The sequence below is a fragment of the Quercus lobata genome, chromosome 8 (assembly GCF_001633185.2).
Source record: "Quercus lobata isolate SW786 chromosome 8, ValleyOak3.0 Primary Assembly, whole genome shotgun sequence".
In the NCBI taxonomy this organism is placed as follows: Eukaryota; Viridiplantae; Streptophyta; class Magnoliopsida; order Fagales; family Fagaceae; genus Quercus; species Quercus lobata.
In genome coordinates, this window is record NC_044911.1 from 34448102 (window position 1) to 34519511 (window position 71410).

At 34.0% G+C, this 71410-nt stretch overlaps 6 protein-coding genes across 12 annotated transcripts; 5 read left to right on the top strand and 1 right to left on the bottom strand.

Annotated features, from left to right (window-relative positions):
* Window positions 1-16442: 16442 nt before the first annotated feature.
* Window positions 16443-19336, top strand: LOC115958087 (xyloglucan endotransglucosylase/hydrolase protein 9-like). The gene is made up of 4 exons (XM_031076448.1): window positions 16443-16681; window positions 17104-17204; window positions 17778-17971; window positions 18683-19336. The coding sequence occupies exons 1-4, from the start codon at window positions 16519-16521 to the stop codon at window positions 19101-19103; spliced, it is 879 nt and encodes a 292-aa protein (XP_030932308.1). The 5' UTR covers window positions 16443-16518; the 3' UTR covers window positions 19104-19336.
* A 13560-nt stretch (window positions 19337-32896) lies between these two features.
* Window positions 32897-37595, top strand: LOC115955622 (putative dehydration-responsive element-binding protein 2H). 4 transcript variants are annotated; one of them, XM_031073824.1, is made up of 4 exons: window positions 32897-33069; window positions 33226-33266; window positions 36658-37336; window positions 37442-37595. In XM_031073824.1, the coding sequence occupies exons 3-4, from the start codon at window positions 36785-36787 to the stop codon at window positions 37556-37558; spliced, it is 669 nt and encodes a 222-aa protein (XP_030929684.1). In that variant the 5' UTR covers window positions 32897-33069; window positions 33226-33266; window positions 36658-36784; the 3' UTR covers window positions 37559-37595. The 4 variants fall into 4 exon arrangements, with proteins under 4 accessions (XP_030929684.1, XP_030929683.1, XP_030929686.1 ...); XM_031073823.1 differs by having other exon boundaries at window positions 36733-37336; XM_031073826.1 differs by having other exon boundaries at window positions 32899-33069; window positions 36733-37595.
* Window positions 37596-48258: 10663 nt separating this feature from the next.
* On the top strand, window positions 48259-49016 carry LOC115957444. The gene has a single exon (XM_031075687.1). It carries the CDS (start codon window positions 48446-48448, stop codon window positions 48812-48814), a length of 369 nt encoding a protein of 122 aa, XP_030931547.1. The 5' UTR covers window positions 48259-48445; the 3' UTR covers window positions 48815-49016.
* Window positions 49017-52072: 3056 nt separating this feature from the next.
* On the top strand, window positions 52073-57748 carry LOC115954438 (pentatricopeptide repeat-containing protein At3g12770). 4 transcript variants are annotated; one of them, XM_031072290.1, is made up of 4 exons: window positions 52073-54432; window positions 54583-54780; window positions 57066-57320; window positions 57432-57748. In XM_031072290.1, exon 1 carries the CDS (start codon window positions 52151-52153, stop codon window positions 54395-54397), a length of 2247 nt encoding a protein of 748 aa, XP_030928150.1. In that variant the 5' UTR covers window positions 52073-52150; the 3' UTR covers window positions 54398-54432; window positions 54583-54780; window positions 57066-57320; window positions 57432-57748. The 4 variants fall into 4 exon arrangements, with proteins under 4 accessions (XP_030928150.1, XP_030928151.1, XP_030928152.1 ...); XM_031072291.1 differs by having other exon boundaries at window positions 57137-57320; XM_031072292.1 differs by having other exon boundaries at window positions 57218-57320.
* Window positions 57749-59984: 2236 nt separating this feature from the next.
* LOC115958491 (putative F-box/FBD/LRR-repeat protein At4g03220) lies at window positions 59985-66143 on the top strand. Its single transcript, XM_031076901.1, has 4 exons — window positions 59985-61046; window positions 62206-62388; window positions 62480-62817; window positions 65955-66143. Exons 1-3 carry the CDS (start codon window positions 59991-59993, stop codon window positions 62780-62782), a joined length of 1542 nt encoding a protein of 513 aa, XP_030932761.1. The 5' UTR covers window positions 59985-59990; the 3' UTR covers window positions 62783-62817; window positions 65955-66143.
* An 838-nt stretch (window positions 66144-66981) lies between these two features.
* On the bottom strand, window positions 66982-69452 carry LOC115957441 (indole-3-acetic acid-amido synthetase GH3.6-like). The gene is made up of 3 exons (XM_031075678.1): window positions 69060-69452; window positions 67967-68895; window positions 66982-67734 (listed from the first exon to the last, which is right to left on the bottom strand). The coding sequence occupies exons 1-3, from the start codon at window positions 69398-69400 to the stop codon at window positions 67148-67150; spliced, it is 1857 nt and encodes a 618-aa protein (XP_030931538.1). The 5' UTR covers window positions 69401-69452; the 3' UTR covers window positions 66982-67147.
* Between the last annotated feature and the right edge of the window lie 1958 nt (window positions 69453-71410).

Below are 71410 nucleotides of genomic sequence, written 5' to 3' on the forward strand. Positions count from 1 at the left end.
TGGGTATGGCCAACCAAAACCGAATATTTCGGTTTGTGAAATTCTCAAACGAAACTGACTGAAATGGCTGTAAATCAATCGGTTTCGGTGTATTACGGTTTCACTCAGTTTTTGGTTTTCTAAAGAGAGGGTTATTGAGAAAGAAAGATTTTTTTGCATCAAACAAACACAGTAAAAACACAGACCCTGTTTTTTCAACACAAAATACAAAGACATTAAAAACACAAACCTTGTTTTCAACACAAAATACAGAGCAACACATTAAAAAATAAAAAACACAAAACACAAACGAAGATTAGCAGCTACAAAGTTTCTTTAAAACAAAAATTACGGGATGACACAAAACCCATGGAATCCCAGTACAGCATGGGTGATTTGGGATGAGAGAAACAAAATCAAGAAGACCTACCATAGCAAGAAACAAAGAGACCAAATCGATGCTGAAAGAAATCAGAAAAATAAGATGTATGTGGATATCAAAAAAAAAAAATAAGACGTGATACAAGGTTCAAGCAAGCTCAAAAATTACAGTCTTGAATCGTTATTCTAACCTTTAAGACTTGTAAAGTTTGATTCTTTTTGAATCCGAGTATGTGTTATAGTGGTTTTTCTAGGATACCGGGAAGTAGTGTTACTAATTTTCCTTGAGTTTTCTCTTCTTTACAGAATTTTATCAATAGTTTTCTCACTCCTAAATTCTCTGCCCTTCTTCGCAATCCTTCCCCCTTTTTATAATGATATTCTAAAGTCTCAAGGGAACCATTGGTTCCCCTATTTTGTCCTCTGGTCAACAAGGCATGTATTGTGCCCATCGCTCAGCAGGTTCCGTTTCCCTGTTCTTCATCCTTTCCTTACTTTTAGTTTTGATTTTTTTGAAAGTCTATGGCTAACTACCTATTTCGGAATATGCTGAGGTCACGCCTTTCTTGACCCCACTTTCGGCAGTTCTTCTTCTTTATCTTTTTTCTAAGACGGACGGAATCCCATTCTGCAGGTTTGAAAGTCTTCCACTGCTATTCCCTTTTTTATACTTCTTCATTCTGGTTCCCCGAGGCGCTTCCCACTTGCACCATGAGAGGTCGCTAATTCTTTCCTCTTTTCTTGTTAAGTCGTTTGGTGCTTGAGAAGGGACGTGGCTTCTCCTCTGTTTCTTGTATTTCTTTTTTGTCCTTTTCTTTCGAACTGTCTTAATCTTTTGTTGATTGTGCTTACACGCCTAGGAGGATCCGAGCCTTTTGGTGGTCTCTGAGGATCCCGGCTCAGCTTTCTTCTTCAATCCTCTGACATGGGCTTCTTTTCCTTTTCTTTCTTCTTTTCTCATAAGCTTCTGGGCTTCCCTTTTTCCTTCTTGATGCTTCTTTTGGGCTTCAAGCCTCTTGGGCTTATCTCTTCTCTTTTTTCGTGGCCCCCTTGCACTTATTTCTTTGGGCTTGGGTACTATGATTTTTTTTAGACCTCAACAATATCACATATTTTGATCGTAAGGACTAAAAAATCCTAGAAGAAAGACATAAATAACTATTTCACCACAGTTACTCATCAATCATGAACACCTGTGTGCAAATCATAAAAGTCATGCTCGATAAGATGTAGCACTTGCACCGCAAAATAAAACGATGGGTTAAATAAATATATGTAACAAGGTTATTTTTCTTTTCTATCTCCTTATGCCCACGCTGATACGCTAAATTGTGCTTAAAAGTTTTTTTTTTTTTAAAAGGCAAAATGCAAAAGCAAAAAGAGTCAAAATGCTTTTACATAATTATAAGCGTGTTTTTTAGGAGATGTGAGAATTATATGATGTAACTTTTTAAGTGATAGACACTTACAAACCAATGTAATTGATGATATAGAAAATTTGTTTGATTACTATCTACATATCACCTTTTCTGTGCTTTGTACACTTACTAGTTGCACACACTACAAGCAAATCAATGCTAAATTCTTGTACATTTGACTGTGTGTTGACTAATCTGGCCATCTTTAATTTCTCATAAAGTGATGTTTTGGTTTTCACCTGTTCGCCAAAGTTCTGCATTTTGGGATTCCATTGTCTTTCACAGTTCTTCATTCTGGCGAGTCAGTTCTTCCACATTAGCCAAAAGGACTTGGATTTGTTGTTGTTGCACAACATCTAGCTGAGGTGTGGCCTCTGCTTCCATCTCATACTTTGAGAAACTCTTTTGTCGCTGGGAAAGATGGCTTGAATGATTAGCGTTCTCCATAGACGGTGCTAAACTAATGATGCAGAAAATCAACAGTTGAGCTCCTTGTTGTAGCAGACGGACGATGTTATGAATGGGGTCATCTCTGTAGATGGAAAACCTGCAAAATGAACTGGGTGGAAGAGTAACACGCTGGTGTGGCATTAGCCAAACTGCCTCTAATGCTTAAGTTAGTAAGGAAGAAAGATTCTTGAGAGAAAAAGAGTCAAGAGTGATTTCGTAGAATATTTGTGTGTATGATTGGTCGTACCTTGGTTTTCTGGTGCTTTCTCTTTTATAGTTGAATGCCTAATCAATGGGCAATAAATCACTGTATTTTTGCTCAACGGCTAGTGCGTTACAGAATTTTTGTCTGAAGTTCACAGCTCATTTTGTGACCAATGCTCTGTTTGTTACGTTTCGTCATCAATGATCGTAATAAATGCGTAATGTTTTCTCTGGGTAAATGACGATCTTCACGTAGTGTCGACTGTTGTGAAATTTTAAAGTACTCACAAGTGTACGAATCGTACCGAAGTATAGTTGGACAAGAACGAGGTCGAACCCACAAGGACTTGTATGAACGTAGGGAAATTAATTAAACCTTAACCAAATTAATCCTAATCTAGTTTAATAAAAAATTGGTTTTTTGCAATTAAATAAACTAAGCAAATAATAAAATTAAGCAAATAGTTGTGAGAGTGCCTTTTTTTTTGTGACACTCAGGCCCAAGGATCCCAGGCCTAATAAGAGGTTTGGTGAACTGGGCCTTGACTCACCGCAGCTAACAAGCTGTTTAAGAGTCAAGTGATGCACAGGGGATGCTTCCTACAATAAAAGTAAAATGACAAGTAATGATATTCGTATGGAGAGACATGCCAAAACAACAAGGTAAATTCAGAAAAGAAAACACAGGATTAACAAAGAGGTACAAAATAATGTTAAAGGGATCCTTAAATTACTGAGACATATTTCATTAATATGTTCTTTGTTAAGTTACAGAAGGCTCACTAGGACGTGATACAAGGTTCAATCAAGTTCAAAAATTACAGTCTTGAATGGCTATTTCAACCTTCAAAACTTGCAAAATTTGATTCTCTTTGAATCCGAGTATGTGCAATAGTGGCTTTTACAAGATACTGGGAAGCAATATTCATTTTTCCCTTAGTATTTTCTTTCTCTTCACCACAACTTTACTGATAGTTCTTTTCTTTAAAAAATCTTTTTTTTCTCTCTTTTTCTCTCTCTTTTTCGCTGCTTTGTCTTCGTAACCTACCCCTTCCTTTTATAATGAAGTTCTGGCCTTTCAGGGGAACCATTGGTTCCCCTGTTTTGCCTTCTTGTGAACAGAGCCCGTTCCGTGCCTTTCACTCGACAAGTTCTATTTCCTGTTTTTCTCATTCTTTCCTTCTTTCAGCTTTGATTCCTTTGAAAGTCCTGGGTTGGTTACCTTCTTCGGGATGTGCTGAGGTATGCCCTTCTAGGTCTCACCATTTGTCAATTCCTTGTTTGCCATTTTTTCCCATCTGGGCGGAATCCTATTCTGCCAAATTGAAAGTCGCCTGATGCCATTCTCTTTTTCGTATTTCTCTGTTCTAGTTCCCCGAGACGCTTCCTGCTTGTGTCATGAGAGGTCGCTGGGTCTTTTGGCGCTTGTGTTTCTTTGCTTTATTTCTTATTTTCTTTTCCCGTCCTTTTCTTTCGAACTGTCTTAATCTTCTTTGACTATGCGCCTGGAAGGATCCGCGCCCCTTGATGATTGCTGAGGATCCTGGCTACTTAGCCTCTTGCCGTGAGTTTCTTTTCCTTCTTGATATTTCTTCGTTTGGGCTTCAAGCCTCCTGGGCCTTTTTATTCTTTCGTGGTCCCCTTGCACTTGCTTCTTTGGACTTAGCTTGTTTTTTTCCTTTTGGGCCTAGCTCACTCTTTTGGGCCTCCCTCACTGTGATCCCTTTTAGACCTCAATAATAGTTAAACTAAGCAAAATATGTAAAGCAATAAAAAGATGTAAACAATCAAGGGAAAGGAATTAAGGTTTTGGAATCCGCCTTGTAAGTCATATTAGCATATATTTATGATCATTAATTTTTTCCAACTCACTACATGATAATCCAGAAATCAATCTTGCTATCATGGAAAATATCATCATTCAAACTTATGTTTAAAAAATCTAAAGTATGTTCTTCTTCGCTTCTTAAGTATAAAACCAAATCATGAATTGTATCCGTAGCCAAACAAATCACAAAATATATCCAATTCTAAAAATCAAATCATAAATTGTATCCATTGACAAACAAATCACAAACAATATCCAATTTTATAATCAAGAATTAATAAACCAAGCATTCAATTAATTAAGACAAATCCTAAATCATGAGAAAAACATGATTGAACTCATATCTAGAATCCCATCATAGTCAATTGATATGAAGCAAGAACAATTTAAGTCATTAAAGAACAACTATTGTGGGAAAAATCAAATCACATAAATATTACTAATAATCCTTAACAAGGTTTCATCCTCAACCCTAATTATAAATTTAGCTACTCATAGTAATTGAAAGAAAACATAAAAATAAAATACTAAATATTAAATTAGACAAATAAAATAGAGAAAGAAATAGTCACAGTGCTAGAGAAAAGCCATAAAAGAAAATACTTGTTGCTGCTTGCGCTCCAGTCCTAGCCGCCTCCCTTATTTTTCTGTTTTGCTTTCTATTTATATACTTACTTACACCGCCTAATTCTATGCCTCATCCTAATACAAGTGGAACTAGGATTTCATATTTCAAGCCACGCACTAAGACTTCAGGTACATGCTTTGGTGAAGTAATACAGAGGCCCACAACAACAATTCAATTAGTGATTGATTTCCAAAGCCCACCACGTTGACTTATTTTCTATTGTGACACCTGTGCTTGATTGTAGTTTCTTTCCTAGCAAACTTCATCCATGTTGAATTGCACCTTGGGCTTCTTCTTGAATTCATGCCTGGACTGGATGCTCTACTTCTTCGGGCTGAATCTTTACTTCATGGCAAGCCCTTTCTCTAGAGTTGGCTTTATAATTGGCCTAGCCCCACTTTGCATTCAACTTGTGAATTGTTCAGCTTCTCAATTGTGAATAGCCTTTATTTTCCATCAAACAAATATAATATATAATTAGTCACAGAATAATATAAAAATAAGGCTAACTATGCAAACCTGATGGTACTTTATTGTATATATTTCATGCACATCATTGACCATAAATTTTTGACTCATCAGTAGACAATTAGTGTACCAGCAAAAAGATTAGATAATTAAAAGTTATTGTTATTTGTACTTATTGAAGATGTATTCCTCTGTCAATTATTTATATATATGTATGTATGTATGTATGTACGTTACTGTCCATATATATGAGTAACATGAGTGGTAGAGATCATGAAAATTTGACAACTAATTTTGATTGTATCTATTTTCAAAATTTTAGTATGAAAACCAAATTCATTCTTGGTTTTTGTTTTTGTTTTTGTTTTTTTTTTTTTTTTTAATACTGATTACAGTAGTTGGTTTACATGATACACATGTTTCAAATTATACAAGAAATATAATAAAAAAATTGCGTACCATACACTAGAAAACATTCTCAAGCACATTTTTAAGGTCGTTACCAAACATCGAAAAATGAGATAGTTTTTTAGAAAATGCTCTTTGGAATTACTGTGAGAAAAACTAAAGGCGTGAAAGAAAATATTGTTTCGCAAGCCAAAAAAAAGATAATATTTATAACAGTTATGCACCGTGTGAGTGAGAGATTGTTTTCCATTTTTTTTTTTTTTTTTGAAAAACAACCTATAAAAAATAAGCATTATTTTTATTAGATTTTTTTCGTTGACTAAAGATAGTTTTCCATTTACCATTTTTTTTATGTTATCAAATACTGGAAAATGTGAAAAACTATATTTACAGAAAGTTTTCTAATGAAACAAATAGAGTGTTAATTTGCTTCCCTATTTACAACTAACACGGAACAGAAAGAGGGATCCTTAAGCCAAAAGAGAATATCTTCAATAGTAGGGACAATAAGCAGCAAAGGGGGGGGGGGGGGGGGGATATGGATCTATGAGGGGGAAGAATTAGAAAACATTAGTCACATCTCCTGCAAGGATGAACTTATGTAGAAATTAGATTGAAAAGCACAAGAAACCTCAAAAAGGGTTTTGTGAGAGTGTTTTTATATTAGTATTCTCTAAAATTTGTTTGTGATATTTTTTTTCTTGTTGTTGTCCATGAACGTAAGTCAAAAGCTGAACCACGAAAATTCTTTGTATTCTCTTATGTATGTTTAGTCTATTTTTCTTTCTAGCTTTCTTTGTAACCTATCAGTATTTGTTTTGGAAATCTTTCTAAAGCTCATATTCCACAATCAATCTTGTATAGGATTGCTATCCAAAGATCATTTCCTACAATAAATTGGTGATACAGCTTTCGTTATTTCAACAAAATTGGTATCAATACTTTGACTTTTACAACAACACTCAAGTTTTAATCCAAAAATTTCAAAGATTTTTTTTTTTTTTTGGGGAAAAACTTACATACTTCCTTATATGATGTAACTTAGTTCTGGCATTAATGTGAAAATATCATCATTCTCCTATAAAAGAGTCTCATGAGAAGCTCTAATAAGTCATCCTTGAGTCTAAACAACCAATAGAACACCTCTTTATAGAGTTGAGTAAATTTGTGGGCAAAGGATATCTTTCTTTCTTGCCATGTTTTACTTTTGTTTCAAACTATTTTCTTGATAAGTTTATATAGTATCATTGAAAATTTGAAACTTGGGGTTTCAATTTTCAAGCATTGTAGAATTATCAAATTTTGAAAGTTAAATGATTTGGACATATGATCAAATGCAGATTGATATATTCGTTTAAGAGAAAAGTGCAACTTTTATATATATACGGGCAGACAAGTTTGGATTTGATTGAATTTCCGAAGATAATGTCGATTGCTAAGAGAATTTCCGGATTATACATGGGGAGAGACTGAAACTATTTTCAAGAAGTGATTACGTGCCTTTCAAGCTTCGATCGTCATTAACATTATAACTTATAGCTTTATCAATTTTGCAAAATTATTTGATTATAGAAATTAATCTTTCCTAATCTTTTTTTCAGCATAGACTCCACATTCCACATAAAAGTTCAACATTAATGATATTTTTTTTTTTGGTAGGAGGAAAGCATGAATTTGGTGAACGAATTAAATCAACGCATGAGTCCCACATACGCATATGATAAAGTATGGTTTGGGATAGGGTCCCCTCAAATCCTCAATAATTCAATATATCTAGGTTAAGTAGATACGTTGCTAATTATTGGAGCTTTAAAACAAAAAAAACATGTTTGGTCAGCATGAAATCGACCAGAAGGAAATTAAGGTCCTCATAACTTTAGCAGCAGCATGCCAGCTTGGTAGTCACTGACCTATAGTGAAGAAAAATTCACCATCAGTGACACAAACACAAACAGCCAAGCAAGAATTCTAATCACAGATAAGATAATAAGAAGGAGCCAAGGACGACTGCCAAAGCATATCTTTATTTGCTTCTTCCCTTGCGATTTTCAAACACAGGAAAGAGAGAAGAAAGATAGGAAGGTAATAATATTTGTCTGCATGTGTCGCCTCGTGAAAGAACGAAGAATTTTATCCCAAAATTTTCAACATGGAAATATATAGGAATCACGTGTAAAGCTTGTTTTCCTTTTCCACGCAGTAGCCGTAACTTCCTTTCACTATATTAGTATTTCATTCAAAACACATCTCACGTGCTTTACTATATATATATATATATATATATATATATATATATATATGTGCCAGACCCACCGCCACATTTTCATTATAGGTTGCAATATAGGCTGTATTTGGTTCCCGTAAAATATTTTTCGGAAAATAAATATTTTCAGGAAATGATATTTTTGGGAAAGGAAAATATTTTCAAGTGTTTGGTTGCATTCCAAAAAATATTTTGAAAAATATTTTCTCTGGTGTTTGGTTGTATTCTTGAAAATGCTTTAGAAAACCCATTTTTATCATGTTTCTCACATTTTCTCAGCTTCCAAACAAATATATCATCAAATCCAACAAAACCCAAATTCATCAAAACCCAAATTCTCAATACCCAACAAAAAAAAAAAATTCATCAAATCAGAGATCAACCCAAAATCAGAGAACAACAAAACAAGAACCACCCACGCCACCACAACAACAACAACAAAATCAGAGATCAAAGCGAGCAAGCGAATCGGCAACGAGATCGACCCAGAGCAAGCAGATCGGCAATTTGGTGGGAGGATCTCGGGTTTATCAAATGGGTTTGACGAATGGTGCAACGATTTCTGGGTTTGCGACGATCGGTGGTGAATGGGTTTGACGATTTCTAGGTTCGCGACGATCGGTGAAGAATGGGTTTGACGATTTCTAGGTTCGCGATCTGAGGAATGGGTTCGACGACGCGATCTCTCTCTCTCTCTCTCTCTCTCTCTCTCTCTCTCTCTCTCTCTCTCTCTAGGCATTGCTCGACGAACGAGCTCGGTCTTGGGTTTTCTGGGTTCGTCGGAGCTCTTGGATGTGGATCGATCTCACCTTCGCCGGTGCTGGGGTACTGGTGCGATCTCTTTTCCTTACTGTCTCTCTCTCTCTCTCTCTCTCTTCTATTTTCCTAGAATGGAAGTGATTTGAAGTGAAAATGAGAACGGAAATTATTTTCCGTCCTCTCAGCCTTATTTTATGGTCAAACTGAAAACATTTTCAGTTTGACCGAATTTTCAGTAACAGCCAAACATCCACTTTTTCGAAAAAGCATTTCTAGAATCAGTTTGAAGCCAAAACAAACACAGCCATAGACTACAAGAAGCGGTAGAACCTGACCAATCATAGCATAACACATCAGTGCACTAGGACAATTAGTGATGTGGACGTAGATGATAGCTGGAGGTGCATGGCCTATGTAAAATCCATAATAATATTTACTAGGGAGATGGGGAACCCACTCACATTGAAACCCATTTATGTCAATGTCTTGGGCAGTCCCAAAACGATGACAGACTTTGAGAGGGAGTATTAAAGGCGTCATAACCGATAAGACATTTTCTCGTCAACATGCGTGCACTCTTCCTCTAAATCTAATTGCCTGTGATAGTAAGGGTGCATCTATGCCCTGTATTTATTAATACGGACACAACCTATATATTATGATCTAGAAAACATATATAGGTCTAGTTAATGTGTGCTCTTAAAGAGCACATTAATTATTTATTTTGAAAATTCTTTTATAGAGAATTGAAAAATTTATCAAAATAGTTCGGGTATTGATTAATAATTCATTTAAAGAAAATTTTTATGAGAAATAAAAAAAATAATTAATATTTTGACAGCTTTTTTCATTTCCCATCAAAGTGGTATCAAAACTTTCCTGAAATGGATTATTAATGAGTGTCCTAAGGGCACTCATTAGCATAACTCAATAGTTAATTACTTTTACGTTTTTTCATAAAAAGTTTTTAAAAATAATTTATTAATGTATACCCTAAGACACACGTTAGTAAATCTCAACATACACACACACACACACACACACACACACACACACACACATATATATATATATATATATTAAGTTTTGGATAAGATTCTTAATGACAAGTGATGATGCGAAGAAAATCAGTAGGCTGAATGTTTTGGGTTTCAATTATCTAACAACTTTTTGGAAGGCCTGAAAAGAAAAACCCATGATCAAAGGTGACCGGGGCATACCGACCAAGAACCCTTCGACGTTTAAGTTAGTTTCTCTTTTAAATTCTGGAATTCCAATTTTTTGGGAATCGTGAAAAACTTACCTTCATTTGATGTAAATGAGCGTTCATATAGTGTACACTTAAAATAATTACTTGTCTAGTAACTTCCATTATTTTTGAGGAGGTCCAAAGGTTCAGGGTTAACTTCCACAACCGTTATGGAAGTTAGACTATCTGATCTTATCTTCTATAACCGTTATTGGAAGTTAAGTACGTAGTAAGAAGTAGTGGCAATGAACCACGATTTTCAATCATGCCTTGGAATAGGAACGCATGGTCCAATTCATTAACTCTTATAGAGAAACACACTTGGAATTTCCTAAGTGTCTGGGGTCGTCCAAACGTTTTCTTAATGGATGACCCTCAAGCGCATGGACGACTAGTTCTATAAAGGAGGTCCATTCTTGTTTTCTTAACATGGACGACTCTCATGGACGAGCTTAGAGTTGGCTTAATTCTTAGTTCACCATCAACAAGCAAGCTAAGGGTTTGTTTGGATACCGCTTATTATTGAAAACTGAAAACACTGTAGCAAAATAATTTTTAAATGTGTGAATAGTGCCGTGGGACCCTTTTTTTTTTTTTTTTTTCTAAAAAAAAAAGTATTTGCAAATCCCGTGAATATTGCACGAGACCCATTGTTTTTCAGTCAAACGCAGGAACGCATGGAAGACATGCGTTCCAAATGCACACTAAGCCTCTATTTGGGAAGCGCGTTTTGTGCGTTTTCCAACAAAAGCGTTTTTTTCTTTGGCTCCCGTGCACTGTTCACAGGACCTACAAAACCTTCATTCATCAACTTTTTCTTTAAAACTAAATCTCACGACACTATTCACACATTTGAAAATTATTTTGTTACAGTGTTTTTAGTTTTTTAGTTTTCAGCAATAAGTGATATTCAAACGGACTCTAAATATGGTTTTTTTGGATCAGCAATGTGGCATAAGGAGGTTCCCTACTTGCCCGTGACTGCCTAAGATGATTTATCATGTCCATTCGTGATCGAATGGTTGTGTTCAAACTTTAAAGTTAAATTTGGGTTTGGTTTGCTTTGGTGGCTCTCTGAGATTTAGATAATGTACATGTGTTTAAAATTTATATTTTATGGCTATTCTAATGTTATCTCTTTGTAATTTTTTGATGCGTGGAAATTGGAATAGAGGGACTATACACATACTTCATTTTGGGTTAAGCAATTAACATTTTGCCTATATATATTTGGGGATGATACATATTGGTTATCTTTTGTCTCAGACTCTCAATGGTCTTCGTAGGGTTGAAGAAAAGGTTTTGTAGGTGTAAATGCTAAGCTCATCTCAAAGTGAATATTAAGACATTCAATTACAGAATGATTGCTATACGGGAAAAAAATTTCCCAGTGATTTGAAATGCCATGCCAAACATTTGACTATACATAGTTGTATCTACATTGTAATTTACTCTTTTGATTCGTGGTTTACTTTATTTGAAAAGGAATAATTATAACCAATGACTTTTAGGCCAGCTGATGCTTTATTTATGTTTTTAAGTCAGACATTTAGGATTTAAAGTCTTATCTTCCATTACAAAAATATATTTATTAAAAAAAAAATCAAAGGGTTATCATAAAAAGAGAGAAGTAAACAGATAATCTTGTTTAACATCACAACCTAATAGAGCAATTTGTGTTAGAACTTTCTTTTGGGGGTCTAAATTTGTGTTGCATTTAATTAGGAAATTATTGAAAGAGTCAATGAGTTATGGATTTGAGATATTTTCATCCCTATATTTATAATAAGATGTTGGTTGTGTTTGTTTCGATAGAAAATGTTTTATACTTTTATTTGAGAACTTTTCATTTCTCGCTTCACCAAAAATTCATCAATCAAACCTTCACTCCCAATTCCCCACTGATAGCCATTTAACTACCACCACTCTACTAACATCTATAGTCTCCCCCGTTGCCAACCACTGCCAACCGCCACTAACACTAGTCAACAATCACAATTTTTATTTATTTATTTATTATTATGTATGTTTGGGAGATGAGCAAATGTGGGAAAGAAGTAGAAAATATCTTTTTCATTATATTTTTAGAAGCATAGTTGTACTTGAAAAATATTTTTCAGAAACATAACCATACACTTAAAAAATATTTTATTTTCTAACAAAAATTTTAAAATTGAAAATTCATTTCTGTCCAACTAAACACAAATTGTTGTGTGAAAAGCAACACTAGGTCATATTCTAGATGTGGAGCAAGGTATTGTGCGAGATGAGTTGGGTGGATGACTTGGTCGATTCCCTATAAAAATTGGAATCACCACCAGCTTCTTAGTTGAATTATGAGTATTAAGGGATAGTCTTATCATGTGCCAAAACCTCTAGTTAACAACTTTAAAAATAGAGTTAGATGCTAAAACTATTGTGGATCTTCTAGTTAATTCTAGTTATGTTAATAATATTGTCTTTTTCATTGTGGATAATCACATGTTGTTGGTTTCCCAGCTTTACTAGGTGCTTGTTAGGCATTATTACTGCGAAATTAACAAATGTGCTTATGGTTGGCGAGATTGGGAGTCAATGAAACCTTTGATTTTGTATTGTAGCACTTGTTAGGTTATCTTTCAAATCTGAATGATGTGTTATGCAATAAACTTTGTCCCAAATTAAACTTTTTACTTTTTAATGCATCTCCTTTCTACCAAAAAAAAAAAAACTTGGTCATATTTTCTTTCACAGGCACAGCCTTTAAGTTAATAGGTAAGAAAATGACAAATAATTTTGTCCAATAATTGAAATTTTGTCCAACAATTGAAATTGGGTCAGTGCTTTCATTGCAATAAGACTTATTATTCAAGTGAAAATCAATAAGACAACTCTAGATCTACGGTTCTACCCCAATGGCAAGTAGCTTGAATCTTAAAATGTTGCAAAGTGAAATTTGACTTCTTTACCTATGTTCCAAATTTCCTATGATCCTAATAGTCCATAGCATCAACTGCTCCGCTTACTATAGACCCATAACGGGATATGATTCATATATACGAATCATCAATCTGATGGAGTACTACTGATGCATCATACATAAGAGTAATCATTTTACTTCCAATCTCATGCACTGAAAGTCTCGCTGTGCAAGAAATCATCAATGCCATTAGGTTCACACTGGTATCAGTGTGGCTCTCACACTAAGAGATGTCAATCACAATCTAATTTTTGCCAGTTTCTGCAATAAAGCCTTTGCCGTCTTTAATGTCATCCAAAAGTCCTTGAATTTTCCAGCTGTGTTAGCTCATACATATCACAATGGTCCGCTGTACGTACTGCAGAAACACAAAATATCTTCTTCTCCGTGGAGCTATTTGATTAGATATTTTTTTGAATGTCTGAAATAGTAATTCTCTCTTTGTGGATGTGCGCCACTCTTTCGATTTCTTGCATAGGATAAAAGTTACCTCTTGGGAAGGGAAAAAAAAAGAAAAAGAAAAAGAAAAAAAGTGAAAAGTGAAAAGTGAAAATCAGAACACCGTACCATTAGACAGCAAGGAAACTCTGCAAACATCCATTCAGCTTTACTATTACTTTACAACTTTTTTTTTCTTGCTGAAGTTACTTTACAACTAAAAAAAAATACATTCAGTGCCCGTTTGGGCTCCGCGTTTATGGCGTTTGCGTTTTCTCCATCACGTTTTCTCCTTTTTTTTTTTTTTTTTTGGCCCGCATTTGTTGACTTTGGGCTCAAATTTTACTGTTATGAACAGTAAATACACTGTTCATGTACTGTGCTAACACTGTTCACATATTAAAAAATATTAAAAATGGGTCCCACGGTACTATTTACATATTTAAAAATTATTTTACTACAGTGTTTTCAGTTTTCAGTTTTCAGTTTTCAGTTTCAGCAACAATAAGTTCAATCCAAACGGACCCTCAGTCTACTATAATTAATATATATTTTATTTTACTTTATTTCACCCATCATCACTTAACTTTTTTAAAAAAAATTATTATTATATTCATGGACCCAAACTATCCATTTTAATGTTCTAAACCTGATAAATGTGGAATATTTATTATATCATATTATAAAGTTGTGATCTACCAAAAACTTTTACAAGTTGTGAAATTATTTAGTTCATCTAACCTAGTATTCCCTTCATCTCAAAAAAAAAAAAAAAAAAAAAATCTAACCTAGTATTCCTTCCACCTTCATAAGAGTCAAGTCATTACACATAAAACCTAACTTTATGTGGTCTTATTCAGCAAAAAAAAAAAAAAAAAAAAAAAATAACTTTATGTGAGTGGAAAAGTGGATATATAAAAAATAATTTGTCCAATGAGTTTTACCATTTGAACTGTATAATATATTTAGATACAGAGTTTCATATACAGTGTGCGTTTGGTTGTGGATGAAAATTAAAATTATTTCACTATTCAGTTTATTTTTACTATTCTTTATGGGCTTCACTATCTGTATTATTTTAACTAACTTTTACCTTTTACTACAGTCATTTTAGTAATAATTTTTCATTTTCAGTAAAATAAACAGTATTTAAATACACCCATAAGGTTGGTGTGTGTATATATAACATTGACACAAAATGTTAGTTAAATGGGAAGAGAAGATGTTATTAAAAAAAAAAAAAAAAAAAGAAGATGAGAAGAGTCTTAAGTATTGATTATTGTCACATCACAACAAATGATAAGTGATAAGTTGTTATTAGTTGTAATTTGAAATTACAACTTAAATTACTTTTTTTCCTACTCATAATAACTAATAGCAACCTACTATTTAGAATTTGTTGTAAAAATATTATGAAAATATTGTGAACATAACATTTATTCTCAAGAAAAAAAGATAGAAGATTATTATCACACACACTTGTGCTTCAAAATTAATTCTTAAAACCATTGTAGTATTTAGAAACACATTTGATCTTTTATTGGATTTCTGTCATATATTTTTATTATTGGGCAAAAAATGATCATGCGGGCATTACTTGAGCCAAAATACACGTATGATAATTGATTCCTGTCTAATACCAAAATGTTCACATGATTATTTTCTGTTCAATAAAGGCTACAAGATGATCAATTGTGTTATTTTAAATACCAAAATCATTTAAAAAGTCAATTGGGTAGCTGAGGGTGTGTTTGATAATCCTATACCACAATAGATCACTTTACATTTAACCTAAAATATAAGTTTTTTAAATCTTGTAAAGTCAAATATGTTATTCTTCACGTGACCATTCATCTTAACTTGGACATAAAACCGGGAACCAATAACAAAAGGCCTTGTTTTTGGCCTAGAACAATGAACCTTTTAAATTGAATAATGTCAAATGGTCAATATAATAATTTTTCTCATATCATCCGGCAAAATATAATTAATTTTATAAAAACAGTCTTTCTTAAATCTGTCCCTATCAAATCCTGGGCCCCAATCTTTCTATTTTTTTTAAGTGTATATTAGACCCCACTTAAACCATTCCCAACATCAAAATACATAAATACACTATAGCCAATTCCAAACATCCAGACATACCTTATCAAAAAAAAAAAAAATTCAGACATACTTTAAAAATCAAATAACAAAATTCCCAAGAAGAAGGCACACTCCTCCAAATCCAAATTTTATTATTATTATTTTTTTACAAAAATTAAATAAACATATTCTATGTGTAATAATTTCCAACTTTAAATGATATTGTACAGTGCGCACTAATATCTAGCTGGCGCTTACCGTCAGCAAAGTAAAACAACAATTAAAGAAAAAAAATAAAGTGCTTTCATATCCCACATTGTACCAAAGCACTTAATACATACGCGCTGTTCTGGCCCAAAAAACAAAAACTTTTATTCCACTTTAAAGCCTTTTAAAGCACAGCAAAAACAGAGTGAGTAAAACGTGTCAATCAAACAGGGCGAGTATTGTTTTTTCACGCTAGCGCCTGAAGATGAATTGAATGCTTTTGATCAGAGCTCTTTTAACTCATTGTTGCCAGTGACAACTGGACAGATGAGTGAACCAGCTGGATTTGTCCACGTATCTGAACGTGATTGGATGTGATTCGTACTCATCCATTATGATCAGAGACATGTCGTACTAGTGCCCCTCACTATGTCAGTGTCATACAGTGCATAGCTCTGTCCAGCTTAGCCTACTAGTACTACTACAAGTGAAGTGGGCTTTGGTAAACCTAACGGCTAAATTTAAATTTTTTTTTTTTTTTTAATTTTTGGTGGTTTTATTTTGCTTTTGTCCATTTCTAGGAATTTGAAATCCATGTGGCTGGTGACATGGATGAACTGTGCATGACGTGGCTACATTGTATGAAGAGGTGCTTGCTCGAGAAGCCAATACAAATTTGGCTATAAAATGCCACTTCTCTTGTGAGCGACTCCGCACTCCACATAAGAGTAGTTCAGTGTTGAACAAGCTTGACTAGTTCACTGCTCTCTCTCTCAAAACTCTCAAATACTATCATGGCTGTTTCAGTGTCTGTTTTCTTGGGTTTCTTTCTGGGTCTTGTTTTTGTGGGTTTGGTTAGCTCAGCAAAGTTTGATCAGCTCTTTCAGGCAAGCTGGGCTAATGACCATTTGGTCTATGAAGGAGAGCTTCTTAAGCTCAAGCTGGACCATTATTCTGGTAAAAATGATAGATTCTTAAAAGACTCAAAACTTTTAAATAATTTTTGTGTGAACAATCTTTTGGGTTTGTGTTTTATTCTATTGAATCTCTCTTTTCGCATTGGTCTTTCATCTCTCTAGCATCCTCTGCTTGTATTTCTTCCTTTGCTCCTCGCTGGTCATGTATAAAGTTGGTTGATGAACTAGTTCATTAAGATTTGGTAGTTCATTTATTATTATTAGCAGTAGTAAGCTTTTATTTTTGTGTTAAGCAATAATGTTATTATCATGTCATTGTTTTCCTTGATGCTCTGTCGTCATAGGCATTTTTGTGTTTGTGTTAAGGATTAAGGTTATTACAGTGTCAATGTTTTCCATGATACTATGTTGCACCTGCTTATACTAAGAGAGACTAATGAAATTTTGGGTGCGAAATTTCAGGAGCTGGATTTTCATCAAAGAGCAGGTATATGTTTGGGAAGGTGACCATACAGATTAAGCTTGTTGAGGGTGACTCTGCTGGAACTGTTACCGCTTTCTATGTAAGCAATTATATTGGTGCTTTCTTACAAAATGTACATTTCTGTCATGTACAACCGTATTCATATTGTATATTTACTGATGGACTTTAGTGTAACTATTGGTAATCCATGGACAGCCATTGAATAAGTTGACATTTGACAGAAAATTCACTCAATGCATTGAACTTTGTCCCAGTTTTGGACAATTTTTTCTTGACATTATTTGAGCCCATGAATAGGCTAGTACTCTGCTAAAATTTATTTGTTTTTTTGTAATTAATAGTAACCTACTTCTTTCACTATTGTTAGCTTTAGCAAATCTCATTAAATCTGCATTTATAATCCCCGTCCCAATCAAAAAATCGCCATGAGCCAATAGATACTATAGAACACAATCCTCCATTATTGGCTTTAATCTAATATCCTTAGTCACAAAACAATTTACTTGTGATTTGTTGACCTTGTGTTGCTATAATTGTACTATCTGTCTGTGTGAGAATGACATTTGATTATTAATTCTCTTTACTATTATGCGCGTGATGATAATGATATTTGTTGCGGGGTCCATATTAAAATTTTATTGCTTTGTTTCAGATGTCCTCGGACGGTCCAAATCACAATGAATTTGATTTTGAGTTTTTGGGCAACACTACTGGTGAACCTTACACTATTCAAACCAATATTTATGTGAACGGTGTCGGTAACAGAGAGCAAAGATTGAACCTTTGGTTTGACCCAACCAAGGAATTCCACTCCTACTCGCTTTTCTGGAACCAGCGCCACGTACTGTAAGGACCACACCTCTCTTTTCACACCATATTTGTGACTATAAATTACGTGTGTGATGTGCCTTATTTATTTTGCTCATCATAGTGTGATGTATGTCTCTCATTTATTTTAGTTGCGGTGATTATTTCAGTGTTTAAGTTGATTTTTGTTATTTCAATTTCAAATGGGTCTTAGAAGCACTGCACAAAGCGAAGAATTGCTGTGCGTTGTTAATCAGTGCCGTGTGAGAGACTGTGAAAGCAGGGGGACAATGTCACTATCCTGACTTGGTCACCGGCTTAATTATAGAAAGTTGCAAGCGAAAAAAACATAATTAAAAATAAAGAAAAGAACCGAAAACCCAAGTAGAAAGTGTGGAATTTTGCATGATGTGTGTTCCCTAGGTCCACGTAAATTTACAGAGATAAAGACAGATGCCTATTCTGTTTTGCTTTTGGCATTGGCTTTGGCAGGTAGCCTAATGCTGGTACGCACATACAGTGTGCATGTGTTTTTTGACCGTAGTTAATCATTCTCCGCGGTCATTATTTACTCTTTTTTAACCTATAGTCATTTTCTCATATTGCTTAGGTGATTAATAATTTTTGGTTCATAACCAATCAAATAAGTTAAAATAAGGGTAAAGATCTTATGTTCTTCACCAAATGGATGAATTCTTTTTAGTAATTTAAATACTTAACCTTCTTCTTCCATGTGTTGGTGTTGTTCAGGTTTCTAGTGGATGATACGCCAATAAGAGTTCATCCAAACATGGAAAACAAAGGATTACCATTCCCTAAGGACCAGCCCATGGGTGTGTACAGCTCAATTTGGAACGCAGATGACTGGGCCACACAAGGGGGTAGGGTCAAGACGGACTGGTCCCATGCACCCTTCATTGCCACCTACACGGGTTTTGAAATTGATGCTTGTGAGGTCCCAGCGTCCGTGGCTGCAACCGAAAGTGCCAAGAATTGCAGCAGCAGTGGGGTAAAGAGGTATTGGTGGGACGAGCCCACATTGGCCGAGCTCAATGTGCACCAGAGCCACCAGCTGAAGTGGGTTAAGGCCAGACACATGACCTATGACTATTGTACTGACACGGCTAGGTTCCCAGTCATGCCTCTAGAATGTGTGCACCATCGCCACTAAGTCTGTATTTGGCCAGTGAACCATTTGGAGCAGTGTAAAAAAAAAAGGATGGGTTGTTGGGTATGGGTACGTTGTAAAAATGGATGGAATAGGAGGAGGGGTGGGTGATTATGTAATCAAATGTCATAAAGCATGTGCTTCATGTTTGTTACATAATTTTGTTCTTGAATTTTCTGGTTGTATGGTTGTACGATATTTCAAAGTTTTAATGTGATTTTAAATTTTCTGTTGTATCATTTGACCTTGCTAGTATTGTGGGGTTACCAAGCCAAATTTTTTTTGAGCCTTGAACGATAATCTTATGGGTACGTACATGGTAGGGTGGTAGCATAATATATATACTCACGGGTTTTGGCCTAACGCTTAGGGGGGGGGGTCCCAGGAGAGGGATGAGGACGAAAATCATCATTATTGAATGTAGACAATGATGGAAAAATGAAAAAAAGTCGTGCATCCCAGAGCAATGAAGAAAATGAAATAGGCAGAGAGTGGTCCTAAAAGCTTTTATTGGGTGAGGTAATTTTCTCGGTATACATTGTCCCAACAATGTAATTTCCTATCTCCCCACGCCACGTTACGCCTTATAACCTGTGTACTGCCTTTGTTTATATTGTTGTATGAGCTTTCAAGGCTTTGGAATCATTTGAGTATGCCCCCACTAATCGATTAAATGTCATTTATTTGTTCTTTTCCTGGGAGCTCCTGCTATACCACAATTAACACATGCTCAGCAATATTCGGCAACCTGCCAACCTACAGAATTAGAATTTTACGATTCCAGTGCTAAAAGTAGGATTTTAACTCTTGCACCTTTTTTGTTGGGGAAACACAAATGCACAAGTTATTATTTTCAGTGAAGAATTTGAATTTCCATGGTTCTCTAGTGTCTCGGTGCTTAAATTAACAAAGAAACCTTTCATTCACAGGCCACATATATATATATATATATATATATATATATATATATTAAGATTTCATATTCTTAGAGTTTAATATGAACTACATAGGAATTGGATTTGGATGGAAAGGTTTCTTTGTATTTTTCATGGTCTTTCATGAATACCCTTGTAATGGTTTTTTTTTTTTTTTTTTTTTTTTTTTTTTTTTTTTTTTTTTTTTTCAAAATAACACTGATTTTCAAACAATTTTGTTAACACATTTTCAAAACTATTTAGGAAACTAACATCTCGAGTATAATAAATTCGATTTTGGAATGCTAAACTCTAGTCCATCAGACTCGTTTTCTGTCAAATTGAAATTGAGCAATTTAGACTCGATTTCGGTACTCACAACAAAAACAAAAACAACAACTGAAACAACCAAAAAATCTTATTCTCAAATAATCAAACACAATCCATTTCCAAAAACTCTTCTTCTCCAACAATTAAACACAACAACCAAAGAGCAACAACGAAATCAACAAACCCAAGACCCACCTAGGGTTTTGCTCGGATCAGATCGCACAAGTTTTGTTGGAGTTCTTGGGTTCAGATCGGATTAGAGTTGCTAGAGTTGATTGGATCGGATCAATGGTTCTCTGTCCCTTTGTCTTGTTCCATATTGCTTGTTCCCCACCGAAGCTCACCTGGATTTTGCTCGGATTGGATCGGACCTGGGTTTTGCTGGAGTTTGTTGAAGGTAAGAACTGAAGGTGAATTCTGAAATTTCAACAAAATCGAGTCCGATAGGCTCGAGTTCTATGTTGAAATCGAGTTCCTTGTACTCGATCTAGTACACTGAAATCAAGTTTATTACACTCAAGATGTTAGTTTTTTAAATAGTTTTGAAAATGTGCCGACTAACAAAATTGTTTGAAAATCACTATTATTTTGAAAAAAAAATCCTGAGACAAGAGAGAAGTGGGGCCAAAAGTCAATTGCCAGTTTGCTAAATTGTTTTATTCAAAATAATTCGAGATGTTGCTATTCGTTCTCACTTCTCAACAAACATGTGGAAGTTGTGTGAAATAGTTATTTCTTAGCATTATTGACTAGCGTGTATCGTTGAGTAAAAATATCACAATTAATTATCTGATATGTGGACCTCTTTTGGACCATACAGGTTCCTTTCAAAGTCCAGTTCCTTTGGCTTTGAGTAGAGCTACTTTCCCCTCACTCCTCTCTGCTTTGTAGGGTGTGGCCAATGCTTTTTGGTGTCAATAATTCAAAGCACATAATCCCACGATAGATAAGGAGGGTTAGAATATAAGTGATGCTTCCCTTAAAAAAAAGAAAGAAAGAATAGAAGTGATGCTAATCTATTCCAAGGGATGCCTCTGGGCCATCTTAAATGATGGACAGCAAAAAAAGTTTTTTCTTTTTTTTAAAGCATTAAATGAATAGAGGGCCCTCTTTGTATAATTGAAGGGCATTAGTTCATAGGAAGTAGAATTTTGAAGTGAATTCACACAACTCTAGACGCACAATAATTTTCATAAAATATTTCGCAGTTATTTATGAGTCTAGCTGTTATTGATAATTAATAAAAATAATATCATAAATAATTTTATATAAAAATTTGTCAACTTACCTATTATGAAAAATGTTATGAAAATTAATATGCAGTAGAAAGTGAACTTAACATGCAGAAGGAAGTGAAAACCACCAATAGCATGAGAGGGGATTTTAAATTCAAATTGTGCAGTTGTGAGTGACACTATACATATTCCCTTATTATATAAAACAGTGAATGACTGAAAGATACATGACCCCATTTTTTTAAAGCTTCAGAATGGCTTTACAGTAGAGCCATTTGCTAGAAAAAAGGAAAACATCACTTTAATTATACATCATGGGATTGGGAACAGAAAATTAAACACATCAAGACAGATTAGGTACGCCTTTATAGCTGAAAGACCTTCGGAGAATAATTCCAAAAACAAGTGAAGCATCAACATCTAAATAAGCATCAAGAGCATGATGATGATATGAAATTTCTGGTGCATGGTATGACTCAAAAGGATTTGAATGGGACTCACGCATGAAGGTGGGGAACAGCCAATTGTTGAGTAAACTAAAAAGAGCCATACAAAATTGGAATGATTGAAGTAGAGGGTAAAGACTGTTACCTGTACAGGTTCGGCCAATTCTCCACGTATATAGCACAATCATGTTTAGAATACCAAGCATATATATGCTATACTCAACCATAATTTTCCTTCCAATTCGGTTCCTCTAATTTTTTTTTTTTTGGTCATTAAGGATTTGCATTAAAATCTAATAGTGTTTGGTAACATAGCACACCGTGACTAACATAATAAATTAATAATACAAAAATTCCCGAGTTTGGTTACTTGTTTGCCACTGTACTAAAATTACAAAATCCTAGGATCCTCTATGTACACACCTCTATTAATTCCATGTTTCGGCATACAATTTAAGCATTCGATTCCTAATGATGACCATTGCAAATCCCCATTAAGCAACCCCCAAAACTCCAATTTTACTTGCTATCACTGTTAAAATCCCCTACGAGTTGCTGTGCTGGTCTAACGTTGAATTCCTTATTTTGTTTTATTTATCCTTTTAATTTTAGTGTTTGATCCTGTTCGGGTAGAAAAGTCCTAATGAAGAAATCTCCAAAATCTCTTGGGTAACCGCAATCAAAATCAATCAATTAAATCTCAATTTCTGTTGTTCAATGTTTTTTTTTTTTTTTTTTGGGTTTGAGAAAGACCGTTGTTGAATGTTGGTAAAGGTTTATTTTTTTATTTGGTAGTTTGATAATTACATTGAGAAGTAGATTTAAAGTTTTAAAACTCATGTCTCGTTTGGAGATAATAGGAGGTGCTATCCCGCTAGGTTACAAGACTATTATTGTTGTTTTCTTAGAAGACTATTGTTTGGAAAAAATTATATAATGTTTCAGGTATATATGACATCTTTCTCACAGCAGGTGAGTCCCACAGATGAGGCCCACTTGTTATGAGGGAGATGGCATATATACCTGAAACACGGGATACCATCTCATTGTCTGGTAAGTTAATTCTTCATTTTTGATTAATTTTTAATTTTTCTTAATTTCTAATGGGCATGTAGATTTTATAAATATTTAAGTTTTTTTTTTCCAAGTTCTTTTCCAAGTGTCTATGATTAGTTGGCAACTTGTATATGTGTTTTTATAAATTATAACCTTAGATTAAACTATATTTAATTGAACTTACTGGAATTCTGGGCTTGAAATAGCTTTTCATTAGGGACGAAAGGCACACACCGTTGGCTTGCCAGTGTATGCTATTTTTCTCTGATGAAACGCATCGTTTTTATAGGTTTCGCCCAGAAGAGTGTTTGGACTTGGAAGAACAGCATAAAGAGCAGACGTTGTTGGCTTTCTTTCTTATTAATTTATTTCCTTTGCGTTACTAAGATGTTTACTTCAATTAATTTTACATTTTTCTGTTGTTTGTGTTCATTTTACTACTTTCAAAATTATCTATAAGCTAGAGAATTTCCAATTAATTTTATTAGGCTTTTTAAATGAAAATGGTTAAAGCAATAGAGTGAAGTATGATTTTCAAGTGGATCGAGGATGAGCGTCGAAGAGACGAAGACATTCCCATTTTCATGCCCTAACTCCAAGTCTAAATTTTGGTTAGTACTTTGCCTATGGGATCAAAAGTTGACTCTTTGACTGTTAAACAAAGTGGCTTTTCTAACCAAAAACACCACCCAGTTGGCCTATCATGAGTCCGACTCAAAATAACGGGATGAAACGCTCACATTTTTTATTATCAATTTCACAATTAAGATTTTATTTCTTGTATTTAACAATATATATGTTGTTAAATGATATAACACTAGATATACTTTTAGATTTATAATATTTTATCTAAAACTTAAAGTTGATTATTTTCAAATGGAGAGGATCCTAGCTATTATTGAAAATGTGATACCCTAAATTATGTGAATTAGATTAGAAAAGTGTTGTTGTATGGGCATGTGCTGAGTCTCAAATTGAGTATTTGAAAGATCGAATTGGTTTATATAAGTGATTTCAAGGTGTTGAGGGCCATTTGTGAGAGCTCAGATAGACAGAAAGAAAGCCCAATAATAAGGGCAACAAGGAATTGACAAAATAGATAGCAAAAAACTATTAGGCTCAAGCGGCATAAATAATGGATCACAGGCCCAACAAATAAATAAATGGGTCTTGAAGAGGCAAGTAGGCTCAAAGAAGCCCGGAAAGAAAAAAATGGCATCCTATGGGCAGTGTATGAGGTAGAAAAGCGAGAAAGGACCGTCGCAGGCCCAAGACAATGCAAACTAAGAGAGTAAGGGGTTTATGGCAGGCCCATGAACCCCAAGGATGAGAATAAGGTTATTGGGCCAAGGAAGCCCAATGAAGTTAGTAAAAAACCCATGGGAGTGTGGAATTAGCAAATGGGCCGAGGAAGCCCAAAGAAAGCAAACGGGCCGTGGATGCCCAAAGGAAAGCCCGAAGGGACATAGGAGCCCATAAGTAAAAGTAAAACAGTGGCCATGACAAGCTACTGAGAGAAGGAATAAACGGTTGGCTCAAAATATGCCCAGCAGGATTAAGTTATTACGGCAGGAATAACAGTACAACGTTGTAAGAAATAAAGAAAATCGAGAGTGAGCCAAAGAAATGTAAGACCCATCATCAAACAAAGTCCAGCTCTTGAATGGAGCGGGAAACCAAAGAAAAGCCCACATAAAAGGTCAGAAAACACGGACGGAGAGTCTCCAAATCACAGCAAACGCATGACCAGCAGGTAGACTTTTGGACATATCTGAAAGGAAAGCACGCACAAGGCCCAGGCACCACCAACCTGTACCCAGCCAATATGAGACGTGATGGGACCATGGGCCAGAGGTAAGAGGTAAAGGGGGTATGGTTTGGTGGTGGGAAGAAGGGAAAAGACCTATTTTTGCGGCTCCTGCTCAAGCCCTTTTGGGAGGTACGTCCTGCTGGGATGACAAACCACCCAAAAGAGGTAAGGTTAAGGGGGGAACCGTTAGGTGCATGCCTTGAGGAAAATAAAGAGAAAGCATTTATGCCGTGACAGGAAAGAGTGCTACGGTGGACTGAGGAATGAAACAAACCTGCCTTTGTCTGGCAAGGGTTAGTGTCACACACCTTTGGTGGTCGGCAAGTACGCCCAGACCAAATAAAGGCGGTTAAAGGGCAAAGTGGTAAAAATTAGCCATGGTAGGCACTATAAAAGGACCCTTACCGTGCCTTGAAAATGGATCGAAAAACAGAGTATTCATGGAGTAAAAAAGAAAACAGAGTAAAAGAAAAGAAAAAAGATAAGAAAGACAACAGAGAAAAAAAGAGAGGAAATTGAGGAAAAAAGAGAGATAATACAATGGGCATGCACCAGTAGGTCGGTTTCCCTCTCTCCCCCTTCAAATCCTGCTCTCTTCCAAAACGTAACAAGGATTCCTTTTGGGCAATAACCATTCAGGTCTGACTCCCTCAAAGTCATTAATCCCCACGGCAGGATCTTTTCCTGGGAGATTATTTGCATTGAGAGGAGGCGTTCTCCCCTCTTTGGCTTTGCTTCGACGGACTAAACTTAAAACTTGATTTATGCCTATTCTTGATTAGTTCATATTGTTTTCTTTCTCCTTTACTTTCTCTGTAAATGACATTATCACGACTGTAATTATGTTTTATAAGTAGGGATTACTTGGCCATTTTATTTAAATAGTCAGAGTACTCTGTTTTGGTTATTATTATTATATCTGCCTGCCGTAACTCATTTGAAACAGTTCTGCTTGCCGTAAGCCTACTCCTGGCAGGCAAGGCATAGTTTGTGCACAAACCGGCCCAAGTTGAGTTACAATTGGACCGGCCCCAACTCCCTTACTCAGAAACATTCGGGCCCATTACCGCAGGAGGCAGCCCAGCCCAACGCACAATACGCAAAGAAGGCCCCTACACAAGGAATCCTAATCGTAACTTGAGTATCCCTTTTAAGGTGTAACATAGATGTGGCTAGCGCTTCCTTGGGTTTGTGACAAAATGGTGACATGACCGACCTAGTATTGTTATATGGCTTAAGGGCACTACAACATAAGAGGGTCCCTAACAAGGACTCTAAGAATTTAAGTGAGGAAATTGTAAGACCCAAGATTATGTAATTTGGATTAGATAAGTAGGCGTTGTGTTGGTGTGTTTTGAGCCTCACATTGACTGTTTACTAAGGGCATGTTTGGATGGAGAGAAGGAAAGGGGGGGGGGTGAAGGAGAGTAGAGTAGAATTGGCTAAAAATAAGTTAATTTTGGACTAAATTTACTTTACACAACTCTACTTCCCCTCAATCCAAACGGACCATAAGTCAAACTAAGGTACATACCTAATTAAGAGGAGCCTCAATTGTAATTTAATTACTCTTTTTTAGTTATAGTGCAAATGTGGTTAGCTTCTTTGGGTCATGATAGAAAATCAATAAAATCTCTAGTTAACAAATGTTTTCTTAAAAAAAGCAATACTATGTAGTGCCTAAAACTCTCCTAACTCCAATTTAAACAGATTGATAGGAGATTTGAAGCATCACAGGTATAAAGGTTTCACAACAACTAGAAATGAAAGATTTATATAGACAAAGTTACTTAATATATAATACAAATGTACCTTACAAACTCTTAAGGATAATAAATAAACTACTTCACACTTATTTACAAACTCTTAATAAAAGTAGTCTTTTATTACTTGGATAGGTAGTAGGCTTTGATATCTGTAACACAAAGAGAGAGTCTCACTATCTGGAAGAAGAAGAATTATTGCATTCTTTGCTTTCTTTACAAAGGAATATATCTAGATATAGCAAATAAACATGAAAGAAGACAAGCAAAGAATGCCATACGTAAAAAGGAAGAGATTCATAGAATGGCAGAAGCAAATAGAGCTTTTGCACATTTTCGTTAATCCATGAACATGATCTATATAGACACACAGACCCATGGATCCATACATCTTGATCAGAAAAGAATCAATAGAAAAAGAAGGAATTGCAATTGATCGATATATTTATCGAAACAAACGAAAAGGAAATGAAAGACGAAACATAAATTATGTTTCAACTAAGCCCTCTTGGGGACATGATTAAGGAATCACGTACAAGTACTACATATATATGTGTCTATCTTCCATGATGGAAGTTACAAATAAAAGAATGACTAGATATTTTGTAGTTGTTTAAGATAATTTTGTTAATACATGGGTGGTTCTCCAAAGAATTGATAGATCATGAAAGTTTAACTTCATGTCCATACCTTTGATTTTCATTCTAATCCTAACCATGTCTTGCAGATTAAGATCATCAATTGAACTAAAGTCATTTGGTTTAACCAAGTATTCCACTAACAAGATTAGATTGAATTCCTTTGATCATAACCCTAAGGATCTGTTTGGTTAAGGGAGTGAAAAAGTTGGAGGATAGAAAATAGAGAGAGGATAAAAAAGTGCAAGGATCGAAAAGATTTAATTTTCTCTCATATGTGTTTGGTTGGGAGGATAGAAAAGTGGAGGGATGAAAAACTCTTTTGTTTGGTTGAGAAAAAAAGTGAGAGAATAGAAAATAAAGTTTGTATAAATTTATCATCATGTCCAACTTAGGTAAAACAAAAATAATACATTATATTTTTATTAAAAAAATATGTATGAACGATTTTTCATTAAAAAGTTAAAACAAAAAGAGGATAAGAAGTTTAGAGTCTGTTTGGCCAACAAAATTTGATCACTCAATTTCCGTCACTCAATTTCCATCACTCATCACTCATCACTCAATTTTTCACATCCGTTTGCCTTCATCACTTAGTTTCCATCGCTCACTATTTTTCACACTATTTGGGGGGCCCACGCCTGTCACGGTGCAGTTTTTTTTTTTTTTTTTTTTAAGTACCCAGAAATCGAACCCAGTGAAAAAAAAAAAAAAAAAATCCAGTGAAGAAGACCGAACCTAGTGAAAAGAAAGGAAAAAAAAAAAAAAAAACCCAGTGAAGACCGAACCCAGTGAAGAAGAAAGGAAAAAAAAAAAAAAAAAAAACCCAGTGAAGACCGAATCAGTGAAAGAAGAAGAAGAAGAAGAAATAAATAAATAAATAAAAAAACCCAGTGAAGACCGAACCAATGAGAAAGAAGAAGAAAAAAAAAAGTCAGTTGTTCAAAAGGTGCGGCTGAGTGGGTCCCTCATGTGTGTTTAATTACAAAAATGTCATTGAGTTATGAGTTTTGGAAACAAAAAATTGGAAACTGAGTTATGGCTTGTCAAACAAACTTTTTTTTTAGAATTGAGATGGGTCCCACCATTTTTGAGAATTGAGTTATGGAAACTGAGAATTGAGTGATGAGAATTGATGAACCAAATAGCCTCTTAAGAACCCAAAACTTTTTTTTCAAAAAAAAAAAAAAAACCAAAACAATTGAAAAAAGAAAGGGTGTAGTAAGAACACAAAAGAAAGGAATTAAAAAAAAAAAAATTTTGAAGAAAGGAAAAAAAAGGAAGAAAAGACAAGGAGTCAAGTACCAGCCTAATCGGCATACAACTTCCCATAATAAAATTAAAAAAATAAAATAAAAAAGGGAAAAAAACTCACATATAAGACATCAACTTGGAAGGGTTAAATATGTAATTCAAGAGCTAGGCCTTCATTTTCTCTCTTTTCTTCCCAGTTATCCTCCCAAATCAAAAGGATAAAAATTTGTGGGCCCAAGTGGATTTTTTTCCCAATATTTTCTATCCTTTGTGTTTTCTCTCATGAACTAAATAAGGGAAAACATCATTTTTTTTCCCTTGTTTTCCTCTCTTCCTTTTCCATCTCTCATATTTTCACTCCAACCAAACGGAGCCTAAGGGAGTCAATGAACTTGTAACTTTAACATATACTCCTCTATATCTATAAAAGAGGAAATGAGATTACCAATTGAAATATGATTATAGTTGTGATTAGGATCTCATTTATAAAAATAAGTCTTACTTGTTCAACCAACACTAAATAAATGTTGTACTTAAATTTATCTTTCCAACATTCTCTCAAAAAAATAATTATCTTTCCAACAGGGGTTCCCAAAATTACCCTTCTTAATCACAAATCCTTAAAACATTTTTTTTAAGGCAAGAATAATTTTATTAAAAAGAGAGTATTTTATGTATAAAAAAATGAAAAAATCTAAAGAATTACACAAAAAATATATATATATATATATGTGGGGCTAGAGAATTTGTGATCCCGACCCACTTTACTTTATGGCCCAAGGACCGCATCAAGGAGAGACGTTGCCGAGGACATGCAACGAAAGTCCAAATGGCCTAGAGATATAGCCGAGGACGATCTTGTCCTCGGCATCCCAAAGCGCCCCCAGAAGAAAGGGTGAGTACAGTAGGACACACACGGGGGTACAGTGTAAGAGCGGTTCAAGGAAAAACTGTCACCTCCACATTGAATGCGCCAACAAACGTCCTAGCAGCATTAATGGGGAAAGGACCCCTGAACAGTGTGGCGACAAAAGAGCCAGAGAAAGGCTGCCCTTACTGTAATTAAGTACTCAGCGCTAGACAGAGCCATATTTTTCTGCTTTTACAACCACCCCTAACCACTTTGGGTATGGGCTGATGGGACAAGTATCAGTCCTATAAAACTGAACCTACACGTGGACGTTCGAGAGAGGGGAAAAGCTAGTATAAAAGGAAGAGGAAGTAGTTCAAAAAAGGGGGGTGGTGGCCAAGAACCAGAGCCATCCAGGCCGTGCCGAGGAGAAAGTCTTCTTGGGTGAGCACAGTTCACCTCTGTGTGATCATCTTAAACACCATGACTAACGGCTGTTCGTTCACCAAGGCCTAGTCTTTTGGCCCACTCTCTACAAATTTATTATTTATGCCTTTAACGTTCGAACCCAATACGAATTTAGGATCGTTACAAATTGAGTCATTACAATATATTTTGTGTAATTCTTTAGACTCACAAAAAGCTAATGACTCTATGAACAATGCAATGAAATTACTATTTGTAAATCCCCATGCTCCTGAACACTCATATAAAAGAAACTAGTGAAGGTTGTTAATAACTACTTTTCACATATTTAAAACTATGTTGATTGCATTTTCTTTATTTAGTCCACATCAAACATAATGAAACTAAATTCCAAATATCGAGTATAATTGTAACCAAGAACTAATTGTTTGTAGTTTGTAGAGAGGGTATAAGGTGGAATTTTGAAATTTAGCTTTCTACTTTTTTAGCATTAGTCAAGGTGTTTTTTATTTTATTTTATATATATATATATATTTCTTTTTAATTTAACTAATTTTTAAGTATAAAAAACCATAAAACTAAGTTTTAACTTTTAAGGTTATGTATCTCCAAAATAAATAAAGGGTTTTTTTTTTTTTTTTAAATAAAAAAGTATCTATATTACTATTTGAAGGGCTTTCCTTATTTGGATTCCTCATTTTTTAGTTCAAAAATGCCCTTACACCTCTATGTTTAAGTAGAGACAAAATTAAAGGACAATTTGGTAAAAATGCAACTATAACTCCCACTAAAACATTGCCTAAAAAATATGACTACTCTTTTGTTAATTTTCAAATATGCTTTATCCACTTAAAATTAGATTCTCAAAATAAAAATTATATATATAAAATAAAAACACAAGTTTTTTTTTTGCTAAAAAGAAAACCTCATTGCACGTGTGTATTGCGTGTGATGAGGCTAGTAATGTATAAAGTGATTACAATATTTTCACAATAATTTTACAACAAATTTTAAGTAGGAGGTTATTAGAAGTTCTAATTGAACCCACCACTAATATCAATTTTTTAATAGATAAAGTTATAAACAAGATTTTGAAACCCGGACCGGACTGTACGGTCCGACCAGAAAAACCGTGAACCTCTCACAATCACGGTTCTTTAAGCTTAAGAACCAGTTTATGCCAAAAAAGCAAGGAACCATTCGAACTGTGGTTCAACCGCACGGTTCTGAGAACCGTGATCAGACCGCTTCTCAAGGTTTCCTTTTGAATCTGAACCTAAAAAAAAAAAAAAACACAGAAAAACAAAAGAAAAAGAAACACAACTGCTGGGAAGAACAAGCCGATCTGACTTTGCTTCACTCTTAAAAAACGTCTCAAATAATCCAAACACAAAACACAAAACAAAATCCAATTCTTACAATAAAGTTGAATTAGAACAAGCAAATATGAAAAAAAAAAAAGAAAAAAAGAAAGAAGCCGATCTGACCTAGTCTGGTGGTGGGGAAGAGGACGAACGGCGATGGGGAGGAGGACGAACGGCGGTGGGGCAGTGGACGAGGTAGTACTGGTGAACGCTTCATCCTTTGCTGCTGTTTCTCCTTCTTCTTTTTCTTTTTCTTCTTCTTCTTCTTCCTTCTTTTTCTCCTTCTCTTTCTTTTGTCCGTCTCCACTTTCTCTCTTTTAGTTTTTGTATTATTATTATTTTTTTTGTGTTTTTCCAAAACCCCTCCACGTGATTACATTGGAAAGGTAGAAGAGTTTCAGCCATCCATTTTTTTCACCTTCTGAACATGATGTGACAACTCTCTTAATTGTTAAGTACTTTTAATTAATATTTACAATTTTTTTAAAGAAAAAATCTAATACCGAAATTTGTCTTAGCTTTTTTTGGTTGTAATTTTGATAGGATAGAGAGTAGGTAGTAGAGAAAAAATAATAGATTTATATATAAATGATGGATATTCAAATTTACAATTGTGCCCAAAAAAAATATAAAATTGTGTGATTCTAAAATGATTTTAATTTAAAACTATTAAATAATTTAATTTTTTTTATTTTATTTAATATAATATAAGTGTCCTTCTAATTAGTATATTATTATTGCTATCACAAGTTTAACTAATCAACATATAAATAAATAAAGAATACCATATCTACCTTTACTTAGTATTTAATATTTCTTATTTGTTTTGGGAAAGTTATGTTATAAAAAAATACATTTTAAAGATAGATTTCTATATTTAATTTAATTATTTTAGTTAATTTTTATATTTATACTAATTTAATATAATTATTTATATTTAAATAATTATTAAATTAATTATGACGTCATTACGGTTCGATCCCGGTTCAACCTCGGCCAACCTCAAAAACCTTGAACCTCTCCCTTTTACGGTTCATTGAACAGTTCAGGTTTCAAAACCTTGGTAAACTTAGTTGTAGCCAATGTTTACAACTCTAGCCAATATCTTTTTATTAGATATGAATTTTAATCCATCATTGAGTTACATTTTTTTTTAATATCATCTATATTTGCAAAATTTTTAAAATATCAAAGATCAATAACTATGTCATTAATCAAATGTTTAAATAAGTTTATAAATCGAATAGTAAATAATATCCGATTAATACGAAATTTGACATGAGTGTTAAAAACATAAATAACATACAATTAAACAATTATAATTCACTGTGAAATTATTGAAAAATATTTTGAATGTAGTATTATTCTTTAAAACAATGAAAAGATAACACTAACAAAGAATCTCCATTTGATACAGGCTTATTGTTTTGTTTTGTTTTGTTTTTTTTTTTGTTTTTTCCTTGAAGCCCCATTTCCCCCTAGGTGGTAGGTGCAATTCACAGATTATTACAACTTACAACACACTCATTTTTGTTTTTGGAAAAGGGATCCAAACTGAAGCCCCTAAAATGTATTTGGCAAGTTTTTCGGCCCCTCTTACTACCGACATGGGCTGGGCTTGTTCTTTAAGATACCAACAGACGCAATGATTCGTTTTTGTAATTGGGGGAGGTTAGGCGGTGCGATATATAAAGCGCCAAAAGTCAAAGCTCATTTTATATGTTCATTTTCATTTCATTTCATTTCATTTCATTTTTAGGGTTTCCATTTTCAAATTCGAAAATTCTCTCTTCTTCGCTTCGTTTTTGTCGAAGCCTCTCCTTCCCCCAAATCCCTAATTTTCTTTACTTTTTTCCTAAACTCCGATCAGTTGGAGCCTCAAGGTAAAACGCATCGTTTAATTACTCTCTCTCTCTGATATATATATATATATATATATAATAAAAATTTAATATAAACCCTAAGTCTAAGTCTAAATTTTTCATCTTTCTCAAAAAAAAAGTCTAAATTTTTCATTTTCTTCGATATGTTTTTTATAGCACAATCTAGACTCAGCCCCTGGAGCTCCAGTGGCAAAGAGGTAATTTTTTTTCCTCTCTTTATCTCTCTAATTTAATTTCTTTAGATTCAGATCTATTTAAATTCCTAATTCAAATATCTATATATTTAATTATTCTCTGTATATTGATTGTTAGTTCATTGATTTATTCTTTTAAGTGTATATTTTAGTGATTTATTGCTTGCCAGTGGACAAAGTGGTAATTTTTGGGGTACCCATGAGAGAAAAATAGGTGAAAATAATTTTTTGTGGTATTAAAGAAGCGAAATTAAGAGTCCACTATGGTTTACTGTGAATTTTTTTGGGGTTTAAGGTTTTGGTCGAAATGGGTCTTGGTTGAATAATGGGTTTGAAATTGAAAATGGGTTTTTGGGTTGGTTAGGTTTGGTTGAGAAAAAAAATGATGTTTTTGCTGTAATTATCTTGTTATTGCATTGATATAAGATATTAGTGTTGGTATACTAACTATGTCACAATATTTTACAAGATTGATGTTAAGTTAAATGGAAATGAAGGCCATTGAAAGTTTGCAATTATGCGATGTGCTTATTTGGTTTATTACTGTTTCTTTGGGGAAAATGTGCTAGTGGTCTATGTAGATATGTGCAGTGCTCAACTTTTTCAATTTTTAGTGTTTTGGTCATTGGGAGATTTTGTTTGCTTTATGAATTGGGGTAGCCTGTTGGTGTGCATATGATGGTATCATTGGCTGTGAATTTTTGGTGTGGGCATTCTTGTTTTTGTAGGTTATGCCAACTTTTTTTCTCATTCTTTTTGTTCAGCCTCAATTTATATTTCAATTATATAACTTTGGGTTTTATGTTCAATCCAAATTTCATATTGAAATGAAAGTAATTGTCTCATCTATGCGTAATTCATGCTTGTGATAAATGGAATCATATAAATTTTGTTGACAAGTTTACTGTTTTCCTTTCTTAAAAGTATTATGTGAATTTGCCAAGAGCATTTATAGCTCAACTGGTTGGCACCTCTTGGTGTTTCCTTTGGAGACATGCAAGGTTCAAATTCCGCCTCCCCCTTTTTATTTTTTTCAATATTAGTTTTTAAAGTTGTTCTTATGTATTTGCCTCTATAATTCTATTTGCAATTGAGAAATAAAATAGTGGTTTTTGGATAGAATGAAAAATTAACAAATAGCATTGGGAGTTATGCTTGCCTTTTAATGATTATGTTTTTGAATGGATTGTCAATCATTTCATTATTCATTTTATAGAAATGGCAGAGAAGAGAATAGGGTCTGGCTTGGCAGGGAAGGCTACGAAAAATCACATTTTTGCTTAAATATCTTGTTCTTGCACAGATATTAGTGTTTATGTCCTAACTATGTTACATTATTTTACAAGATTGTTGTTAAATTAAATGGAAGAAAAGACCCCTTGATGTGTGCAATTTTTGTGTGTTATTACAAGATTTGTTTACCTTTTCTTTAAAGTGTTATTTTAAATTATTAATTTTTTAATACAATTTTTTAGTGTATTTTATTTTATGTCTGTTTTATTGCATACTGCCCGTAAAATTAGTTATGCAAGATGCATTTGCCTCTTTGGCAATGAGAAATAAAATGATGGTTTTGGCTAGAATGTGAAATTAATTAATAGCATTAGGATTTGTGCTTACAGTTGAATGATTATGCTTTGAAAGGATTGTCAAGCATTAATTATTTTAGAAAAATGGAAGAGAACAGAATGGGGTTTTCAGTTGGTATGGATGGCTACAAAAAATCACATTTTGCCTGAATTTTTACTCTATTAGTGGCATTTGTTTGTCTTTATATAGTACTATGTGTTTTATTGTATCTTTTTTTATTTGAGTACTGGTTTCCAATCATATTACGACATTCATGTTAAAACTTGTTACTTATCGTTGTAAACACAAATTTTTCTCAATTGTAGAAAATCAAACAATTGAAAAGAAATATGGTTTGCAAATATAAATTTGTATTGATGTATAATGAGTACAATCTCTATTTTGATTCTTTTACAAAAGAATACCCTCTGATTCTATCTTCTTTGAATTTGACTCGAACAAGAATCCTCTTGACTTTAATTGGAAGATGGATTGATCGGTCTTCACAATAAATCTATAGCTTCGAGCTTATTAGAGATTTATTGTTCTTCAAGTCTTCAAATGTGAAGGCTCTAGGGTTGAAGTTCTTCGGGGCTTTAGAGGCTTGATCCGTTGAGCTTCAAAGATTTGGGTTTGTTGAGGTTTATGGAGGCTTTTTAGCTTAATTCCAATAGAACTTCAAAGAACTCAAACAATAAATCTTCTTGAATTTGGTTGGAAGAAGGATTGAATGGTCTTCTCAACGAATCTCTAGCCTTGAGCTTGATAGAGATTTGTTGTTCTTCAAGTTCTTTAAAGATACTTCAAGTTCTTCAAAGTTTCTTGAGACAGAATTTCTCCAGAGCTTAGGCCTCTTGAAAACTTCGTGCTCAAAATGAGAAGGAATGCCCTCTATTTATAGTGATTCTAGAGGATAAGCTCCACTTCGAATTGATATACTTGAAAGTATGTAGTAGACTTTTGATTGGCCCAAATTCTTCTTAGAGATAATTATCTTTATTTATCTATTTTGATAAATATCATATTTTGAATAAAGATAATAATCAACAAAGATAAATAATTATCTCTATTTAATTTATTTAATAAAGATAATTATCTACCAATTTTGAATAGAAAATTTATCTTTATTTTATTTATTATTGATTTTAATAAAGATAATTACCCATAAATTTTGAATAGGAAATTTATCTTTATCTTGTGGGCCAAATGACACATGGCAAATTTTGATATGCCAATGTGATGCCAATTTGAATGACACATGTCATCATTTGATTTAATTAATTTAATGACATTAATTCAGAATTTGCCATTAAATTCTGATGTGGCATTTTATAATTGGCTTAAAATTTTGCCTCCTACAATCGTAAAGAAAAGCATTCATGTGACTATACTACCCTTGGATTAAAATAGAAGTAATTAGGCTTATATGTCGTGACAGTCCTAATTTTATGGTAAATGTCTTACTTTATAAGGCAGCACTACTCTGAGAATAATAAAAACAGCTGGAATTACACAATTTCATTTAGATTTGCTTTCAAAATATGCTGATCCAGTCATTAAAGTAGTTGAGATAAATTTACAGGGATTTTTTTGTTATTATTATTACTAGTTCATTCAAATTGTGCTATTCTTTGCTATTTTGGTTTTTGAAAGGTTCTCTTTTGGTGTTCATATTATGAGGTACCGATCAGAATAAATTTCGGAACCCCGTTAATTTACATTGGCAGGTTTCCATGCCAATATTATGCAATTTTGCTGTGGATAAGTTCTTGTTGTGGTTTTGTTTGGATATTTTCTGACCTTAATAAATAGTTTTGGCCTGTAGATAAGTTTAGGTACATTTCCTTTGTGATGAAGGTTTGCCTTTCTGAAATCGAAGTCATCTTTCTAACATTGGCAGGTAATTCACATAGTTTTCTGGATTTTTTTGTTCGTTCGTTAATTCAATTTGCATGCGTAAGTTGGATAAAACTCATTCTAGACGGGATGGATCTAGATCCCTGGCTGATATTCTCACGAAGTGGAAAGAATATAATGAGCAACTTGATTCCTCCAACGGTGAGGAAAAACCAGTCCGTAAAGTTCCTGCCAAGGGTTCGAAGAAGGGATGTATGAAAGGTAAGGGAGGCCCAGAGAACTCACGTTGTAATTACAGAGGTGTTCGGCAGAGGACATGGGGAAAGTGGGTTGCAGAAATCCGGGAGCCAAACCGGGGTAAGAGGTTGTGGCTAGGTACTTTTCCAACAGCCATTGGAGCTGCACTGGCGTATGATGAAGCTGCCAGAGCCATGTATGGTTCTGCCGCCCGCCTCAACTTTCCCAATGTTAAGATTTCGTCTTTCTTAAAGGATTCTCCAAAGGATTCTTCTTTAGTTGCAACAACATCAGGGTCTTCTTCAGTGGCAACTGCAGGAGGGTCTGAGTCGTCAGACGAATCTGAGGGTTCTGCATCAGAGGGCATTGATCTGAACCCTGTTTCTCCAAGTGTAAAGCATGATGATGGGGTAAGTGAATTGAGAGCCAATTCGTCGCCTCCTCGAGTATTATGATGTATATTTTCCATATTTTTACTTGGGTGATGGCCAGAATTTTCACATATGTGTATTCAGGTATGGCTGGATTTTGATACTTGTATTTTGGTGGTGGCTGGAAATTTGACATTTGCGCTTCACTGGTGCGCTATAATATCTGTCTTTTTCTATGTTTTGTTTTTGGTTGAGTTTTGAACTTTGATTTTTCTAATGAAACGCCCGTTTGATATCATAGGATTTTTCCCTGGATAATGCAATACAAACTACAAAGAAAACAATCTTACAAAAAATCTTGTAGTGGCATGCCATGCAAGCCAAATTGGAAATGAGGTTTGTTATGGTTGGATAATCTTTTGTTTGCTGCATTTTTAGCCTGAATTTCTTTTAAAAAATGATGTGTTAGTGAGCGTTTGGTTTCAGCTGAAACCAACGTTCACATTTTCATCTCACGTTTTCGTTTTTTTTTGTGCATGAACAGTAAATTTACTGTGCAGAGATAAAATTACTGTTCATATACTGTAGCAGTACTGTTTATGTACTGTATCAATATTGTTCACGCATTAAAAATATTAAAAATGGGTCTCACGGTACTTTTCGCACATTTAAAAATTATTTTGTTACAGTATTGTCAGTTTTTAGTTTTCAGTAACAATAAGTTCAATCCAAACGGACCTTTAATTGATGAGAGCATAACATGTAATGCTCCTTAAACAATATACCAAGATACTCGTTATATATACCAAGATACTCGTTATTAAAGGGCAAATATGATTTATGAAAAAAATATTTTATCCAGGGAAACAGTTTTTTTTTTAATTTTTTTTTATGGGTGAGAAACTTGTTATTTTGTTATTTTGTACCAAATCTGATGGCCTTGTATTCTGTAAGATATCGATGCAGGTCAGTATGAAATTACACGCTAAAACCACCCGTATAATTCTTCAAATCGCTGAGAGTGGTCTTTTTACTTTTTACCTAAACTCAAGCGGGTAGTAGTTGAGATTCATGAGAATATTAGATAGTTCACTTTTATTTTTTATAGATATATATTGATTGTTAGGAGTGTTGTAACTCAATTAATCTCATTTGATACTTGGTGGTGTTTTCAATGGAGATGTATAAGATTTAAATTCATCTCCTTATAACTTTCCACCTCTCGTTTTGTAACAAAAAAAAGAAAAAGAAAAAGAAAAAGAAAAAGCGGGCAGATACTCCGACCTATGGGCAAAACAGATGCTCCCCATATTCCAACCCTCTAGAACTATATATGTAAGCTTCTCTCATCAAAAAAAGAAAAAGAAAAAAATAGAGAGATATATGTAAGCTTATTTTTTTTTTATGGAAATATGTAAGCTTCTTTTTCTTTACATTATATTAAGAGGGCTCCCATATGCATCATCAAAAAAGAAAAAAGAAAAAAAAAAGAGGGTCCCATATGCAAACAAGAGCCTGAAACTGTGGACCAGTTTATGCCCTTCTTTTTTCTATTGAATTGAAGACGTTCTATTCTAACCAGAAGGATGGTGCCGAAGTTGTGAATTCAGGGGACATAATCTTGCATATGGGTGCTTAAACTTGAGACACCACACCAAAACACACAGTTCATATAAAAATGAAATTCTGGTTAGCAATGCAAGTAATCTTAGACCATAAATTTCGACTTCATGAACCCTATAGTCTATACAAGGAAAGTGAAATAGCAAGTCACATCAATATGGTCCAAGACATTACAACCACCACCCACAATTTATTTTGAACATGTTCGGTTCTTATGCCCTCAGAATAATCCTCCTGCGGTAGCCACAAGTAACCAAAATCACTTAAAGGGGGATAGCAATCTCTCGTCTAATTAACAGAAACCGTGAATCTACATTGCTATTATGTATGAATAAGATGAGGGTACATGTTTCTGGTTAGAGTGCCAACCATAAACATGTGGAGCACTATGCATATGAACAATTTACACAATCCAATTATCCATTTATATTCATGCTTGGTACGTCTATCTTCCTGACATTTATTTAATTTATAAAGTAATCATAATGTATTTTCTCAATTTGTGGTCATTAACCATCGACTAGACCAATCATTTCGCTAATAAAACAATCACCACAAATTTTCAAAAAAAAAAAAAACAATCACCACAAACCATTGTCTTATGAAATAAATTTGGCTTCCCATTGAGTTGAGTAAGGATGGTTTTTTTTTTTTTTTTTTTTTTCGTGTGAAGAGTAACGATGTATTAAAGTCTAAAGATTTGGGCTTTTTTAAAATAATTTGATTGATGAACTAAGTTATGCTACACCAGATTCTCAAAAAAAAAAAAAAAAAAAAAAGTTATGCTACACCTTTCTTCTTCTTTTTCTTTATTATTATTATTACTACTTTTTTTTTTTTAAATTTCTATAAAGTATCAGTTATGCTTTACTTCTGATACAGTAACATTTAAATATTCACTCCTCGGCTCTGCACAGATTACAGATAAGTAACCACTAATTCTTCTCAATAAAAAAAATAAAAAAGGTAACCACTAACTACTCTATAGCATCAAATATTCCTGCCAGTCAACGTTGACTGCTGCAACTGAAACATGCAACAAGTAACAACTTGATCGCATTACATTATTAGGGTTGTGTTAACTGGACCCTTCCATTAGAGTGGTTTTGTGCCCCTAATTTGTGCACAACTCGCTCACGTAGGGTCACCCTTCCACCAACCACAGCTCACCATGTAGGTGAGTTGTGTATAAAGTAGTGACACCAGAATTTTCATTTCCATTAACACCAAATTTTATGTCAAAATTTTTGTCTTTATGTTAATATTTTGCCAGTTTTATAGGTTTAAGAATCAGTTTTATACAATGTTTCTGATTTATTTAATTTTTTATTAAGTGGAACTTACATTATTTTAACTTTAACAAGTACCACACAATACTTGTTAATATTTGCCTTATTGTTATTATTATTAGAAGTGTTCAAAATTCTTTCAACACTTCATAATTCTTGTGGGTGTGTGTAATCCTGTCACATACATATTACATAATTAAAGGAAAAAAAAAATTATTACGAATCTTTAAGAAACTCTTTAACAAAACAAAGAAAAAAAAATCCTTAATATATTAGTTGACTGTAAGTTTGGAACCATAATTTCTAGAACCTCATGAGATTTTAGAAACAATTAGACTACTTCTTTAGATTTATGTTGTTTTCAATTAACTTAATTGGTAAAATATCTTGTCATTAAATAAGAGGTTTGGGGTTTACTATCACAAAAAATCAATTGGTGTCTAGCTAGATAAAAAAGAGCAATTATGATAGAGCAAACATCATAAATTAAAAATCAATCCTCTATATATATGGGTTTATAATTACTTGATCACGGGATCTCTAAGCCCATGCAGGTTTTTATTTTTTTTTATAGGACATGCAGATAGAGCTGGTCAAATATGAATACAAACAAAATTATCCATCGATATCTAATCGAGGATTATGGTCTAAAGTAAAATCGCACTCACCGACTTCCTGTTCCAAGTTGCAACGCAACATGGGAATTGGATTCGTTTTGAAGACAACGATCGATAAACAATGACCACATGTTCATGATCTTATCTGGTGTTAAGCATCTCACTGTTTCGATTCTAAAACCAATAAATAAATAATAATAATAATTAAAAAAAAGAAACCTTTAATCGAAATGAAAAAAAATGTAAATAGATCATTATATTAGCCAATAACCTGTTCAATGGACACAAAAATTTATTAAAAATATTTATAAATGTACATACTATTGTTGAAAATTTATATCATATCCATTCTTTATTTTTCAAATAAATAATCTAAGCCAGAGAATTTATATAAAAATTGATCTAGTTCAATTATAATTTGTTAAAAACATATAAAATGTTTTCACCGGTGTTTTTATTAATTTTTCCCCTTTCTTTACTACATTGTTTATTTCTTGTCAATCACTAGAATTAGTCTTTATCAATAAAAAATATTTTTTTATTGATAGGTATGGGAGATCTACACTACAGTCATAATTTGTTGGGTATGGCTTGGATACTAATTAGTATATAGGCCGGAATGAATTGAAAGTTTTTATTAATTGGCCAATAATATATAATGAATGGATTTGGATTTGTTTGAGTATGGTTCAAGCAAATTTTTTTTTTCAAATTTTAAATTTCATATTTTGTCATGTTATTATACCAAAATTTATATTTTTATTTTTAAAAAATAATTTTTTTTTTCCTCTTAGCACTTCAGGCCAGAACAGTCGCTCTCCTTCTTCTTCTTTTTTTTTTTTTTTTTTTTTTTGCTCTCTTAGCACTTCAAAACGAATGAAGGAACCAGCTCTCCTTCTTCTTTTTCTATTTTTTTTTTCTTGTTCTTGGATGATCGGGAAGATTGGATGGTCGGTAAATTTCTCCCTCTCCTTTTTTTTTCGTCAGTCTTTTTGATCCGCCAGAGGGTCTTGATCTGCTGTTGTTCTAATTTTCTTGTTGTTGTTGTTGATCTGCTGTTGATCCGAAAGAGTTGTTGCTCTAATTTTTTTTTTTCTTCTGTTCTTGATCTGCTGTTTCCGAAAGAGTTGTTCTAAATTTTTTTTTTCTGTTCTTGATCTGCTGCTTCCGAAAGAGCTGTTCTATTTTTTTTTTTTTCTGTTCTTGATCTACTGTTTCCGAAAGAGTTGATGTTCTAATTGAATGGGTATTTTCGTAATTCTACCGTAGTAACGGTAACCATCCAAAACGCGCACTGCGCGTTTTTATTTATGGACCCTCGAAGGTCCATAAAATTTTTCGCGTTTGTCCGCGTTTTGGGCTTAACCAAACGCAAATTTAGGACTGGCTTTTTTCAAAAAGCGCTTTTTGAGCTGAAAATGTGGAACCAAACGGGCACTCAGCCTTAATTATTTGTTTATTTTTCTCTGTACCAAATGAGGTATTTTCCACTTTCACATTTCTTTTTGTATATCTTCCCATCCCCTTCCCACTCCTTCTAAGTTCAAACAAAATAGAGACGCTGCATCGATCGGTGCATGGCTTTGAAAAGTGAAAAAGTCTGTGATGTAGCTTTGGCCCTTTATCTCTTTTGACATGTGGACAGTTGGGTACTTTGCTTCATTTCATCATATGAATCATGAATTAACTAATGTGACGGCTGCCTGCTTAGCTTGCATATACCACCGACTATATATCAGGGAAGTCAAAGTTTTTCTCTCAACGAAACTTCGATTTTCTCACCTACAAAGTACTGTATCCCCCTATTGTGATTTGTGAAACCTTGTTATGGTGCTGATGAAATTAGAACTGTCTTGCAAGATGTTGCATTACTGGAATACGTTCCGGCCTACAAAAGTAGGGTACCTGGATGAGTCTAACCGCTTCGAGAATGCTAATGTACATGAGTCGAGAGTTTGTGTTTTTTCCAATCTATTACAGGATTTGAACACGGAACCTCTATCTCCCAAACTCGTAAGAATGATCTCTAAACCAATCACCCCCAATAGTGCAACTGAATGCATGTAACTGATCATGTAAGTGAGAGATTTGATCTATTGTTACTAAGCAAAAACAAAATATTTGATCTATTATTGATTACATTTCAATGCCAGGAAAAATGCAATTTTGCATGCGTGCATTATTTACACCATCACAAACCATTATGCCTTCAATTGTCCTTCATTTTATGTTCTATTATATATAGAATGTCACTTGTTGAGAGTATTTTAGCTTAATTGACATATTTTAGCTTCGTATATTTACACACACTAGCCTCGTAGCCCTTATCACAAGCATTTTTTTTTTTTCTAGTGTCATAATTTTATTTATTTTTAATTATAAAATTTTAGATAAATTTATTTTGAAAACATGGATTCGTAAGAGAGTATCCTATTTTATAGATATTTTAAATGAAGTTGGAGATATATTTATATTATATTGTCTTCAAGTTTTTTTCCTGTTAAATTATAAAGTTTACAAATATTTCTGAACCATATAAAAGTTTAATTTAAATTTCAAAGGGAAAACTCATCTTATAAATAGAATATATATATATATATATATTTATATTGAATATAAGCCTTGCCAAAGTCCAAATTAAGTCATTAAAGTATAAAACTAATCGATGAATGAGTACTTTAATTGAACCCCAGTCAATAACAATTCAATTCATCCTCGGGATTGTTAACTAAACGTGGATTTCAAGAGCCTACTACTAGCAATTGGAAATTAGAAATAGACAAGACAACCATGCCATTGCTAATCTCCAGCTGTAACTGCAATGCCAACTGTGAGCTGTGTGTCAGTTTCATACCAAAAGAGTACACTCTTAACATTGCCAAGAAAATAAAGTTAGAATTTGCAATTTATAGGATCCTCTTCGTTTGCTTGCTGGTTGTCACGAGTCAGGACCTAATTAAGAAGTAATCCTCAGGTCAGATACTGATGAGTAAAAAGAGCAATAAGAGATATGATTGCGGCTAGGTAATAGGTATAGTAAAAAATATGCTCATCTCATCTGGGCCATAAAATAATAATGGGTGATGATAGTGATGCTGCGTACGTGGACCCACGCGGCCAACCAGGCACTCCATCATTTATTATTATTATTTTTTGACACTTTACCAGCATTTGTCCACTACTTAGTTCAACGGCAGCAACTAACAAAAGAAACATTTTCTTTGCAAATGAATCCACTCCAGATGTTTATTAGAACTCGAGTCCGCTTTGAAAAAAAGTTTGACAATGTTTGTTTGTAGCAAAAAAGTCAAGTTCAAACACAAGCCAATCTCATACATGATAATATATTTATGAACAAGCTCATAAATATGCATTTTTGATTTAATTATGTATATCATACTTTTATTTGTATAATTGTCCAAAAATATAATTATATACACTTGAAAATAGATTGTTTGAGTATGTAACTAGATTTATTTAATAATAATTAGTATTTGTAGTTTATTGATAATATAAAATGTTCATTAATAGTTAAATTCATAGATTTGTAAAGGGGTAAGAAATTTTAGTCTTGATTTTACTATATATGGGAAAAAAAGCTTGAGCATGTTTGACAAGATAATGAAATTTTAAAAAGTTTGAACATGTAATATTGTTTGATAATGAGATCGAGTTCGACTCATGTTTGAAATAAAATTAAGGTTAAAATGCAAAATACACAATCTAAGTTTCACAATAATTTATTTCAGGCTTATAACTTCACTTTTGTTCATTCAGTCTTTTAAGTTACAAATTTATTTAATTAAGATCCTTCTGTTAACTTCCGTTATTTTATTTTTTTTGAAAAAATATGAAAAATATTTTTCAATCATTAATTGAATTTCCTTTTAATATAAAAAATTTGAAGAAAAAAAAATGACAATTAATGGAAACATTTAACAAAATTTGATGGAGAGACCTTTTTTTTTTTTTTTTTTTGAGAAACAAAACTGGAATTTCATTAAGAAAATCAACCAAGATCGGTTAATAATACATGATAGAGGTGTGGAGGAACATCCTCCATCCACACCTTTAAACCCGCAACATGTCGTGCATGTTTTGCAAGGTTGTGAGCAACAGAATTGCTAAGTCTACGAATATGGGAAAATGAAATACAACTGACATCTGTTGAGGTTTTGGCTGCAGCTAGGATGTGACCAAAGGGTGCAAGGGAGTCTTCCTTAATTGAATAAACTTGAAACATAAATGATTGAAACGTACAAAAACAAAGTTAAAGGACTGAAATGAATTTTGGTGAAACATAGAGGATTTGTTTTGCATTTTAGCCTAAAATAAAATGAACAAACTTGAATTTTTAATACCAACTCCTTTGTAGCCTTATATTTTCTACTATTGATATCTCTTTGGTGAGGCTTAAGACTTATGTAATATGAAAATGTTAAAATTAATACAAATTTTACTACAAATTTTTTATAAATTTTGTTTGGTCTATCCAAACTTGATGCTTTATATCTTAGCAAATCTTTTTGTTATTTGTAATTTTTATTGGGTTAGGACTTAGGAGAGATGATAACACAGGTGCTTATAATTTAGCTAAATTTGCTACTGCTCATAGGTCTTTTGTTGTAATAGGCATCTTCTTCTTGTAGCCGTCTTGGATGCTTGCAAGAAGGATGTTGATATTGTTTCTCTTTAATAACAATCTTGGTTATTAACTAAAAAAAGAAACTTACAAATTAATGTGTCAATAAATATAATTAGTGGTACTTCAACTCATAGTGAAGCATCCACAGCAGTGGAGCTAAATTTTTAGCAATTTAGCTCCACCAAAAGTTACTTTATCTATTTTACCTACACACATGCTGCAGCAGTGGATCTATTTTAGCTTTCAATATAATAAAATAATATAAACATCACAATAAAATATTATAACCACTACAATAAAATAATATATTCCACAATCAAAAAAATATTACACCACCAATCTCAACCACCTGTACCGTCAACCACAGGCACAACCACTACCACCACCACCACCGGCAGTCCACAGCAAAAAAAAAAAAAAAAACCCACAACGAGCACAAGCCCACTGCCACAAACACAAACACAAGCCCACTTGCCCACAACAGATCGGAAAACACCAACACCACCACCAGCACTACCGGCAGTCCACAGCAAAAAAGAAAAAGAAAAAAACCACAACGAGCACAAGCCCACTGCCACAAACACAAACACAAGCCCACTTGCCCACAATAGATTGGAAAACTCCAACACCAACACCATCACCACCACCACCACCACCACTACCGGCAGTCCACAGCAAAAAAAAAAAAAAAAAAAAAAAAAAAAATCCACAACGACCACAAAAGGAATGGGCTTCGGTCGGCGCAAAAGGAATGAGCACGAGTACAAAAATCCACCGAAGCTCAGCCCAGCCCAGTGTGAGGAGTGGTCGGCATTGGGCTGGGCTTCGGTCGGCGCTGGGCAGTCGAGCTAGAGAGATGAGGGATGAGGGAGATGAGGAAGGCTGGCGAGCTAGAGAGAAAAGAAATTGACCGGCGAGCTGAGGATGACGGAGACCGGCGAGATGGATAGACCGGCGAGCTGGAGAGACCGGCGAGCTGGAAAGACCGGCGAGCTGAGGGATGAGGGAGATGAGAGACCGGTGAGCTAGAGAGAAAAAAAAATTTGAGGAAGAAAGAAGAAAGAGGAGAAGCTGGAGAGAGAGAGACAGAGAGAAAATGAATTGAATATTTTAATGAGATAGAGGAGAGAGAGTGTAATAAAAAAAAATATATATATATATTTTTTTAGCTTTGAGCTACAGTGCACATCTAAAGATAGATGTGCACTGTAGCTGAGGAGCTAAATTTTTTAGATTTAGCTCCTCTGCTGCGTGAAGGATTATTGCTATTTGGAGCTAAAAAATAGCATTATACCTATATAGCACCACTGCTGTGAGTGCTCTTACTGCTATATCAATTAAAATCATTTACAACTATATTTGAATTTGAGTTGAGCTCCAAACATGGGTGGTATACCTTGTTCAAGGGGTTCAAATGAACCCCCTGACTTCAAAAAAAAAAAAAAAAATATATATATATATATATAATATTTTTTTTTGAAGTTTAATTTTTTAATTTTTTTTTTGTTTTTTTGCATATCCTGACTTAAAACTTATATACTCTTATTACAAGTATTTCCAACTCTAAGAGTAAGAGTAAGAGTAAGTGTTTGTGAATTGTAAGTATCACTCTTTATTATAAATTTACTTTATACGTGTGTGAGTGTATCTAATATTGATTGTGTGCTTGACTTTTTGTTATAATGTTATTTGTGTGAATAATAATGTGTGTGGATGTTTGTGTGTACAATATAAATATAATATAACTTTATATAATTTAATAATTAGGAAATAAATATGGTTTGTTATGTGTGTGCGCTTTTTGTTATAAAGTTAGAAAAATTCAAAAAAAAAAAAATTGTAAAGTTAGTGATTATTCAAGCATTTGATTGGTTAAATTGTATGAATGAGTGTGGTTGTGTGTGTCAATAATTAATACAGAGCCAATGAGTTGAGTTTAGTCATTTAGTTTAAAATATTTTTATAAAAACAATGACACATAAATAATAACAGCTATATAAGAATCAAAATGTTAGAAAAACTTAAAAAAATAAAATGGTCATAACTACATACATTGACAATAAATATTCATAATGAACTAATAACAATTCAAAATTTAAAAACTTATAGAAAGAAATTATAAAACTTTTTTTTTTGGTTGATAATTCGATAGATTCAAATTCTCTTTTTATTAATTTTTTTTTTAATTTAAGTTTCTTAATATCCTCCTAAATAAAATTTCTTGCTCCAAAATATAAAAGCATAAAAAATAGGGGAAAAAAAAAATCCTCCTAAATAAAATTTCTTGCTCCAAAATATAAAAGCATAAAAAATAGGGGAAAAAAAAGAAAGAAAGAAAGAAAGAAAGAAGGAAAGAAAGAGGAAAGCTCTGAAGTTCGAACCAGTAATTAGTCCTACCAAAAAGCAAAATGCTTAAAAACAAATAGTAATAATGGTGAATAATGAACAACATAATCCCAAATGCTGACTTTGTATAACAAAAAGATCTCTCTCTCTCCTGGCAAAAAGATGTCAGAATCCGAAGAGAGCAGATAAATTTGAGGATCCAGTTGTAGTTTCTGTCACTTTGTAACAAAAGAAAACAGGTGTCTCCATTATACGCTTTTCACCTGCTTAGATTGACGAGAAACAGTAAAACAAACACACACGCTTACGCAGACACGATTCCTCTTACTCAATACTCACCACTCAAACCCAAACTTTCCCAAATTCCACCTTCCCCTTCATTATTAAAAACTAGCTGATGGGACCCACTTCCCCAACAGTATGAACTATGAACCTTCCCCTCACGATCACTTCCCAAGAATTTAACCCATCCATTCCTCCCTATATATAACCATCTATCTCATGCTGCTGTTAGCCAACAAAAATATTTGGCAATTCGAATCCACAGCTATCTTAATTCTAATAAACCTAGTATATTCCATATTCAAACCATTTATTTTGTTTCCCATTTCCCCTCAGTTTTTTGAACATGGGTAGCCTTGGTCTGTTTTGCTTTATGGTTATACTAGCTGAAATCTTGGTGGTACAAGCCATGGCTGGAAAATCTGAGGGATCAGAGCCGAACCCATTTGGGCTTAAGGCTCAAAACAAGGTTGGGACACTTAGGGTTGTGGCTAGACTTGCGGATCAGCCTGTTTCTAGTGTTGCAGGGTCACCAGAGGGTAATAAGGAGTACTCCAATGTGGCTGAAGCTCCGGAGATCAGACGGCTGGGAAAGCATCACTCTGACAAGTCTGTGGCTGGTGGGGGTGTCATCATTGGTGGCCTTGTCACTGCTATTTTTGCAGCTGTTTTTTGCTACATTCGGGTTACGAGAAAAAGAGCTGATGTTCACTGAGCTTGTATGCTCTGGTGAAATTTTGAGATCTTATTACAGAGATTTTCGAAAAAAAAAAAAAAAAAAAAAAACTGGTTAGTGTAGAAGTCAAGTGAGTAAAGGAGTGAGTGATTCATTTTGATACAAACATATAATGTGGTGTGAGGCAGAGGAATTAGTGTAATTCTTTTTAGATATTGTGAATATATGATTGATGAGCGAAGTATGTGGCCTTTTATGTTTGCATTGTCCTACTTAATTGTCTTTCTTGCCAAGGCGTTTGCGACTTTGCATTGTCATACTTTATTTTTCTGTGTGTTGATTTGTTCACTTCCTTATTAGGAAGCTGAGATGTGTGTGCATAATGTGTTGGTGTGGAATTATGAAGGAACTGCTAAAGATGAAGTACATTATTATGAATTAAAATGATAATAAAGAAGTGTATTGTAGTTCCGCTATGATCTGGCCTTCTGTTCTCTCATAAGTGGCTGTAGTTGTGCTCACTAATTTAATTTTTGAGGTAAATTACGGTCCAATATATAATTTGCAGGCTGTTAGATTCATTTTTCCTATTTTTCTCTTTGGAGATACGATTGGAAAATATTTCTGAAGGATTTTTAGTAATTTGCCTGATTTTTAGAGTTTCAAAGAGGTGGGAATAAATGCGAAGCAAGCTCCTACTTCTATGTCACTACCGGCGAGTGGCTGCCTCTACATTAATTGTTGCAACCGCCCAAGTTAAATAGCACTAATTAATTGAATTAATGGAACTGATTTAACAATTTTAACATGAAAGAAAGAAAAAAAAGAAAAGAAAAAAAGAAGCAAATTGATATATAAACCAATAAGCTCACCCAAAAAAGAAGGGCATTTATGAACCTTTAATTTTTTGGTGCGAACTGCGAACCTTTAATTCTATCACGCTGAACGCCTTAAATTTTGGTGTATAATTTCGCTTGTTTGGTGGGAAGTTAGTGTAGTCAAAAGAAGGGCCAAATCTTCCATATGAACTCACAGTCACATGTGGTCTATAGTCTATACTTTTTTAACTTCATATCAGCTTCTGCGGTCAGTCTTCCAATTAATGTGGGAACACTCACAAAAGCAAATGAGAACTTGCTGAAAATCTCAATGAGAAACAAGTTTTTAATTTGCCTTATATGCTCAGATATAACTTATAGTAATAGTATAGTAAAATAAATAGTATATTTTTTTAATGAGAAAAAAAGATTTGTTAGTAGTCATTGTTAATATTATTGGATCTAAAAAGCTGGGGGTCCAATTCCCCTTTGACTACTGTCGCCAACTCATTTTCAAATAGTTGGCAATCCCATTGAAAGTTTAAGCTTTATGAGCATTCTTACTGCATTGTTTATCTATGTCATTTGCAATTGAAAATGAAATTAGTTTTTTAAGTTCACTACTCTTTTATTTTTATATAAAACAAACCCCAGAACTTTTTAATTTCTTTATCCCATAAATCTCCCTACATCTACTCCTAATTCCTAAACCTCATTTCAAAGAAGAAAAGTACTACTAAAATATACTACTATATTAAACTATAATTAAAGCTATTAATTACTTCTTTGAGTTAGGTTAGGTATACTCTCAGCCAAAAAAAAAAAAAAAAGAGATAGGTTAGGTATACATTTAAAATTAGTTTCTAGGTAGCAGTCACTGAAACCAGCAGAGGTAATGGTTGCGGTTCCTAATTTTTTCCGGCATAAATGAAATTTTTTTGAATTTTTTTTTTTTGATAAGAAAAATTTTTTTTTTCAATGGAAAAATTATTTGAAACTTTCGTTTTTTTTATCGGATGTCCCCTAAGGGACAAATTATTTGAAACTTTAATTAGCCTTTGAAGAACCGCCCTATACTGACTAGACTAGAGCTTTAAAGGTGATAAATAAGTTGGGATGACCAATATTCGGCTGAGTAATTTTTAGGCATTTTTGAAGAATGGAGAATGATGTTCATTCTTCTGGGGGTCACTCATTAAATTCGTGGTAAAGTCCATCATAAATGTGAGAGTAGAAAACACCATTTTTCTTTATCCAGGAGTATCGAGCATCAGCATCCCGAAATTTCAATTATATTCTATTTTACCATCCCAAAAAACCATTTTATTATTATACCATACCATTTTACAATACATTCAGTATCCCAACTTTTATTTTCCTATTCTATTCATTAAAATAATATATCTATACAATAAAATATATTTTTCATTTTTTATTTTTTTCCAATTTTCTCCTCTACCTTCCCTCAACCTCTATCACCACGCCCCACTGCCCAGTCACCACCACTGCGCCTCCACCATGCCCACCACGCCACCACTGCCCACTGCCCACCAAAATCCCACTGGAACAAAAACCCATATTAAAAAAAAAAAAAAAAACCCATGTCGACCAAAACATAGAACCCAGACCTCGCTGACCAAGCACGACACAGCAACCCATGGTCAAACATAGCAACCCACCCTCTCTGATTCAAACTTTTGTCAAACCCATCGGAGCCATCTCTAGCAAACCCAGCCCGCCAATCCATGTCGATCCAAACCCACCATCAATTAATCCCAACCCACCACCATGCCTAGATCAAACCATGAACCCAACCCAGCTCCGGTGCAAGCCTTGAATGAGAAAGAGAGATGTGAGATGAGAGAAAGAGTGAGGACTGAGAGAAAGAGGGACTTTGCAGGGAGTGGGAGATGGAGAGACAGAGTGGGAGTGAGGGAGAGAGGACTGAAGGAGAGAGAACTGATGGAATAAAAAACTAATATTTAGCTTTAGAATTGTGCTACAGTACAATTCTAAAGGAAGAATTGCACTGTAGCAGTATTGCAAAAAAATTTGCAATACTTGGGTTTTGCATTCCCTGATGCTGAGCACTTTGGAGCTTGAAATGCCAAATTCTCCTTACATTTGGTATTTGCATTTCCCAGTGTTGATGATCGAGTTTTCTATGCTAAAAAGCTAAAGAAACCCAAATCAAATCTAATTGCAGATAAAGAAAACTTCTTGTACAAAGCATTCCAACTCCATTTAGGCCAAAAGGCTCAAACCCAACTATTGGTAAAATTTTTGTGATCACATAAAGCATTTGGGTCTAAATCCTGCTTATATTAAACATTAATTGATGTTTTAGTATTTTCTAAAAAAAAAAAAAAAAAACTACTGATGTTTTGATTTAATGATAAAATATAATCATCATAAAATATATCTTATAATATATATATTTTTTTAAAACTACTCCCAAAACCAGTAAGTGATTATTTTATTTTCTTGAGAGCAAACCAAAAAGTGATGGACTTATATAATAAATTGCTGTGTAAACTTGTAACGCCAATTTTGCCATATGGCTATGATTATGAATAAATGTACGAGTGTGACACTGACAAGGAAACTCTCTCACCCATGTTGTTTTTCCTCAGATCTCTTTTCCCTAACCGCCAACATCCGACCGTTGTACCCTTCAACGGCAAAATCATTTGAATTTCCCGCGTTACTATTAACATTTCTCAACCGCTATTCTGTATCACCTTTCCATCTAAACAATGCCAACGTCCACTTCACCTTCGATTTCAACTCCTTCTATGTGTCTTTTATTGATAATTCCACCCACAAGACCCATTTGAATCAAATCCATGCCCACTTACTGGCCTCTGGATTGCAGGATTGTGGGTTTTTGATTACTAAGTTGATCAATGTGAGCTGTAATCTTGGAGAAATTCGTTATGCGTGTAAGGTGTTTGATGAATTTCCTGACCCAGATGTGTTTTTGTGGAATGCGATTATTAGAGGTTATTCAATGCACAATATGTTTGGTGATGTGATTGAAATGTATTCGAGGATGCAAATGGCGGGGGTGAGTCCGGATTGCTTTACTTTTTCGTATGTGCTAAAAGCTTGCAGTGGCTTGCTGGCTCTTGAAATGGGCTGGCGGGCACATGGACAGATACTTAGACATGGGTTTGAATTGGATGTGTTTGTGCAGAATTCACTTGTTGCAATGTATGCAAAATGTAGTCAGATTAGGCATGCTAGAATGGTGTTTGATGGTTTATATGATAGGACGATTGTCACGTGGACTTCCATCATTTCTGGGTATGCGCAAAATGGTGAGCCTATTGAAGCATTGAGAATATTCAGTCAGATGAGACAGAGTAATGTGAAACCAGATTGGATAGCTCTTGTAAGTGTTCTTAGGGCTTATACTGATGTTGAGGATTTGGAACAAGGAAAATCTGTTCATGGTTATGTCATTAAGATGGGTCTTGAATATGAACCAGACTTGCTCATTTCACTCACTGCCATGTATGCAAAATGTGGGCAAGTGACAGTTGCGAGATTTTTCTTTAATCAGATGAAGCTACCAAATTTGATTCTGTGGAATGCTATGATTTCAGGTTATGCGAAGAATGGTTATGCTGAGGAAGCTGTAGGGCTATTTCGTGAGATGATTGGTAAGAACATAAGTGTAGATTCTATAACTGTGAGGGCTGCCATCTTAGCTTGTGCCCAAGTGGGGTCCCTTGAATTAGCGAGATGGATGGATGATTATATCATGAGGAGTGAGTGTAGAGATGATGTTTTTGTTAATACAGCCCTTATTGATATGTATGCTAAATGTGGGAGTCTAGATTTTGCTCGCATCATTTTTGATAGAACACTACAAAAGGATGTAGTTGTGTGGAGTGCCATGATTGTGGGCTATGGATTGCATGGTCAGGGCCGAGAGGCCATTGATCTTTACCATGCCATGAAGCAAGCTGGTGTATGCCCTAATGATGTCACCTTTGTTGGGCTACTCATGGCATGCAATCATTCAGGCCTCGTAGAAGAGGGATGGGAACTTTTCCACCGTATGAAAGATTATGATATAGAGCCCCGCCACCAGCATTATGCTTGTGTGGTTGATCTTCTTGGACGTGCAGGCTGTTTGAGTCAAGCTTATGATTTTATCATGAACATGCCAATTGAACCAGGTGTTAGTGTATGGGGAGCACTTCTTAGTGCATGCAAGATCTATCGCCATGTGACTTTGGGAGAATATGCTGCAGAGCAGCTTTTCTCATTAGACCCATATAATACAGGGCATTATGTGCAGCTTTCTAATCTGTATGCTTCAGTCCGTTTGTGGGATTGTGTGGCAAAGGTACGTGTATTGATGAAGGAGAAAGGACTTAGTAAGGACCTTGGGTATAGTTTGATTGAGGTCAATGGAAAGCTTCAGGCATTTCGTGTGGGAGACAAGTCACATCCAAGGTATAAGGAAATTTCTGTGGAGCTTGAGAGACTGGAGAAGAGGTTGAAGGAGGCAGGATTTGTCCCGCATACAGATTCAGTTTTTCATGACTTGAATTATGAAGAGACAGAGGAGATTCTCTGTAATCATAGTGAAAGGTTAGCAATTGCTTATGGGCTCATTAGTACTCCTCCTGGAACTACCCTTAGAATAATAAAGAATCTTAGGGCATGTGTAAATTGTCATTCAGCGACCAAGTTTATTTCAAAGCTTGTTAACAGGAAGATAGTTGTTCGGGATGCAAATCGATTCCATCATTTCAAGGATGGAGTATGCTCCTGTGGGGACTATTGGTGAGAGCCTGAGAGGGAAGGCTGATTCTTCACATTACAGTAAGTTTCCTCTGTTTCAGTTCTGCTTCATGTGTATCAAAGAAGCAAATCAATGTTCCACTACTGCACCTCAAATTTTTGTGGGTTGGAAAGTAACATTTTTGGTCTGAGATAATTTGTGGGGCATTTTTTTGCATTGCTTGCATACAGAAAGGTGCTAACCCCCAAAGAAAATCTGCCTGGTTGTGGGGAGGGGTTGCAAGTTGCAGTAGCTGCAGAAAAGGTTGCTGTTCAATTGGGTCAAGAGGCAGAAAAACTGTGCTGCTCACAACTGCTGAAAATGGCTCTGCTTAGCGGCTTTGTAGGGGCTCTCTACATGAGAAATCTCTCTTTGCGATAGAATTTCAGGTATGCAATTCATGTCATTGAGATCCATGTTTCTTTATTATGTTTATTTGACGGATAAGTTGGTATCGGATATTATGTAGATGTGAACCTAGAGAAACTGGTATAGATTACTGTTAAGTAATGTAGGATGTGAAAATATGTTCTTTGAAGCTTAGAGAGCTAATCTCAAGCACTTTAAATGCAGCAATGGGTCTCTTGGGATTTTTGCAACATGTCTTTTTCATTTAGTATAGAATCATTTGGAAAGAGGGGGCAAGGAGTATCTTCTCATGGATGCCAAGTCTCTGGTTGTAGCAAATATTGTTATTCCGTACTTTTATTAGAATAATTTGCAACAATGGTCATGTCTAGCTTTTTTGTAAAATCATTGGTAAGGTAAGTTTCACCTTTTGTGCCACATGTTTGGTGAGTTTTCTTACTTGATTTGTGTTGGAGTTTGCACCAAATGTCTAGTGTAAGATGAGTTCAAGGCTTATACACTTGAGCCTAGTTTACTTGACTGTGTCGACATCTGACGAAGAGACTCCCTCAGGCATGTTTGTAAAAAAATTCTTGGGCCTAAAGCATCCCACTTTTGATATGGTGGTTCATTTAGAACTTCAGTTCATCCAAAATGGAATATTGCAAATCACTAGATATTTTTGTTATAAAGTTAGGATAGGCTTACTCTGTCCTCACCGTTTGAGCAGGGCTTCTCCTATTAACTTTTGCTTTTGCTTTGTGGCATAGTTTAGATCAATAGTCTTTGCTGTTGACTTTTCAACTCTTTGAAGGCATTGCAATGTTTGCTTGGAGTTTATGCTTCTGTTTTGATGGAGAACCATGGTAGCAACCGTTGACACAGATAAAAGGCGTCTTTCTGATTTTTAGGGATGGGCTATGCTAATAGTGCAATGGGTCTTATTTTGGTTATATTTGAATTTAGTTATTTATTTGAGCTTGGTAGTAAGGCCCAAGGAGTTCAAGTCCAAGTCTTATTAAAAATTTCAGTAAGTCTTATTTCCACTAGGAATAGGTATTAGTCTTCCATTTTAAGGAATGTAATGCTTTCTATTGGAAGAAGAATAAGATTTCTGAATTTTCAGAGGCTATGAAGCTTTGTTGAGGCGTGATGCAACCTTCCCCTTAGAGATGTGATGCCAAGGAAACCCTAGATGTGGACTGTGACGCTTAGGAAGTCTATTTGTAATGCCTAGAATTTTTTATTTTTTGTTCATAAATTCACAGAACTTAAACCCTTGCGAACACAAACTGGTTTGTCACCCTTTAAACCCTAAAATCCAAAACTTTAAAATCCTAAAGCCCCCAATCCCCATCCATCAAATAGCCCCACATAACCCTCAAACAGCCTTGTTACTGTTCACAGCACTGGAACATAAACCCAAATCCCATTATTCTTTTCCTCATTTGAAACCCGAGTAATCCTTGTTATTTCCAACCTTTCTCCCACCAAAACCTATCTCTAATTCTCAAAATATCAGTGCTGGCCAGATCTGGTCCAGGAATTCTAAGTTAGATTTTGCTTTGTTCCCCCTTGTCCCACGTCATGTTTATAATTCTGAGAAATTGAGCATAAATTATTAGCAATTGCACCAATCAAAATGAAAAGGAAGTTAAGAAACAACAGAAAATTAGAATTTGATGGTTGAATTTGAACAATCAACCTATTCCATTACATTACTAGTGCAAAATTGGTGTCTTACTGGAAAGTGGAAACAGAAAAGTCCAACTTTTGGGTTGGGAAAAGAAGATACGAAAGAGTTAGTTAACCATCTGCTGCATATGGATTGAGACGAATGACAATAATGGAAAGAGAAATAGAAGTCATCATTTATGTTGGATATTAAATATGTGACCATTTACATTGAATTGGAATAGTTAGTTATTGTCATAACTTCAATAGTACATCACATAAATTCCTGCAAGCATTCTGAGCTGCCACTTAACATGTATTCTCTGGTATAATCAAGTAAACCAGTTGAATCAGAAAAGTGCGGTGTCTTCACTTGGATAGTCTAGGTGGCCATGATTCTTATAGCATGTCAGCCGTTCCTTGTTTATCATTTCTTAGGTCAGTTAAATATCTGATCTTACTTCAAATTTTTTTTAAATGACTACTTTGTTTGTATCTTACATTAAATAGGGAGCTCAAGTTTCTTTTTCTTACTTTAATACAATTACTAGATTCAACTCCCTTATGCTATTAATTGGCATGTGGAGGGTCAATTTTCTAGTAAGTTTATGTGTTATCTGACACTTTTGTTTGCATTGGTTTGTCCTCAAAGCTTCTAGCAGAAAAGGGGCTATTGTTTGGGACTAATATATTCTACATCATCCACTTTGCACCTTCGTACAGGACATTTAAAATCTGATCTTCAAAGGGGCTTTTGTTTGGGACTAATATATTCTACATCATCCACTTTGCACCTTCGTACAGGACATTTAAAATCTGATCTTCTTGTTTTAGCTGCCTTTCTTGAACTTACTGCCAACCTTGAAATATTGATTGTGGATAAATGTTCAAGTTATTTTACAACAATGTGAGTATAAGGCATTTCTAGTTGTTTTAAATATTGCCATTTAGGCAAATGCTTGTCTCCCCATTGCTGATCATTTCGTGATTTTTATATTTTTGTTGTTCCCGTTTTCAGGAGAGCTCATCAAAAGGGAATATATAGGTGAACTAATCAATCTCAGCTTCCCAAGCCTTGAACAAGTCAAGATAAAATCTTTTCTCAGAACAGATAATGCATTAAATTTTGTGAGGATTTTAGAAAAGCAAGAACTGGTCTTGGAAGATATTGAATTGATTCCTGCGAAGGTGGTCAAGGACTTGATTCCAAGATGTTAGTGGATTTGGATGAAATTTGTCAAGTGACACCAACCAGGGGTGGACTTTAATGTTTGATTTTAACTTAATCTAGTTATAGAGTCTGCCATATATTTTAAAGAAGTTATAGATGTTTTAGTTTCTGCTGTTGGATTTATGGTTTGGTTGTGTGATGTCCAGATTGATATTGAATTAGTTGAGTGTATTATGTGGACGTATGTTGCGTAACTTGGTTCCACATTGGACATAAATTGAGTCGAGTATAGATGTGACTAGTGCTTTTCTTAGGTTTTTCGAAAATGATTTTCATTTTTATTTTTTTTATTATAAGAGAAAATGATTGTCGTGCAAGACTAATAAAGCCAACAGCATCTTTCTCTTTTATCAGAATAAGGTGTGTCTAACTTACTAATAATAAAAGAAACCTCACTAAATCAAGTTTCCAGAGCTCAAAAGGTGAAGTATATATGGTTTGCAGTAGATGGTATTTGAGCTTCAATCGTATATAACTCATACAATCAAGTTTCCCAACCTCATTTAATTTAATAGCTTAGGTTATGTCCATGATGTGCATGTCGATTATCCAAACTCTAGGTACGTATGAATTTCAAACTTTCGAAACTTTCATTAATTTGTGAGAACCAGCATGTTTATTCTCATCTGAGCAGGCAGCAGCATCCTCTTAGTCTAGGTGACCCTTGAACTAATTACCAGTCTTTCACAACAGGATAATCATTTTGGCTTTTAAGAAATTGAAAACAAACTTGGTTAATAGGGAACAGTATGAATCAGCTATAGGCTTCTTTTTGGCTTTTAAGAAATTGAAAACAAACTTCTTTTTATTTATATTTTTTGGTTTCTATTTTATTTTGCTTCGGAACCCTTAAGCCTTTAAATAATTACCCATAATAGATTCGTATACTCCCATCTTTTAAAATAAGAAAAAGCTCTGCTTGACTAGAAGGCCATGCTTTCTGCACGAAATCCTATTTATTTTATGAGAATATTTTCAATATGCTATGGAATCTCATGTCAATACCACATTAACCAAACTATTTGGTAATTTAAAGAATGACATTACCATGCTAGTGATTGTGTTTTATGTAGCATTTTCTTGTTGTATGATGCTGGTAATGAGAGCTAAAAACAAAGCCTTAATAGGTCACACACCAAATGATTTTTTATTCTTTCTTATTTTATATTTATTTATTGGTTTTGTATATACAAAGAGTAATGTTAGAAATACATTTTTTTTCTTTAAAAAAAAATACAAAATTTTTTTGATGATTAAAGTAAACAATTTTTGGTTTTTATTTATTTATTTATTTTAAAATTTCATTTTGGTTCTTTATGTTTTAAAATTTTCATTTTGGCCATTCATGTTTGATTTAGTTTTCATATTAGCCCTTTGTGTTTTAAAATTTTAATTTTTGCTCTTCATATTTAATTAAATTTTCTATTTGATCCTTCATATTTGAATAAGTTTTTTTATTTGGCCTTTTATGGAAATGAAAAATTTGAAATGTAAAAGGGCCAAATAGAAAACCGAATTAAACATGAAGGTCCAAAATAAAAATTTTAAAATGTAAAATGGTCAAAATGAAAATTTTGAAACAACAAAAGGGACCAATCTAAAACAACCTCAACTTTAAGGACAAAAAGTGTATTTCAAAATTTTTTTATTTTATTTTATATTTTATAGATATGATAGTTATGAACATATAATCGTTTATCTATATGATCTTTATCATTAGATCAAAACATCAATTCGGTTTTGGTGTTACCTAGCAAAATTAAAGCCTAATTCTTTTTTCAAAGAGAATAGATTTTCCTAGTTAAACTCATTAAAATTCACAATTTTTTCTATAATTTATGAAGCGGATAAGTTGTAATTGTTTTGAAGTGATGTCACTATTTTTATTGTAAAGACTAATGTTTATTATACATATCTTAATACACACTTTTACACACAATTGAAAAGAAATTGAAATTATGACTTACTTTGGAAATTGTGACTTCATTTTTTTTTTTTTTTTGAGGAAATTGTGACTTCATTCAAGTCATGATTTTAATTATTTTTCAATTGTGTTTAAAAATGTGTACATTAAAGTATTTCAACTTTCAACAATATTTATCTTATTGTAAATAGCTAATAACATATTATTTTAATTGTGAAAGTTTTTGTGTAACTTTGTTTATTTGATATTCAAAAAATTTGAAACTAACTCAAAACAGTCTCAAACGCTGTTCTCGTTCTCACCTTACTTTAGACTTTGAAAGTTTCAAAGTTCAAACCCTAACCATCTTACTCAAACAGTCAAACTACACTAGCGAGTCTACTGAAAAACAAAGAAACAAAGAAAAGTGCCAACAAATTTCAATGGAAACAAGATCTACAAGGCGCAAGAAGCCTTCACACATTGCTGAAAATGGCATCGATCGGATCAGTGATCTTCCTGATGCTGTTCTCCATCACATTCTCTTGCTCCTACCCATCAAATCAATCGCACAAACCAGTCTCTTATCCAAGCGATGGAGATCTCTCTGGTCCTCCTTCCCTGACCTTGACTTCACCACCATAAACATAAACCCAAATACCATTTCTTCCATAAATCATAACCCAAATGCCAAAAACTCTCAATCACACTCTTCTTCTACTACAGGACTGGACTTCATAACTAGGGTTTTAGGTCACCGTGACAAAAACTCAGACCTAAGGATCCTTCGTTTTCGAGGAAGTTTAAGTTTCTCTCATCTAAATGGCATCATTCGCCGTGCCATTCGACATAATGTTCAACAACTTGATGTTGAGGTTGCCACTGATGATTACTTTAACTTCCCACGTTCCATTATAGCAAGTGAATCATTGCGTGTTCTTAAACTAAAATCTCGTTTCCCAGGTTTTCGTTTGCCTCCTTCGTCAGTTATGAAGGATGGTTTTCGATCACTCCACACGTTGTCTCTTTCGCTTATCATTTTACACAACCAGCCCTCACTTGTGGACTTGTTCTCATCAGATTCATCATCGTTTCCACTCTTGAAGAAATTGAGTCTCGACGCGTGTTTCGGGTTGAGACATCTTAGTGTTGGATGCAAGGCACTTGAAGAGTTAAGCTTGGAAAATTGTTTTCAGCTACAAGATTTGAGTATTTCAGGTCCAAAATTGGAGAGATTGCGTGTAGCGCGTTGTTTTGATGCTTCTGGGGGTAAGAGTTGGGTAGAGATCAATGTACCCAGACTCAAAATCTTGCACTGGGTACGTAATGCCATCACTGATTATAGTGATCTTGAGAATTTAAGTTTGCTGCATGAGGTATCTATTGGTTTCTTTGTACTTCATGAAGATGTAAGTGTGGTCAAGCTTCATAGCGTGTCCAATTTTTTGTCTGGACTCTCTCATGCCCATTACTTAACACTTGAAAGCCAATGTGTCCAGGTACTTGTCATTTGATCTTTCTCTTTAGATCACTTTTGTCTATATATTTTTATTTTTAGACTAATACATGTTTCTGTGTATGATTAGGATATAAAAAGAATCAAGATTTGATTCTAAAGTCCATTATTTATGGTTAGCTTTGAAATTTATTTTCATAATCAATCTGTAGCTCAAGAAAATTCACTCTAATCCAATACTAGAGTTAAATGATATTTAAGTATTTGGCAGAGATAAACGTGAACATGTGATAACTACTAACAGCTAGGGACTTATTTTGGAATAAATTTGCCGCCTTGTATCATTCCAGCATGGTAAAAAGCACAACACCCTAGTTTTTATTTTGTTGTTGAAGTTATGGTTGAGCTAGTATTTTCCCAGAAGAAACAATCATGGGAATTCGCTAGGGGTAACACCTAAATTTAGTTAATCAACTTTGTGTTATTTCCATGTTAGTTGTGTGATTGGTAAAAAAGTAAAGTCCCACATTTGATATTAATAAGAAAAATAAGTAGTTAATATAATATAATTAAATCTAAACTCATTGACTTAAGTTTTTAGGTGAAGTGATGTCCATATATATTATATAAACTATTCAATTAGAGTCTCTCTAATGTACAAGGAAGACTCCCATGTTTGCATAATTCATAATTGAGTAAAGAACATTCTATTGGTGATGATGATGAATGACGCTTGGATTGTAAAGAAAAAGAGACTATCGCCAACATCAACTATATACTATCTTATGGTGGGATAGTGAGAATTGTATAACCGTTGTGATATATACGTTTGTGCCAATAATTTTAGGAACACAACAAATTTTATAATATTTTTACAACTATTGGTGTGGCATGTTGGGATTGATGCTAATAGATACTCCATTGAAAGTAATATTACTCTAATTACAATTTGCCACATTAGCCATTGTCGTAGGAAAGATTGCTAAAATTATTGTGTCCCTAGTTTATTACTTCGTGTCTTGGTCTCCTGCATACCAACAGTTGGCTAAATGTTGCATGGTTGTTGATTTTATTGTATTTCCATAATCACTGCTGAATCTAATTAATATATATTGCTATATATGATAATTTTCTTTTTTTTATTTAGGCTTTTGGGTTTGGTTGCTTGGTTCACCATTTCACCTAGCCCTCTTTTGTTGCAGATTCTATCAAGCAATAATTATTTTGCAGTTTATCTACAGCCGTTTAATAACCTCAAATCTTTGGAGTTGCATACTGGTTTCAAAAAAAATAATGTCCTAGGATTAGCATGCCTATTCAGGAGCTCTCCCACATTGCATACTCTTATTCTCAAGATTATTAATGATTACAAGATTGAAAGGAGAGTAAGTTTTATGCATGCATTACTTCTGATTAATTTATTCTCCAATTACTAGTACAAACTCTCTTCATATTAATTTCACTTCTCTTCCTTAGCAATGGAATAGGGACTTGTGGGACATGTCTAGCTCTGAGGAAGAACAATTTTGGGAATCTCAAACCCATACTTTGAAGTCCTTCCTACATCATCTGAAGGTAGTAAAGATCCATGGGTTCTTAGAATGTGAGAATGAGGTTAGTCTAGCAAAGTTTCTGCTAAAGCATGGAAAAGCCCTTCAAGAGATGACACTGTGCACAGGACACAGCAGTGCTAGAGACTCTCTCAGGCGACAGAAGATTAGGTCACAGATGATGGGATTTTCTTGGGCTTCTTCTAATGCTAAAATTGCATTTCACTAGGCTGGTGAAACATTCTTGGACTTTCTAATCATGGAGTAAGCTTGCTTATTGAAAATTATTCTCTCTTAAGTTCACTACTTGTGAGTTTTCTTTTAATTTGACGACTAGCTAGCACATTCTACTTTAGACTTGGTAGAGCCCAGATATCTTGGGAAAGCTTTGTTGAATTTTGTTTAATTAAAATGAAATCAAGAAATAAGTTAGTGTTTTATACTGATGGCAATGGAAGTACATCAATTGAAGTATTCGAGAATACAGTGATGATGAAGTAGTATATATCTTTTCATGGACCTTTTTGAAAAAGAAGCCAACATATGATAATGAAACACTCTTTATTAAACAGCATCATATTTATGCAAAACATTGCCAACAACAAAGCATTTAGTATAAGGATGGCAATTTTGCCCGACCCCACTTGATCAGCCCCGCTTCGATTTGCCTCATGCAGGTTTTCTTCGCCCTGTAAAGGTGATGGGGCGAGATTTTAGCCCTGCAACACGGGGCGGGATGGTGATAGGTTTAGACTTTTTAGACCCAGTTTGCTCCACCCCACCTCATTCACGCCCCGCCCTGCATTGATAAGGGGTAAATTGTAAATTTTTTATACCCAAAAACTCTACCATTTAAAAAACATATTATCAACTTATTTTATTTTACTCAACAAGACTTTTTTTCTCTCTCTCTCTAGCAAGGTTAGAAATAAGGTACCAATTCTAATATTTTCTTTTATCTTTATTATAAACAAATTTATATACTATTGAATCATTGATTTTGTATTGTGAGATTTTTGTTTTTGTTGTGATATTGCCTTGTTAAACATTTTGATAATATTATTCAATTTTTGCTAAAAATTAGTTTGATTTGATAGGATAAATTTATTTGTAATTTCAAGTATATTTTTATTAACGAAACAAGTTTTATGAAAAACAATTGTAATAGTTGTGGGCAAATTAACAAGAAATAGAATTTTACAGGATGGGGTGGGGCTTTGCGAGGCCCCAAGAGGCAGGGATGTGGCAAGAAAATTTTCTCCGTCTTGCGGGGCGGGGTGGGGATGGGGTAAGACAAAACCATGCAGGACGGGGGCAAGACCCCATCCTTCGGACCCACCCCACCCCATTGCCATCCCTAATTTAGTATTTTATATACATTAGTGTTTTGGATCAAGTTGAAATACCTCAATTGGTTGACACTTTTTAGTATTTTTAAATGTAATACCCGAAAAAAAGAAAAGAAAAAAAAAAGGATTTAAAAGGAGGGGTATTTAAGTAAATTTTTTTATGGGTCAATTTTATAATTAAGATTACTAAAGGGGTTTTTAGAAAATAAGGTTGAAACCCTAACTATATATAAGCTAATTTAAGACAGCAAATAATGATAGATATTTTGAGAGAGGAGACTATCCAAAATACTCAAGTAGAGAAGATTTGACTGCACAATTGAGGTAAGAGCCTAAGAATCTATTTCTTGTCAAATCTAAGCTTTATTTGGAATTAGAGTATTTTTTTATGTGGGTATTTTGGCCAAGAAGTGAAACTATTTAAATATCTAATGAATTTTACGATTTGAACTGAAGAAGGGATTTAATTATATTCTCGGTATCTCTATTGTTTCGATAATAGTTATTCTTTTTCCTCACCACTATTGCGTTAGGTATAGATGGATTTGCAGAAAACTTAGGCATGGTCATGGTGGTCTGGTTCTACATAGTTTTTGCCTTAAAAAAAGTTGTACTTTTGGTGAATAGGAAAGTCGATGCAGTAGCAGCATCGTATTGATGATGTGAGTGTGTTAGTATAGACGAGGGCTAAAACAAGAAAAATTCTAGTGCCACACCCAATTACACAATTTTGCTCACAACTTGCCACATGTGCAAGTTGTGGGCAAAATTGTATAATTGGGTGTGGCACCAGAATTACTCTAGAAACAAAGCGGCCTTCAACTTCTTTTTATTATTATATTTTGTTTATTAGTTTTGGTAGGGGTGAATAGGAAGTCAATGAAGTCTGACAAGTCATGAATTATAGTGAGGAAAAAAAAAAAAAAAAAAAGAAGAAGAAGAAGAAGAAGAAGAAGAAGAAGAAGAAGAAGAAGAAAGAAAACAAAGGAACACACGTACTTGAGAATGGCCCACGTGCCTACATAGTAATAGGAGATATGGTCATATCTCTAGGGCTTTAGTTGTAGCAGAAAAAAAAAAAAAATTTGTATAAAGAAAAATATTATGATTAGGTGGAATTTTGGTGTGAGATAAGTGGATAGTTATTGGATATATTTAGTAGTCTCTTTTCTAGCCGGATACCGTTATAAGTTTTTCTTGAATTATCTGATTATTGAGTAAATGGTGCTTTAAAATTGTTTAGGTCATATCTAAGGATTTTAGAGAAAGTGTTAGGGAAAAGTTTTTTCGTGGTGAGCTAGCTAAGGTAAATAATCTTATCTTAATTGGTTTTATTTTGCTTATACTACTGTATTTTAACTACTAAAATTTGTTTATAATTGTTTCAATTTTATTTAATTGTTTAGCTACATTGATTTAAAGAAAAGAATAAAGAATTATGACAAATATATTTGATTTATTGAATATATATAATTTTATATATGTACTTGAATGAGATATATTTTTGTTTGAACTATGATATATATATATATATATATATGATTTTAAATAATCTGATTATGTTTTGACTTTGATACCCAATCAATGAGGGTTATTCATTGGTACTCTGATACCCAGCTAATGGGGGTTATTCATTGGTACTAAAACTAGTTATATTTGGGGCATCATGAGTCTATCATGTTTCTAGACCCAACTAATGGGTGATATACATTAGCACGGAACTAGTTTCATCTGAATTTGATGTCTAGTCACGAGAATATAGTGTGACCATAGTCGTAAAGATTATTAGAATATGAATTATTTTGAATATTTGAACTGTTTTAAGTTCTTGAAATTGCTTTTGTGTTTTTAGAACCTATTGTAAATTATAGATTTGACATATGGAAAACTGATTAATTTCTAATCCATCTATGATATATTTGTAAGATTCAACATATTTGATATATATATATATATATAACTTGTTAATTTACAGATCTATTTGCTTGATAGAACTTATTAGAACTTTGGTTACTTATTGATTTGTCAACTCACATCCTTTTTCCCCTCCAGTTTCAGATTGTGAAGAATAACAAGTTTTGGGAGTTTTGCTGTTGTGTTGTGAGCATGAAAGAAGCTTAGTGATTTTGAGATTAGATGGTCTTGTAATAGTCTTATATCTTTTGGCCAATTGGCATTGTGTACATGATGTTTGGATTTTGCTCCCTTAGAATTATTTGAGATCTATTCATAAAGAAATTGTTGTGGTATTTTGGATTTATTTGATATAATTTTAAGGATAAATTTTAGTTACTAAAAAGGCCTTATATATTTGTAAGGTACTTACTTTATAAGCGTGCAGCTGTTATTACGTGCCTATCTTTATAGTTGGTTTTCGAAACATGACATTAAAAAACATATTTAGAGTTCAAATTACTATTTCACCAACTATCAAATTATGTATAAAAAAATGTTTTATAGTACAAAAGTTGATTGAGATATTTTAAAAAAACAAGTGGCTAGAATTGGATAGCAAGAACTCACGATCAAACTGACAGCACACAGTATATATGGGAATACGGCTCTACATAGCGTAAAGAAAAAAAAAATCCTTTAATCCTTTGGCCGGAAAAGGAAAACGTACTTGAAGAGTATGAATCACATGGTTAACTAGGCCAAACGAAAAGTCACATAGTACACATTATTGAGGAGGAGCTAGATCCATATATGATAACAATGCCATTGCCATATAAGAATAGTCAGCACATAGTTCTGATTCGTGTGCCCACTGGCAGATTGCTCAAAATTGAGCTCACTGGTTTTCAAGTTGATTCCTTTGTCCTTATGGAATCCATATTTTCAAATAGTGTACTTCACCGGTCAAAGATTAGTTGATTAATTTGCCCAACATGACAACATAGAGTTAGGTTAATAATTTTCATTGCTTGTCAATGCTGGACATGACTAGAAGAAAATTAAGCTTTCTACCACCCACACTAGTTTCTTCAAAACTCATGCTAGTTGCTTAGTACTGACCCAGATTCATTGATTGGAAATGAAATATCTAAAGGGACAAAGTGAAGTCATGTAGAAGCATTCATTAAACAATAGCTTAAAACTGCTTTTGCAAAGATGAAATAGTAAAATACCATTACCAAGAAACTAAGATGGGTTAATCTAGGTCACAACTCACAAGACAATACTTCTTGAACCTCCCCCACTTCCCTTCCTGCTACATTACAAGGCTCCTTAGTCCTAACCTTGTCTCAATCTTCAGCTAGCCATTGCTTATGACCAGGAGCCCATTTGGGGCATTTTGGACTGAAATAATTTGCAACAACTTTTGAGTTCAGGAGCTCCACAATGGGAGCATATTTCACACATCGCGGTGCTTTGTACTGGTTTATTGAAGCACCTTGTCCCACAGCGTAGTCCATAAGACTGTCAAATGTCCCACTCTCCACTATCTTTATCTCTAAGGGACCAATGGACTTATCTGAAACCCTGCCTTGGCGGTATACACTGTTGAATGATTCTTCAACAGTGAGGCAACAATCCTCAAAAACTGAAGGAGGGATTGGTGTTGCCCGGCTGAGGCTAATCTCCCAGTACAGGACATAGTGCCCCGGGACAGTTGAAGAGTCAGCATAGCTTGTATATTCTGTGAGTGATGCATCAAATGACAAAAGATTGTTAGCTGCATTCTTCACTGCATTTTGTAGTTCAACTTCATCGGTTTTATCAGAATCAATGCTAAGAACCACATTCTTTCTGCATACAAAGTTGAATTGAGGAGCCTTGTTTTTGAATCCTGCCACTCGAAGTATGTCTCCAACACGATATCGATAAAGGCCTACAAGATTACAAAAAATTCATGACAGTTTATATATATACACACACTATTGTACATGTGCAGTACATTAAATTTCTTAATAACTCACCACGTATTTTATTGGTTATTGCAAAAAAGTGTTTGAATTTAATTGGAGAATCTAATGTATTAACTTTAATTTTATCTTATCGCATAAAAAACCAAAGAAAATCATCATCATTTCACAATGTAAAGGGTAAAAATATAATATTACCTGCATAGGTAGTTACAATAAGCTCGTACTCTTGTCCTAGCTTAACATCAACAAGATCAACCAAGTCTTGGTTTTCCTTATCATTGAGGAAGACAGGTTTGGAAAAGGATTCATTGAATCCACTTTTCCTGTTAACTGGCAAGAACTCATAATAGCACATGGTGGGAATGAGAGTGTAGGAGACTTCACTTGGCTTGCACAGAGGATTCAAATTAAGGCCAAAGTAACACTCAGAAGATGCATACATGGTACAAACAAGAGGGAGACCATTGCTATAATAATCCAAAGTAGGAATGTACTGTGACATTGTTCCTGTCACAATGACATCAATATACTTGGTATTAGGCCACAACCTAGTTATGATCCCACTCCAAGAATCCTTGCCACATTCAGCTTCAATAAAATCAGCTAGCCCGGGGTTTGGTTCAAGAATTTTCATTACAGCTTCTCTCACTGATGAGTCAGTGATTTTGGGGTCTAAGGTACCACTTCGAATATCATTGCATAAAAGAAGCCAATTCTTTTCAAGGAACTTAAGAGCACGAATGAAGCCGGAAGCGAAGACTGCCCCAACACGAAGAACTTGGGTGTTTTGATAAAGGCCACAAAGCAACTGAGAGTACATGCTTTGATAAGAATCAGGGCAAAGAATGGTCTCGTTTGGGCTTGTATAGTTGGTGTAGGGATCATAAGGCCTATCTATAAAATGTGAACTTTTATAGTAGCTAGTTAAAACTGGACGTGCAACAAGTCCTCCTGGGGTCTTAGCTTCTGATTTTATGAACAAAAAATACATGCCTTTTCCTTTGTCCAAACCTGGAACACATTGGTTCATCACAGGCATCAAAAGGCTGTAAAGCAATGACCTCCTCTCCAGCTCCTCTTCAATTGTTGGCATCAATTTCCTCTCCCCGCCAGAAGTTCCGGAACTACACACATAAACCAACAAATTTAAGCCAAAAATAATTCAATAATTACAATGGAGATTTTTTCGTTTTAAAAACCAGAAAGAATCAGTTAAACTACAAGGTTTTTGACCAAAAAAAAAGTTATTAGACAAAGTTTTTAAATTGGACTTGATTAAATAAATTACCTAGTCAAGAACTCCGATATGGGTTGGGAACAAAGGATTTGTGAAGCATCACCATTAGCAATACGGTCAATTTCTGGCTTCAAATCTTCATATGTAACAACAGGAACCACCTTCTTGAATGTCTCTTGGTCTGTACACCCGTTTAGGCCATGTCGTTGCAAGTACTCAACATGGGCACTATGAGAAAGGATTTCAGCAAGAACCCTCCTCTGAACTTCATCAGCATTACTGGTTACATCTTCAATAAATTGTAATGCCTTCTTGTTTTTACCATCGAGAGATGAGTTACTACCACAACAATCATATTCGGAAACATTATTAATCTCAGGAGCTTCTGGCATAGTTACAATAATATATATATATATAGTCTACAAAGTGAAGAAGTAGTAGTAATAGTAGAAAATAAAATTTGTGATAGGAAATGTAGTGAGGCGTAGGGGATATATATAGTGCAAAAATGCAAATATGATCAATATGGCTGTAACCCACTTGTTAGTTCCAATCGAACAGTACCAAGGGTGAAAATTGTAATTGAAGTGTAACCCCATTTTCATAATTTATTTGTTTTTTGACTTTTCTACGTTAGCCCAACTCATATGTTTCTGTTTTTTAATTTAGTGGGAGAGTTGGGAATGTTATAAAATGTTATTGTATATGTGGTTGGGCTAGTTGGCTTGGATTACAAGGAAACACGAGGGGGAATTAAAACCGTTTGGAACCGGGCCTCTCGGTCTCACTGAGAGGGAAATTTTCAAAGAGGACCGGCAGTATCCGGTAAACTCGCGGTGGGAACCGGGTTCATGCGAGCATGTAGTACGGGTGTCATTTTGATTACTAGCAACGGCTTCCATAATTTGGTCTAAAAAGGTGGCTTTAACTTCTTCATTATAGAGTGTATCTTTCTCTTATTGCCGACACCTTTTTCTTACGTTTTTCTCATACAAATTTATAGTTGGAAATTAATGTTCTTTCAATTTTTGGAATCAAATGTGTTTCTTTTTATGATTTCTTACGTATTATGTCATGTAAAACAACTAAGAAACGTGGTATTAATTAAGATTAGCTGTTATGTATTTATGCCTACTATGTTATGGTGATGGGGTACTTTATATAGGTTATCTTGGAGAAAAGGAAAGGAGAGTTGAAATCCTTTCATTTAATTTAACCACAATTCAAAGACATGAAAAGGAAATGTGGGTTATGAGGACATCAGATTATGATATACATAAGATCTTTCAATTTTGAGTGATGTTCTATGTCTATGATCTTAAAATTGAGAGCTCTGAGATTTAATTCATATATTACTGATCGATAGAATATTTTATTTTTGGAGAGGGCTAAAAAACAAACCAATGTTGCAAATTGCAACCAATTATTGCTGTTTGACAAATGAAATTATAGAAAATAACAAATAAAACTGTGGAAAATATTGGTGCAGTTTTCTCATCTAACTTTTAAAAAAAAAAAAAAATTTAATAACTAGTTCTCACCTAACTCTAAAAGCAACCAAGATTCCAAAATAAATTTGCCGGCTGCCTAAGTAGCTAAGATTACTACGTGTACAAATTAAAAACCTAAGCAAATAAAATCTGTAGAGATTGTGATACCATCCTGCACCACCAAGTACTCTACAGCCGCCCTTTATTATCACCATGTCTACTCAACAATTGCGTTACCATCAATTTCAATATGTACGCCAATGTTACCATCATTTTCTCTCTTTTTTTGTTTTATTTTTATTTATTATAAGGGTTTGCGTATTCAATAAAACCACTAACCAAAAAGCTCATTTATGGATGATTTTCAGGTTGAATCTTGAATATTGTAGAGAGCTTTGATCCCAATTAAAAGTTTGTGTTACAAAAGTGCGTTATGTACTTTCTTGCACGTTTAGACTTCTCCTATTGAAGGTCTTTTCCATGCGTGAGAATAAATAAGCTTCACACACTGTGGAGTTTAATGGAATGTCTTTTTGCTATGAAACGGATTATTTTTCCAAGGAAGTATTGAGTGCTCTTATACGGTGCCTCAAATGGTGTCCAGTCAGATACTTTGAATGATATAGTGGAGACTTAATTTGTATTTCTGCCATTATTAAAAGCAAAATAGATATGCATCTTTTAATTTAGTGGGAGGAATTTCATCATTCACCAAAACAACACTTGTTCACAGGAGTATTTATCTTTATCTTGATATTTTTTTTCAATTAGCTCAACTGATAAAGTCTTTTGTCAGTTGAATAAGATTTTTAGAGCCTGAACGTCGTTATTTCAAAAATCAATTAATATACGTTTTGACATGATGATAAATAATTATCATTATAAAGTGGACGGCTCATAAGAATAGTTTAA

What these genes read in the sequence shown, in the direction of transcription:
- LOC115957441 (XM_031075678.1), bottom strand. Translation starts at nt 69,400, where the DNA reads ATGCCAGAAGCTCCTGAGATTAATAATGTTTCCGAATATGATTGTTGT. An exon ending in ATATCGGAGTTCTTGACTAG is followed by an intron (nt 68,896 to 69,059) that starts GTAATTTATTTA and finishes TTATGTGTGTAG; the next exon opens with TTCCGGAACTTCTGGCGGGG. An exon ending in TATTGTAACTACCTATGCAG is followed by an intron (nt 67,735 to 67,966) that starts GTAATATTATAT and finishes GTAATCTTGTAG; the next exon opens with GCCTTTATCGATATCGTGTT.
- LOC115958491 (XM_031076901.1), top strand. Translation starts at nt 59,991, where the DNA reads ATGGAAACAAGATCTACAAGGCGCAAGAAGCCTTCACACATTGCTGAA. An exon ending in TTGAAAGCCAATGTGTCCAG is followed by an intron (nt 61,047 to 62,205) that starts GTACTTGTCATT and finishes CTTTTGTTGCAG; the next exon opens with ATTCTATCAAGCAATAATTA. An exon ending in ATTACAAGATTGAAAGGAGA is followed by an intron (nt 62,389 to 62,479) that starts GTAAGTTTTATG and finishes TCTCTTCCTTAG; the next exon opens with CAATGGAATAGGGACTTGTG.
- LOC115954438 (XM_031072290.1), top strand. Translation starts at nt 52,151, where the DNA reads ATGGCTATGATTATGAATAAATGTACGAGTGTGACACTGACAAGGAAA.
- LOC115955622 (XM_031073824.1), top strand. Translation starts at nt 36,785, where the DNA reads ATGCGTAAGTTGGATAAAACTCATTCTAGACGGGATGGATCTAGATCC. An exon ending in GTGTAAAGCATGATGATGGG is followed by an intron (nt 37,337 to 37,441) that starts GTAAGTGAATTG and finishes ATGTGTATTCAG; the next exon opens with GTATGGCTGGATTTTGATAC.
- LOC115957444 (XM_031075687.1), top strand. Translation starts at nt 48,446, where the DNA reads ATGGGTAGCCTTGGTCTGTTTTGCTTTATGGTTATACTAGCTGAAATC.
- LOC115958087 (XM_031076448.1), top strand. Translation starts at nt 16,519, where the DNA reads ATGGCTGTTTCAGTGTCTGTTTTCTTGGGTTTCTTTCTGGGTCTTGTT. An exon ending in GAACTGTTACCGCTTTCTAT is followed by an intron (nt 17,205 to 17,777) that starts GTAAGCAATTAT and finishes GCTTTGTTTCAG; the next exon opens with ATGTCCTCGGACGGTCCAAA. An exon ending in TGGAACCAGCGCCACGTACT is followed by an intron (nt 17,972 to 18,682) that starts GTAAGGACCACA and finishes GGTGTTGTTCAG; the next exon opens with GTTTCTAGTGGATGATACGC.